The sequence below is a fragment of the Panthera uncia genome (assembly GCF_023721935.1).
Source record: "Panthera uncia isolate 11264 chromosome C1 unlocalized genomic scaffold, Puncia_PCG_1.0 HiC_scaffold_4, whole genome shotgun sequence".
In the NCBI taxonomy this organism is placed as follows: domain Eukaryota; kingdom Metazoa; phylum Chordata; class Mammalia; order Carnivora; family Felidae; genus Panthera; species Panthera uncia.
In genome coordinates, this window is record NW_026057585.1 from 78,186,575 (window position 1) to 78,258,499 (window position 71,925).

At 39.5% G+C, this 71,925-nt stretch overlaps 2 protein-coding genes across 4 annotated transcripts in view; one reads left to right on the forward strand and one right to left on the reverse strand.

The window, feature by feature from the left end:
* The first annotated feature begins 11,749 nt into the window (after positions 1 to 11,749).
* Positions 11,750 to 28,541, forward strand: SFPQ (splicing factor proline and glutamine rich). 3 transcript variants are annotated; one of them, XM_049618738.1, is made up of 13 exons: positions 11,750 to 12,673; positions 13,363 to 13,551; positions 13,889 to 14,190; positions 14,280 to 14,375; positions 15,648 to 15,844; positions 15,961 to 16,045; positions 16,760 to 16,877; positions 17,210 to 17,258; positions 17,339 to 17,460; positions 19,868 to 23,041; positions 26,230 to 26,277; positions 26,974 to 27,060; positions 27,734 to 28,541. In XM_049618738.1, the coding sequence occupies exons 1-10, from the start codon at positions 11,864 to 11,866 to the stop codon at positions 20,003 to 20,005; spliced, it is 2,106 nt and encodes a 701-aa protein (XP_049474695.1). In that variant the 5' UTR covers positions 11,750 to 11,863; the 3' UTR covers positions 20,006 to 23,041; positions 26,230 to 26,277; positions 26,974 to 27,060; positions 27,734 to 28,541. The 3 variants fall into 3 exon arrangements, with proteins under 3 accessions (XP_049474695.1, XP_049474694.1, XP_049474696.1); XM_049618737.1 differs by having other exon boundaries at positions 28,452 to 28,541; XM_049618739.1 differs by lacking the exon at positions 19,868 to 23,041 and having other exon boundaries at positions 28,452 to 28,541.
* A 33,552-nt stretch (positions 28,542 to 62,093) lies between these two features.
* Positions 62,094 to 71,925, reverse strand: part of ZMYM1 (zinc finger MYM-type containing 1) — a 25,619-nt gene continuing 15,787 nt past the window's right edge. Inside the window, 7 exon segments of the mRNA XM_049618756.1 lie at positions 62,094 to 64,444; positions 65,427 to 65,464; positions 65,896 to 66,033; positions 66,916 to 67,069; positions 69,393 to 69,474; positions 69,476 to 69,597; positions 69,685 to 69,853. Coding sequence (XP_049474713.1) covers positions 62,144 to 64,444; positions 65,427 to 65,464; positions 65,896 to 66,033; positions 66,916 to 67,069; positions 69,393 to 69,474; positions 69,476 to 69,597; positions 69,685 to 69,853 — 3,004 coding nt within the window. The 3' untranslated portion in view covers positions 62,094 to 62,143.

A 71,925-nucleotide genomic window follows, 5' to 3' on the forward strand; every position in this document is an offset into this window, starting at 1 on the left:
CAGTCGGTTAAGCGTCCGACTTCAGCCAGGTCACGATCTCGCGGTCCGTGAGTTCGAGCCCCGCGTCAGGCTCTGGGCTGATGGCTCGGAGCCTGGAGCCTGTTTCCGATTCTGTGTCTCCCTCTCTCTCTGCCCCTCCCCCGTTCATGCTCTGTCTCTCTCTGTCCCAAAAATAAATAAAAAATGTAAAAAAAAAAAAAAAAAAAAAAAAAAGCCCTAGTTGGGTTCCCAGAACTTGACTGTCATAATGACAATAATAACTAACGTTAACTGAGAACTTACTAGAAGCCACACCCTATGTTAGGTGCTTAGTATAACCAACCCATTTCACTTAATCCTCAAGCCAACACCAGGAGATATTATTAGCCTTATCATTTTACAAATGAGAAAGTTGAAGCTCAGAGAGGTTCAGAAACTTGCCCAAGGACAGTCTGAGATGGAGTTGGATGGGAACCTGAATCTGTTTCATTCCAATAGCCAACCTATGCTGTTTCTGAGACTGAAACTCAGAGATGTCAACATGTAATGGATGAGACATTTATAGCCAACCTTCAACATGATCTGTGAATCTATAACCAAGGAGGCTTGTGAAACCCATGAAAGGGACCAGCATAGTATGATTCAGATAGGTAAGGTGATACTGAAATATACCAGGATCTCTTTTAGGGAAACAATTTAAATTTTGCCCTTCTGTAATGCATGATTTACAAAAAGAGATTTTTAAGTTAAATAATGTATTTTAGATTGACATATAACTAAAAATAGAATTATACAGTTATTCTTTTTTTAATGTTTTATTTTTTTTTAATGGTTATTTATTTTTGAGACACAGAGAGACAGAGCATGAACAGTGGAGGGTCAGAGAGAGAGGGAGACACAGAATTGGAAGCAGGCTTCAGGCTCCGAGCTGTCAGCACAGAGCCCGACGCGGGGCTCGAACTCACAGACCGTGAGATCATGACCTGAGCCGAAGTCGGACGCTTAACCGACTGAGCCACCCAGGCGCCCCTTAATGTTTTATTTTTGAGAGAGAGAGAGTATGAGCAGGGGAGGGGCAGAGAGAGAGGGGGACAGATGATCAGAAGCAGGCTCTGTGCTTGATACAGTGAGCTTGATACAGGGCTCAAACTCACAAACCGCGAGATCATGACCTGAGCTGAAGTTGGACGCTCAACCGAATAAGCCACCCAGGTGCCCCTACAGTTATTCTTATAAATCTTTAATAACACTCATAAAGTATACATGATTTTTTACACTTCCTTACTTAAATAGTAATGCATATTACTTCACTTTAAATGAATGATATAAGAAAAATGTTATACCAATACATTTATAATATTTTTTTAAAGATTTTGTTTTTAAGTAATCACTACACCCAACATGGGACTCAAACCTACAATCCCAAGATCAAGAGCTGCATGCTCCACCAACATGCCAGCCAGGCATGCCTAAAACAGCTTTTTTTTTTTTTTTTAATTTTACAGAGAGTAAGAGAGAGAGCACATGTGGGGGAGAGAGGCAGAGGGAGAGAGAGAGAGAGAAAGAGAGAGAGAGAATCCTAAGCAGACCCCACACTCACCATGGAGCCTGACTTGGAGCTGGATCCCACAACACTGGGATCATGACCCTGGCTGAAATCGAGTCAGACATTCAACTGACTGAGCCACTCAGGCACCCTTAAAACAGCTATTTTTAATATACTTTTTCAAGTAAGCTCTAAGCCCAATGTGGGGCTCGAACTCACCACCCTGAGATCAAGAGTTGCATGCCCCACCAACTGAGCCAGCCAGGTGGCCCTCTAATTTTTTTATTTTATTTTATTTATTTAAGTAATCTCTACACCCAATGTGGGTCTTAAACTCACACCTCAGAGGTCAAGAGTTACATGCTCTTCTGACTGAGCCAGCCAAGCACCCCAAAACAGATATTTTTATCATGTGTATTTAATGTATGTTGAAATTTAAACATAAATATAAACATATATCAAAAAGAGACATTCATAATGTGGTGCTTGGGATTCCTACAGTTTACTTAATTCCTTATGAACATTTTGCCTCATGTTTCTTAAAAATCAATTCTTTGTAATGTGTTTCTAATTGGTGGATTTAAAACATTTTGTTTCTATGAGATAGAGACCTTTTTAGGTATCATTTGTAAGCACTTTTCAAATAACATTTATGAGCATAGGTTGTCTTTATTCCCCCATGAATGAATTACAAGCACAATTGGATATAGTTATCACTATGGGCAGGATACCTTGGTGTTTAAATGTATGAAGATAAGGCACCTGGGCGGCTCAGTCAGGTAAGCATCTGACTCTTGATCTGGGCTTAGAGTATAATCTCAGTTCATGAGTTCAAGCCCCGCATTGGGCTCTGTGCTGATGGCCCAGTGCCTGCTTGGGCTTCTGTCTCTCCTGGTCTCTACCCCTCCCCTGCTTGTGCATGCTCTGTCTCTAAAAATAATAAGTAAACTTAAAAATAAAGGTATGGAGATAGACTGCATATAATTCCTGGTTCCACCACCTAATAACTGTGACTCTAGTTACGTAACTTAATCTCTCCGTATTCCAATTTCCCAATTAAAAAAAAAAAAAAAGCGGTGACATTAGAAAAAAGAACATAAGGTTGTGAAAATGAAATGAATTAATGGATGTAAAGCCCATAAGCATATAAAGTCTATTTTAGAAAATCTGGAAATTATAGAAAAATAGATATAAAATCAGAAATCACCCAACCTCAGTAACTTGAGCAGCAGCTAATCTCAGTAGCGATTTTATACAAATTAGAAATGTTGACCCTGCCTCAAGATACTTGACTGCTATCAAATCAGAAAGTTGTCTTAATAGGGGGCACCATTTATGCATTACACGGAGACATCAGGCATGAACCAAGATTGTCCTGAGCAAAATAAGACATTTTGTCGCCTTGTCTGTAGATGACAATGTAGGATGTTTTCGATTTGAGCCTATTACTGATAATGTTGAGACAAATAAATTTGTATATAAAGTTTTTCCTGTATTTAGAATTTAGGCTAGGTTCCAGCACCTAGCAAGCAGGCATACAGAGGGTATTTGTTGAATAAAAATGAATGAATGAAGGGTGGGGGGATGGGGGAGGCAGCTGGAAGGAGACAGAGACTGAGGGGGAGGGAGGAGACAGAGAGAATGAATTTGCTGAAAGGAATGCTAAATGAGTTTCCAAAAGTGCTGTATCAGTAGCGGCTGTTTCAATTTGTGTTAACCTAGATGAAAAACGGTATCCCAATTTAATTTGCATTTCTGTAATTATCAGTGAAGTTAAATATTTTCCATATGTTTGTTCATTTATTTTGGCTGTTTATTGGAATCTTGGTTTATAAAATAGTTTGGTTAGCTAGTTTGGTAATTTTATTCATTTTTTTATGCACAAGTTGTTCCAATACCATTTGTTGAATATTTCTTTCGTTTTTCATCAATTTCTGATGTCATCTTATGGTACATATTCATATATATGGGCTCTGTCTCTATGTTATCTTCCTCCATTTAGTGATTCTTTAAATTCTTTTTTCATTTTTAAAATCAGTCCACGTGGTCAATTTAGCCACAAAGAGTGACAAATGTCTTCGAGGCTATATATAGTACCTGTGTGGAGGAAGCCTGGAAGGACATTTAGCTCACTATGGGAGTGAGAGGTGATCAAGATCAGGTAGAACATAATAATCATTTCAGGCTAAGACTCTTCTCCAAATAAATAAATAAATAGAAAAATAATTAAATAAATAAATGTACTACCAACACAGCCTGTCACCCCTAAACAAAGGAAAGAAAGAAGAGTGAGGCACTGCGATTAATCCAGTATTTCTATTATTGAGAGAGGCGATCTAGTTGCTTATGAGATCTGCTGGAGATTTTACCAAGTATTGAAATCAACCCTTCGGAAATTTCTTTGCTTGGAGGCTCAATAACAATAGAGTAATGGAGTGTGTGCAGCTAGCTGCTTTCCAAGGAGATGGAGGAAGTGGCACGGCCACTGAGACACCTAGTGGTGAGGATCTTTACTGCACCGTTAGAGTTTGCCAGTTGGACCCATCTAGAAGCCACTTATTCCAGGGGAGTGTGCATTTGAGGAGCTTAGGTGCCCTCTTTTCTCCTCCCCAACAACATAATTTGAGGCCTCTGTTGCATGCATGAAGCTATAGAGACAAGTCCCAAAAGATCCAGAAACTGAATAGCCTCTGCAAGGTTGAAACCATCAAGCTAATTAACCCAAATTAAGCTGACCAACATGGCTTCTCAGGCCCTGGGATACAGTTTAAGATGTAAATTTAGTCAATTCAATTAATATTCATTAGGGAGCAGCAATGCGTTTCAGCAAGCATATTATCTCCATCTCCTACCCTTCTAGGCTCACAAAAAGTTGAACCAGAGGATAATTATACTTGTTATTTATTGTAGTTATAATTTTGAATTGTAAGTTCACCCACATCCAGAGTATTACAAGGTGACGATTGTTCCACATGCCATCCAGGATAATTTACATTTGAACTATGGAATTGTGCCTAATATCTGAAATTAGTCATTTATGACTGGGGGCATTCTTCAATGATTCTGAAAAGGAAAGATTAATGGATTGATTCATTCACTCATCTCTTAATTCATTCAAATACATATTGAGTGTCCCAGCACTAGGCTCTGGGGCTATGATGATTAAAAGAGAATCTAGGTCATTGCCCTCATGATCTTACAACCTAGAGGGTACAATTCAGAAAGTCTCCACAATCAGTGAAATGATGTTAGGAGAATAAAGTACAGGGTGACAATCAAGTGATGCAACTTGGTCTCTGGGGTCACAGAAAGCCTTCAGAGAAGGGCAGGTATTAGTTTAAGTCCTGAAAGACAGGTGGGAGCTACTCAAAAAGTGGGAAGAGAGTGGCCAGAGGGAGACTATTTCAGGTGAGAACATGATAAATTAAAGAACTCAAAAGTGGTCAGTGTGACTACAGCAAAGAACAGAAGAGGGAGAGATAAGGGAAAAAGAATGAGATGGCTGGGGGACAGAGGGCCACCTCAGGAATTTTGGATTTGTGTGTTTCTCCTAAGGGCAATGTGAAGACAATAAGGAGTTTTAAAGAGGAGCATAAGGGGTGCCTGGGTGGCTCAGTAGGTTAAGCGTCTGACTTCGGCTCAGGTCACGATCTCACAGTTTGTGAGTTCAAGCCCCGCGTTGGGCTCTGTGCTACAGCTCAGAGCCTGGAGCCTGTTTCAGATTCTGTGTCTCCCTCTCTCTGACCCTCCCCCGTTCATCCTCTGTCTTTCTCTGTCTCAAAAATAAATAAACGTTAAAAAAAAAATAAAATAAAGAGGAGCATAAGAAGTATCAGATTTGCTTTTTTTAAAGATAAATTTTGGCTGCTGCCTGGAAAATAGGAAGAAGGAGGGCAATTGTGGCACCATTTAAGAAGCTTTTGCAAAGGTCTAGGTGAGAAATCAGGTTAGTGTATTCGCTGAAGTTACAGTGGTGGTGGTGGTGGTGTTTTAATCTGTAAAATGAAGGAAACAATACCATCAATCTCATAGTTGTAATGAAAATTTAATATTAAGGATTTATAACAGTGTCTGGCATATAAAATGATCAATTAAGTTTGGCTATTGTTATGATATTGGCTATTATTTGAGGCAGCTCTTTCCTACTATATTAAAGTATTTTCCTTAAAAAGAAAAGAATAAAAGATTTTCCTCTGGGAAAATAAAACTTTTGACATTAGAGTGGGAGTGAGTGAATGAGGGTCAGAATTTATTCTAGAAGTGTATTCATTACCCGAATCTTTTACGGTTAACACATGTGTAGTGTACTATTCGTGTAATTTTCAAAAACTGATAACTAAGGCTATAATCGAACCTAAGCATCAACATCTGGAATGAAAGGAGGATGTCTAGCAGAAGGTGAAGAGTTTGAAATGTTTAATTAGAGAGAGCTGGATTCAAATCCCAGCTCATGTATTAGCTGTGTAATGCTGGGAAAGTTACTAAACTTCTGTAAGCCCCAGTCTCCTCATCTGTAAAATGGAAATAATCCTAGTATCAAGATTATAGCATTGTTGTTAAGATTAATGGAGATAATAGAATGCCCAGTGTAAAGCTAATGGTCACTAAGTGGCAGCTATTCCCATTATATGGAATGGAGGAAATGACCACTTTTCCATTTCCTAATGTGTTTGGTATAATCTGAAAATTTTTTCATCCAATATAATAAAGATTTTTTTAGAATAATCATCCTCCTGTTTCAAAATTTTAAAAAAATGTAAAACTCAGAGTGTGGAATTTTATTAACTGCCTTTCAGCATCCATGCACTTTTCATTTATTGATGAGATACATTAGCTTAATAATTAATACTTCATTAAAAATTTTTTTTAATGTTTATTTTTGAGAGAGAGAAGAGAGACACAGAGCATGAGCACGGGAGGGGCAGAGAGAGAGAGGGAGACACAGAATGTGAAGCAGGCTCCAGGCTCTGACCTGTCAGCACAGGGCCCGGCACAGGGCTCAAACTCATGAGCCATGAGATCATGACTTGACCCAAAGTCAGACGCTTAACTGACTGAGCCACCCAGGCACCCCAGTACTTTTCTTCTAATACCTTAATGTTAAGACATCCCACTATTCCTAAGAAAAACTACTTAGTTGCAGTGGATCATTCTTTTAATCTACTATTAAACTCAGGAATAGACTTTCTTCAAAAATATATTACAGGGGTCCTGGCTGTCTCAGTCAGTAGAGCATGTAACTCTTGACCTCAGGGTCATGAGCTCAAGCCCCATTTTGGGTGTGTACAGCTTGCTTTAAAATGAATGAATGAGTAAATAAATACAGTTCAAATAAAAATGTATTACAAATTTCCTTGCCTTTTTAAATAATACACTAACCAGACTTTTTTGTACTGAACTCCATTTGTCTTCAATACTCAAGCGCCTTTAGGGGTTTTTGATTTTCTCATAACAATAGCTGGTGTTTACTGAGCACTTGGAAACTACAAAGCACTTTGCATAATCCTCACAAATTCCCTAAGGAGTATGTACACCTTAGGGAGTGTGTTAGAAAAGTAAAGGACCTTGGTATGCAGCCCTTGAGATGGAACCAAAGCCCATTCTTCAGAGTTATGCTTTCATTCATTCATTCAACACATATTTATGAAGCATTTCTGTGTTAGTGTCTGTGTTAGCTACCAGTGGTACAGTCTTAAAGAACTCAGACTCAGAATCCCAGTCTAACAGGAGATTGACAGTAAACAAGTGAAGAAATACACAAGTACAATGTGTGAAGAGATCTATTCTATACATTACACCGATGTACAGGATGGCATAACAGAGGCTTATCTCAGATGTGGTGATTGGCAGTGAAGGCTTTTTGAGGTGACGTTCAAGCTGAGATAGAAGAATGAAGAAAGCTGTAACTGCAGGAAGTTGTGGGGGAACAGTGCTTCAGGCTGAGTAAGCAGCAAGTCCAAATATCCTGGGGCAAAAAGCATAAAGACGAAGTAACTTGATAAATCCTAAGAACAACAAGTGAAAGGAGTCAGAGAACTAGAGAGATAAGACTGGGTTGGGGCAGTCACTGGCTGGCTCAGTGAGTACAGAATGCAACTCTTGATCTTAGGGTTGTGAGTTCTTGATCCCTACCAATGTTGGGGGTAGAATTTAATTTTAAAAAATATTAAAAAAAAAAAAACTGGGAAAGCAAACAGGGGTCAGACCAAGTCAGGCCTTGTAATCTTGGTAAGGTGTTTAGATTTTATTCTAAGAGCAATGGAAACCACTGGAGGGCCTTTAAGGGAGGAAAATGACATCTGAATTATGTTTTTTAAAAGATCACCCTAGCTGCCACATGGAAAATGGATTAGAGGGGGCGCCTAGGTGGCTTAGTCAGTTAAGCGTTCAGCTCTTGATTTCAGCTCAGGTCATGATTTTATGTGTAAGATAGAGCCCCAAGTCAGGCTCTGTGCTGACAGCACAAAGCCTACTTGGGATTCTCTCCCTCTTTCTCTCTGCCCCTTCCCCACTTTCTCTCTCTCTCAAAATAAAATAAACATTATAAAAAAGAAGAAGAAGAAAATGGATCAGAGAGCACCCAGAAAGAGAGGAAGAAGACAAGTTGAAAAGTGGTTGAGTTAATTTTAGGTATGAGATGGAGATGAAAAAAATTAGGTTGTAGTGGTAGAGATGGAGAGAGGTAAATGGATTCAAGATATACTTTGTAGGTAGAACAGATTTGGGGGTTTTATGAAGAGGATGAATACTTGTTGTTTTTTAACAACTAGGCGATGCTAATTACTATGCTGGGGAAGATTGTGGTGAGGAACAGGTTAGGTTGATAAAATCAAGAGCTCCAGCTTACATATACTAAATCGGACATGCCAGCAACACCTCCAAGTTGACTATCTGACTTGGGAACTCAGAGGACAGATCTACTCTGCTATGGAAATATAAATTTGGATGGTATTTGGTCTTGAAAAGGTTATCTACATAAGTAGAGAACAGTTGTTAAAGAGTACCCAGAAATGAACGCCAAAATATCTCAGCATTTAGAAGTCCTATGAGTGAGGAGTCAGCAACAGAGAGGGATCACTGAAGCAGGAGAAAAATCATGAGTGTGGTGTCACAGAGGCCAGTGAGAGGTGTTTCACGAAAGACAGAGGGCCATCTATGTGGAAGGTTGCTAATAGGTAAGAAGAGATGAGTACAGATTTTTTTAATTTTTATTTAAAAAATTTTTAATGTTTATTTTTGAAAGAGAGAGACAGAGTGTGGGCAGGGGAGGGGGACAGAGAGGGAGACAAAGAATCCAAAGCAGACTCCAGGCTCTGAGCTGTCAGCACAGAGCTCGTCATGGGGCTTGAACTCACAAACTGTGAGATCATGACCTGAACCAAAGTTGGATGCTTAACCAACTGAGCCACCCAGGTGCCCCTAGATTTTTTTTAAAGTTTATTTATTTATTATTTATGTATTTATTTATTTATAGAGGAGGGAGGGAGGGGCAGAGAGAGAGAGAGAGAGAGAGAGAGAGAGAGAATCCTAAACAGGCTCTGTGCTGTCAATGCAGAGTCTGACGTGGGGCTCGAACCCACAAACCATAAGATCATGACCTGAGCCAAAGTCAGGAGTCAGACACTCAACCGACAGAGCCGCCCAGGTGCCCCAGTATAGATTTTTAAAAATGTTTATTTGTTTTGAGAGAGTGAGTGAGCAGGGGAAAGACAGAGAGGGAAAGAGAGAGAGAATCCCAAGTAGGCTCTGTGCTGCCAGCGCAGAACCCAACTCAGGGCTTGAACCCACGAACCACGAGATCATGACCTGAGCCAAAATCAAGAGTCAGATGTCCAATCGACTGAGCCACCCAGGTGCCCCGAGATTAGTATAGAGAAGTGTTTATTGGATTTTGCAACATGTGGATCACTGGCATCCTTGGCAAGGAATCCTTAAAGGAGAAGAGTGGGCCGATTGGGGTGGATTTAAGAGGAAACTGAGGTGAGGAACTGGAGACCTCTAGTGTAGATTTGTTTTAGTTTTGTTGTAAAGAGGAATGAAGTAATGAGATGATAGACTAAAAGGAAGGTTTTGTTTATTTTGAAAATGGCAATGTTCCAGGGGCGCTTGGGTGGCTCAGTTGGTTAAATGTCTGAGTTGATTTTGGCTCAGGTCATGATCTCCTATTGGTGACATTGAGCCTGGCATCGGGCTCTGTGCTGGGAGTGGAGCCTGCTGAAGATTGTCTCTCTCTCCCTCTGCCCCTCCCTCACTCATGCTCTAGCTCTCTCTCTCAAAAAATAAAAAAATTAATTTAAAAAATTTTAAAGGTGGTAATATTCCAATAGAAGTAATGATACAGCAAGGAAAAATCCTTGAGAAGGCATGAGGGGGTGGGATCCATATACTAGAAGGGGGAGTCTGCCCTTTGATAGGGGCAAAGACACATCTTTCATGGTATCAGGAAGGAAGACAGAAAAGATGGGTATAAATGCAAGTAGGCCTTGGGTGGCTCAGTTGGTTAAGTGTCTGACTTCAGATCAGGTCATTATCTCATGGTTTGTGAGTTTGAGCCCCGAGTTGGGCTTGCTGGTGTCAGCTTGGAACCTGGAGCCTGCTTCGGATTGTGTCTCCCACTCTCTCTGCCCCTCCCCTGCTCATGCTCTGTCTCTCGCTCTCTTAAAAATAAATAAACATTAAAAAAAAAAAAGAAATGCAAGTAGGCTTGAGGCTTTCCAGCTGGATGAGAATGTTGCTCTCTGATGATTTTTATTTTCCCCAAAAATAGGAGAATTCATTATGGTGGAGTGAGAGAAGAATGTGTAGGAGTTTGAAGAGAGAAAGCACGAAATACTCTATCTCTGAAAGAAGGGAAGTGAGAAAGTAAATTTACTAGTGAAATTCAGTAAGATGCCAGAAAAAGTCTAATGCCCTTTTGAGGTTTGTGGTCAAGAACTTAAATTGAAAGCCTCAGCTCTCATTAAGAAGGTGAGGATTGGGATTAGTGTAATGGAGAAAGAGGAAAACAAGACAATCATGACATCTAAACCTGGTGACACAAGTTATGACCGTAAGAACGTGAGAGATAGTGAAAAAGCAGTACATTTAATGATTTGGAGGTTTTGAGGAAGTCAAAGAATCAAGAGGTACTGATTGGACAGTTACAGTTACTGATCAGACAATTGAGATTCTTGAAAAGGAGATTTTAGAGATGGTGTAGTTACTGGCAATAACAAACACAGGGCGACTATGATGGGGGTTGGGTAGCTACTATAGGATAGAAGATTGTTGGAGGTAAAGAATTGACAGAGTATTGGGTATTCATCCACCTAGATGTTGAATGATGAGCAGAAATAGAGATGGAGAGGAGGACAATGAGCCATGGCCTAGTATTAATTGAGGGAGGAATGATCGATCCATCAAAAGGTCCATAGATGACAGTAACTAGGAAGGGTGTTAAGGGATACGGTTAGAAGATGCTGTACGAAGGAAGAAGGATGGTGCCCATTGGTTGATTCCATACAGATATTTTAACGTTGTAATTTGGAAGTATCTTAATCTGTCCACAAAGTATTGAGTGCTAGGAATTAAGGAAAATGTTATATTCCTCCTATGACTTGTGCTTGTAAATTACTAGTTTACACACACGCTCACACACAGTCAAAACTTCCTTTTTTAACAAAGAGTTCACTAACTTAAGCCTATTCCCAAATTTATACTGCTAGAACAAACCTGTACTCCGCTGAGGTTCCAAAATGAAATCAGTAAGCTTGGGTGTGTGAAATCGGTAAGATTTTAGTTCTCAAGTTTAATTGGCCCAGAACAAGGTAGAGTAGATAGTAGATACACGTAATTTATGCTTTTGAACCAGAGAACGGAGAACAGCTGTTCTTTCAGGGCAAGGATACCCGGAGGCAGCTCTTGGGAGTAATCAACAAAGAAAAGGGTCCTCTAACATCTCTCCCCAGGAGCTGATAGGGCCGTGGCTTATCAGGGAAAACTGCTCTGGCGAACCCATTCAAATTTCTCACAGCAAATCACAGTGGCCTGCAGCCAACTCCTTTTCTGCTCATTGGCCAACTGGAAACTTCAGCCCCTCCATGCCGCCCTCCTCTCATCCGGAAGCCAATCGGAAAGATTAGCGTTCCGTAACTTTGTGTCATCAAGTACCGTACTTGCAATTGGCTATTGGAGCTACAGATCGAGAAGTAGGCGGGGCCAAGCCAGCTGGCCTATATAAGAGGAGGACAAAGGCGGCGCGCCGCCTGTGTCATCCGCCATCTTGTGCGAAGCAAGGTGGCCTCCACGTTCCCAGAGCGTCTTCTCCGCTTCTGCCTCGACCGCCCCTTGATTACAGACATGTCTCGGGATCGGTTCCGGAGCCGTGGCGGTGGCGGTGGCGGCTTCCACCGGCGCGGAGGAGGCGGCGGCCGCGGCGGCCTCCACGACTTCCGCTCCCCGCCGCCCGGCATGGGCCTCAATCAGAACCGCGGACCCATGGGGCCCGGCCCGGGCCAGGGTGGCCCCAAGCCCCCAATCCCACCACCGCCTCCGCACCAGCAACAGCAGCAGCCACCACCGCAGCAGCCGCCACCACAGCAGCCGCCGCCACTTCAGCCACCGCCGCATCAGCCGCCGCATCAGCAGCCGCCGCCGCCGCCACAGGACTCGTCCAAGCCCGTCGTTCCTCAGGGACCCGGCCCGGCTCCCGGAGTGGGCAGCGCTCCGCCGGCCTCCGGCTCGGCACCGCCCGCCACTCCCCCGACCTCTGGGGCCCCCACGGGCCCAGGCCCCACCCCGACCCCGCCGCCCGCTGTCACCTCGGCGCCCCCCGGGGCGCCCCCGCCCGCGCCGCCGAGCAGCGGTGTCCCCACCACCCCACCTCAGGCCGGGGGCCCCCCGCCTCCACCCACAGGGGGCCCGGGGCCCGGTCCTAAGCAGGGCCCAGGACCCGGAGGCCCGAAAGGCGGCAAAATGCCAGGCGGGCCGAAGCCCGGCGGCGGCCCGGGCCTAAGTACTCCTGGCGGCCACCCCAAGCCGCCACATCGAGGCGGCGGGGAGCCCCGAGGAGGCCGGCAGCACCACCCACCCTACCACCAGCAGCACCACCAGGGGCCCCCACCCGGCGGGCCTGGTGGCCGCAGCGAGGAGAAGATCTCCGACTCGGAGGTGAGTGTCTCCCGGAGGTACGCGTCGGTTTCCCTAAGATGGCGGCGGCCCCCTCCTCCTTCCTTTCCCGGCCTCCATTTTGTCGGAGACCGGAAAGAGCGCGTGCGCGCGGGCGGCCGAGGGCGGGGCCGCTGCCGGAGTAGGGGGCGGACGGCGTGGGGCCTCTAAGAGGCCCGAGGGAGGCTGGCCTGGGGAGGCAGGCGATGACAAGCTGCCCTGGGCCATGTTAAAGCTAGCGGGTCCTGGGAACCAGACTAGAGCGTGCTGTGTAGGGTTGGAGAGATCTGGGAACTTCCGGCCTTACCGGAGCAGGCACAAGTCCTGTGGGTGACAGCAGGGTTTTGGTCATTTTTTTCATGTAATACTTGATTTGACTTAACGTCTGCTACGATATAGATTTGTTAGCGACACTAAGCATATACAGCTGACGAGGTTGCTCATGTAGAGTCGAGTCTAGAGAGGGCTGTAGGTCTATTCTCGAGTGTTCTGGATGGTTTGGGCTGTTTGTTCGGATAGTTAACTGCATTGGAAATCCGCAAATAAGTGAAATTTTGTTTTGATTTTAAACGGCATTGAAGAATAACTCCGTTGGTGGTGTTACCCAGGCTGGGAAAAGCGAACATTGTTACTGAATTTTCCTAGTTGATGAGGTGACTGGTGTCTGAAAAATTTCCTTTCTTTTTCATTAGGGGTTTAAAGCCAACTTGTCTCTCTTGAGGAGGCCTGGAGAGAAAACTTACACTCAGCGTTGTCGGTTATTTGTTGGGAATCTACCTGCTGATATCACAGAGGATGAATTCAAAAGACTATTTGCTAAATATGGAGAACCAGGAGAAGTTTTTATCAACAAAGGCAAAGGATTTGGATTTATTAAACTTGTGAGTTTTTTTTAATTTAATGTGGATTTAGAAGAGTGTTTTCATTTTTTGCTACTGCAGACGCTAGTGTTCAAACCAACAGCAATAAGTTGGTTTTTAAATTTTTCACCTTTTTTACAAACAAGATGCCACTTACATGGCGAATAATTGTCGGTACCTAAGAAAAGAGGAGAGTGGGTGGATAAGACATTTAACTACCTACTCTGAGTGGTGTCTGGGAGGGCTGCTTGAACTGAGCCTGAGGAAGAATAGGAGTGGGAGTTAAGCTTTTAACAGTTTCAGAGTGGACATTAGCCAATAGGAGGTTATTAACATGAGCATGTCTGATAACTTTCAGGAATCTAGAGCACTGGCTGAAATTGCCAAAGCTGAACTTGATGATACACCGATGAGAGGTAGACAGCTTCGGGTTCGCTTTGCCACACATGCTGCCGCCCTTTCTGTTCGAAACCTTTCACCTTATGTTTCCAATGAACTGTTGGAAGAAGCTTTTAGCCAGTTTGGTCCTATTGAAAGGGCTGTTGTAATTGTGGATGATCGCGGGAGATCTACAGGGAAAGGCATTGTTGAGTTTGCTTCCAAACCAGCAGCAAGGAAAGCATTTGAAAGATGCAGTGAAGGTGTTTTCTTACTAACAACGTAAGTTCTTGTGCTTATCCTAATTTTTATTTATTAACTTGGATGAGGAAGTTGAAACGAAGTTAAGACGGAACCATTTTTGTTATTAGAACTCCTCGTCCAGTCATTGTGGAACCACTTGAACAATTAGATGATGAAGATGGCCTTCCTGAAAAACTTGCACAGAAGAATCCAATGTATCAAAAGTAAGATTGATTTAAATTTTGAGCATTTTTCTTATTTAAGTCCAAACAATTTGCAGTAACTTTTCACTTTTGCCTAGAAAATGCAAAATTCTTCAAATGCATATATGCTTGATAGAACTCTAAGGCTCAGGAAGTTTAGAGGTTTTGAAGCAGAGATCTTCAAATGCCTAGTATTCATTGTTGAGATAGGCATAGTTTACATGGAATTTTGTTTTGTCTTTAGAACAGTTGTGTGAATAGGTATTTTCCTTTTTAAGAATGGAAAAAAAACTCCTTGATTAGGCATTTGGTTAGAGGAAACAGAATTAGGAAATGAGGAAGGTAGGATTGCTTTTCAGTGCCCATTATTTTCTGTTACCATACAATTCTGGGACATGTATTACTTTTTTACATAAAGGTTTAAAAATTTTTAAATTTTTACTCATTTTTGAGAGGGTGGGGAGGGGCAGAGAGAGAGGGAGACACGGGATCTGAAGCAGGCTCCAGGCTCTGAGCTGTCAGCACAAACTGCAAGATAACAACCTGAAGTGAAGTTGGACGCTTAACTGACTGAGCCACTCAGGCGACCCAAAGATTTTATTTTATTTTTTTTTTAATTTTTTTTCAACGTTTTTTATTTATTGTTGGGACAGAGAGAGACAGAGCATGAACGGGGGAGGGGCAGAGAGAGAGGGAGACACAGAATCGGAAACAGGCTCCAGGCTCCGAGCCATCAGCCCAGAGCCTGATGCCGGGCTCGAACTCACGGACCGCGAGATCGTGACCTGGCTGAAGTCGGACGCTTAACCGACTGCGCCACCCAGGCGCCCCCCAAAGATTTTATTTTTAAGTAATCTCTACACCCAATACGGGGCTCAAATTCATAAGGCTCAAATGCACAACCGCAAAATCAAGAGTCATGTGCTTCTGACTGAGCCAGCCAGGCATCTTGGGACATGTATTATTTTTGATGTAAAGCTATTTTTTAAAATTTATTTATTTTGAGAAAGAATGCAAGTGGGGAGGAGCAGAAAGAGAGAACCCAAGCAGTCTCCATGTTGTCATGATGTGCAGAGCCCAACTCAGGGCTTGATCTCATGACACTGAGATGACCTGAGCCAAAACCAGAAGTTGGACGATTAACCGGCTGAGCCACCCTGGCGCCCCTGCCATCCCCTGCCTTTGGGTATTTCTTAGAGTCGATAGGCCAGGGGCAAAATCAGTGTTTTTAGGGTAATTGAGTAGTCTTTCTTATGTGCATCCACAAATCGGTTCATGTTGAAATATTGTCAGGGAGAGAGAAACCCCTCCTCGTTTTGCCCAGCATGGCACATTTGAGTATGAATATTCTCAGCGATGGAAGTCCCTGGATGAAATGGAGAAACAGCAAAGGGAGCAAGTTGAAAAAAACATGAAAGATGCAAAGGACAAATTGGAAAGTGAAATGGAAGATGCTTATCACGAACATCAGGCAAATCTTTTGCGTCAAGGTAAAAAAAAAAAAAAAAGATCCTGTTGTGTAAATTTCACTGATAGGCTGAATTGCTTTTTGAACTTTTTAGAACCCCACTAATGTGAATTCACAACAAAATTTTCTAATGTTTAGATCTGATGAGACGCCAGGAAGAATTAAGACGCATGGAAGAACTTCATAATCAAGAAATGCAGAAACGTAAAGAAATGCAGCTAAGGTAAAATTTTGTTAAACTAAATTAAGCCTTTTCTTCTGCATAAACATTTAGAGGAAAAGATACACCTAAGTCTTGCAGGTGAGTGTGGCATACAGAGGTTAAATACGGACATATGTCAGTGTTGGTTTGACACTAAATCGGAGTAGAGTGTAAGGTTTTCATTTAGGACACCAATTTTCTTTGCCAGAATGCTTCTAGGTCTGTTCTAGACTCTCTTTAGGCTTTCCTGTGTGTTTGCTCTAATCTAGACTTTGTAATTCTTTTTTAATGTTTATTTTTGAGAGAGAGGGTGAGCGAGCTAGGGAGGCGGCAGAGGGAGGGAGACAGAATCCAGAGTGGGCTTTCTACTCAGAAGAGTGCCTGGCTCAAACCCATGAACTGCCATGAACTTGGAGAAGCCGAAGTCAGGTGACTAATCGGCTAAACCACCCAGGTGTTCCTCTAACCTAGACTTTGTAAAGCTCTGAGGCAGACCACTAGCTTTTTCCAAGTTGACTTATTTATTTTAAAGTTCATTAATTTTGAGATAGCATAGCATGGGAGAGCACAGGTAGGGAGGGGCAGAGAGAATCTCAAGCAGGCTCTAACTCACAAACTGAGATCATGACCTGAGCTGAAGTCACATGCCCAACTGACAGAGCCACCCAGGCACCCCTTCAAATTAACTTTTAAAAGATGTGGGTGACCGTTCATGTGCTTGATGAATATTTCCAGGCAAGAAGAAGAACGACGTAGAAGGGAAGAAGAGATGATGATTCGTCAACGTGAAATGGAAGAACAAATGAGACGCCAAAGAGAGGAAAGTTATAGCCGGATGGGCTACATGGATCCAGTAAGTAAAATTCTATTGCAGTCTAGTTGGAGTTGTCTACAAAACTTGTAGGTACCAAAAATATGAAGTCTTACTAAGTTAAATATAACATTTCACTTTATAGTTTTTGTTTTTACAAGTGTATTATGATACGCTTTGAGTTTTATCTTCTTGGCTGGGCCTAAAGATTTCATTGGTTAGGAAGAAGCTTTATCGGTTTTTGGATAATTGAATTTCAACAAGTGGTTTCAGGATACTGATTTTAAAAATAGTCTTCATCTTTGAGTTTTGGAGATTTTTTTTTGTCTAAGAATTCTTGGTATGGACATATGAAAGGGATTTTTTTCTTTCAGAGAGAAAGAGACATGAGAATGGGTGGAGGAGGAGCAATGAACATGGGAGGTAAGCATGAAAATAATATTAGCAGTACCATTCAAGAGCTGTATTCTGGTTGAGTTGTAACCAGCATTTTTGTTTCCTAGATCCCTATGGTTCAGGAGGCCAGAAATTTCCACCTCTAGGTGGTGGTGGTGGCATAGGTTATGAAGCTAATCCTGGAGTTCCACCAGCAACCATGAGTGGTTCCATGATGGGAAGCGACATGGTAATGTATCCTGTGTGACGTAGTACAAAGGAAATTCTCATTTTTCACAACTTACGTGTGTGTGTTTTGTTTTCTGTTTTTTTTTTTCTTTTGTTTTGTTTTTTTAAGTAGGTAACTGAACCTCTTTTTAGTTCCCGTATCATGTAAATCATAATATTGAGGAAAACTTTGGCAACATAGAAGAACTCAGTATGCGGTAACCTAAACAGAAACGGTTGCCAACAAGAAGTCAATGCTGTCAGTAGTATGTTGGAGTTCTCTTCGGCAATAAGTAGACATAGGTGCTTTCCATTATATTGCTTGTGTACTTTTGCACTCTAGCACATGGCAAATCCAAATTCTAAATGTTAGATGATGTACCTGATTATTCTACATCCACGTGAGAGTAATCAAATGGCAAACTGTCATTCATTAAGCTGATATTTGCCATAAGTATGAATCAGACTTGCAGTTTATAGTTTTAGGCATGTTTTAGTGATGTGTAGGACTTTGACCTATATTTGGTGTGGTTTCTACCCATGAGAAGGGAGTTGTTTACTGTTTTGACTCGTCGTTTCCCACTTGTTGGGCCTGTCAATAGGTGCACCTTCTAAAACACTGACATCTCTATATTGCTACAGGATAGCAACAATCCATGACCATTTTAAGCATACTAGTTGTGTGCATTTGATCTGAACCTTCTTGATGCTTTCATATTTTAACTGTACAGGTAGTCTGTCAGGATGCTTTAGAAACAACCAAGTGAATTGGTCTGAGTGGCTGTGTTAGGGCTTTACAAATCCATAGGAAATTTGAATATTGGATTTAGAGGTGGGTTTAGAGAAGTATGCATTTTCATAACTGAGTTGAATATGATTGGTTCACCTACAGGCTTTTGGCAAAGGAGAGGGAAGCTGCAACACATAGCTCTTTAGGTTTATTTTACAAATAGGAATGTAAGGATTTATTATGGGGTCTAATCCATTTAAAGCCTACTTGAGGTTTTTTGAGAATTAGAATCATAAATAGCTGGTTGGGTAAATGTAGTGTTGTTTTCTTCAAAATGAATTTAAAAAATAACGTGGGTAACATTTTGGTTTATACGCTTCCTAAAAGGCAGATTGTAGGTCTGTATCAAATTTGTAAAATATAATTTGGCATGATGTTCCCACAATTGAGATTTTTTCTGTCTCCTGTAACAGGTAGGGTTCTAAGATGTAATAACATAACCGTGAAACCCCCAAATTTTCTCATGGCTTTTGAGAAACACCGTACAATGCGTTAAAACCCTGACATTTTTAGGTTTTTGAGAAATAGTTTAAAGAATTGAGATTTAGTTTAAGTAGTCCTATAGTATATAGTAGAAAACATGTTTGAACTATGTATAGGAAGTTAAACACTGCTTTTTTCCCCTCCCTTTTGGAGTGATGTTTTCTGTAACTGATTTATTTTGAATAGAATTTGTAAGGCTTTTGTGCTTTGCATATCAATAGGATTTTTCTGTTTGGGAACATAGGTTTCTAAGATTAAAGTACTTAAAACTAGATGGAATTACGAAGTCCTGCTTTACTGCAGTCACTTAAGCTTGGTGTTAAGCTGTTGGGGAGATCCCCAAAACATGGAATCATAGCTAAGTGTCCGTAGACTGTCAAAGACCCGAAGGAAAAGCTGGGCTGGTGTGGGGGTGGGCTGTATATTTAGTCAATTTGCAACTATACTACTGTGAACATAATTGTCTCTGCTTATTTAGTGATGGTTCTGAAGGTGGTATACCTGTGAGAATATGGCAACACTTTTAATGAAGTTACTGTGCCGGTTAAGTGACTAAATCTGTTAGTCTTTTATGCTTTTTCTTTTTGTAGTCTGGTAGCATTTTATTAAAACTTTGAACGTTTTAAGATTCTGCAACTTAGCAGATGTGTCTTAAGATCTTGAAAAGCACAAGGTTTCTTATGCAGCTCATGCCACTAACTGGTGAGTAGGTCTTTGTCACTTCATTGAGTGAATTGAATCTGTCTGGTTGGGCTTGTTAGGCTTACTTGGAAATTAAATTTCCTGTTCAGACCTTGAAAGTGAGAAGTTTGCAAGCTTTTGCAGTGGGTTAATCTGATGTGAAATTTCTTAAAACTCATTTTGGAATGGGTTTTCACATCTGCACTAATTCTTAAATTTTTTAGCACTACAGGGAAGACCTATTCTTTGAAACAGGTGTATGAGAATGGCTCAAGTGGGAACATACCACAAGGCATGTATTATCGTAAACTAATTTTCAAATTACCCTTTTTTCCTTTCTATGTTCCCGGTACCTGTGGATCGACTCATTGGTGATTGTATCGACGAACGTTGACTACGGAACCTTCTAAAATATTTACTTAACACACATGGACATCAACTACATATAATGAACTGTTAATTACTGTTCCAATAGCGTACTGAGCGCTTTGGGCAGGGAGGTGCGGGACCTGTGGGTGGACAGGGTCCTAGAGGAATGGGGCCTGGAACTCCAGCAGGATATGGTAGAGGGAGAGAAGAGTATGAAGGCCCAAACAAAAAGCCCCGATTTTAGATGTGATATCTAGGTTTTCATTCCAGTTTGTTTTTGTCTTTTCTTGTTTAGATACCAATCTTTTAAATTCTTGCATTTTAGTAAGAAAGCTACCTTTTTATGGATGTTAGCAGTTTATTGACCTAATATTTGTAAATGGTCTGTTTGGGCAGGTAAAATTATGTAATGCAGTGTTTCAAACAGGGGAATTCTTTTTCCTTTTTATTTCCTTTTTTTTTTTTTTTTAACTGTATAATGTCCCTCAAGTTATGGCAGTGTACCTTGTGCCACTGAATTTCCAAAGTGTACCAATTTTTTTTTTACTGTGCTTCAAATAAATAGAAAAAATAGTTATAATATTGATCTTCAACTTTGCCATTCATGCTTCTATGCACATTAGGCTAGGTATTCCACTTCGAAAGCATGAGCGTGTCTAGGCCTTTGAATGGCATATGCCATTTCTGGGAAATGTATCTGTAGGCTAAGCATTGCTTTCTACAAATAAGTACCCCCCCCCCTTGTTTTAAAAAGAAGAAATGCATATTGAAGTAGTTTCATGATTTGTTTGGCATTATAGGAAGCAAGCTGGTGCTAAGTATTTTTAAATGGTTATGTAAGCAAGCTGAACTGTAACTCTTCCTTCAGGAATGTGTATTAAGATTATGGAATGGGTGAAAGACTTGGTAGGGGGAGAAAGTGGGTATGACTAAATGGATCTTTATGGCCCTATGATCTATCCTTTCCTTGAAAGTTTCTGAAGAAAAAAGTGGAAAGATCATTTTGTTGCATTCCTCCATTCTTGTTTTTAAAAGAACAAGTCCCAAGCCCTACAAATGGCTTGTATTGAACTTTCATATTTGAATTAAAGATTGTTAAACATGAAGCCTTTTCATGTATTACTTCAAGCGATTTATGAAGATGGGGTTTAGTGTGAAAAATTCAACTTGCAAGTAAGAAGCGTAGTAACCATGAAGTAGGTTTAGCTACGTATACATTTGTACTCTGTAACTTTTACATCTCCTTGTGCTACTTCTGGTGGACAAAATCTGTAGGGCTATGAAAACTTGTTCTCTTTTCTAAGAACTAGTGGTGACTGTTAATGACCAGTAGCGTTGTAGATCACGATTCTTACTGTAAACTATTTGTTAACCTGCTTTTCTATAGTTTACTTTTGATGTAGCACTAAATCTGGAGAGAGTTGCTCATGCTACACAGTACAAATACCCCTTTCTCCCACCATAAAGTTTTGGAGTGTTTCGATGGTGTTGTCAGCTGATTGTCAACTTCATTGAATCTCCTTCCATTAGGATAAGACATTCTGACTTAACATTAAAGTAGATTGTTATTGTTGTCTGATAGTACGATGGGAACCTGTTTTCCCAGCGTATGTATGTTAGCAGAGGAACAGCTTCCTAAAAGTAGGTAAAGTAATTGAATGGTTTGGCTTTGTTCTTAGTTCCATTCAAATTTGTACATTACAGAACTCTTACTATGGAATGTGTCTTCCTCCTTTTCACCTCTGTTCTTGGTGCTAATTGGCAAAAGTAAAATTCTAAATCAAATCTTCGTTAAATGCTGAAGTTTAGTATTGTGCCTGAGTACAAAGGGAAACCTCTTGTTGAAACCCTGAGCACTTTCTGCATAGGAAACTGGATAATACTGAAAGTAAAACACTAGTGGAGTATAAAGGCATGTCACTCAATTCTGGTTGTGTGACTTGACAGGTACATGGTGTGCTAATTAAGGAAGAGAATCTCCTTAGAATATGTTTATTATTTCTTCCCCAAGACACTTGGAAGTCGGTAGTAGTTTCACCATAATTCTATCCATGAGGAAGTTTTGTCCCAAGTCATTAATTGGTGATATGTATGAGGTTTTCTGTATGGAAACAAGGGTCTGGATTTGAAAGGAATCCATTACAATTTGATTGAATTGTGTGGTAGGGACTCCACTAATGATAAATTAAGGGGTGTTCATGGGACACCCACAGAGGGTGAACGTGAATGTGTGTGGGCGGGGGCTGGTGGGGAAGTGGGAAAATCTGCCTATAAAATTAATGTTTCAGTTTATTTTTCAGATTACATGCCTTTCTTTATAAGGGATGCTGGCACAGACCCCTAAAATAAGCTTTTGTTAGTACTGTACCTTTGAAGAGTGGTGAAGGATGCTAATGGATAATCTCCTGAAAGTTGTGGTTTTGCTAGCCTTACTGTGGGCTGTAGAATTGCTAAACGTTGTTTAGCAAATAATGTTGCTTAGTTTCCACTAAGTTTTGCCTTTTCCTCACTGAAACAGCAGTGTACCAAGGGTTGTAAGCTACTCAAAGAGACTTTCAATAAGTCTTGGAATGCATATGGTAGTTTTTAGCTTAATGTGAATTTAAATCCTCTTAAAAAGGAGTTTCCTAAAAGCTGATATGAAATGGGTGGGAAAGGGAATGTAGTACTTTTGAAGTATTTCAGCCATTTTTCTTATTTAAAGAAACCAGCTGCCCCCATTTCCTCTTCTCCACTTTCTCTCGTAATTTTAAGAGGAACACTGATCATTTTAAGCTTATTACTCCTAATCTTTAAACTGCATTCTCTACGAGATCCCAGTGTATTCAATAGGTACCTTATAAGATTAACTGAATGGCTCACATTATTTAGTGAAACCATAATCCTCTGCTTAGAACACTAATTAAAACTCCTAAGAAGTCCTATAAACCCCACCACTCTTTATATAGATGTATTATACCACTAATACAAACAGATAATAATTTGGGAAATTGTAACGTTACGCCTGTGCAATTTTTATAAGTGGCATATTATGGCAGACAAAAATTTAGAGACTTGGCTTTTCTCGGGCAAGCCACTACGTTGTGGCGGGATGTTTTCTGGTGTTCTTGGACTGCAATTGTGCACTATTAAAGTAGTGGCCTGCTACATAACTGCATTTAGCCAGCATTTCTGCAGTGCGTAACTGTGAGGAACGTAGTACCGCAAATGGCAATGGACATTAGGACCCGGATGTAGTATTCCTGCTTGCTCCAAGATTCTCATTGCCGACTGCATACAGGTAGGTAACAAGCAATATAATCTAACTTGGTGACTTGCTATGTACTTTTATTCCGTGGGCATTCTGACATCACACTTCTGACCATGAAATTACAGTGCAGCACCTAACACTTGGATGGTAAAGCTAGCTGCTTTCAAAACTGCGTGGGTTTGGGTTTCAAGCTGTAATTTGTCAGGCAGAAATCAGTGCTGTTGCAGTTCTCAGATAAAAAGTGCAAACTTGATTCTTTGGTACATCTGATGCAGTTGTGTGGTTTCCTTTAGTTGCATTGTAACTGAAGAGAACGTGGAACACGTCAGTGGTGTGGGGGAGAGGGAATCAAACCATACTTGGAAAGTAGAGTGCTTTTAGCATCTTGACATGGACTGTATAGCATGTGATACTGAGTCTCTGTTGTAGCAAACTGACCTGCCCATAGGTCAGCAATATCCATTTCAGAATGCAATCTTGGTAATCATTCTGCAGGTTGGAGTGAATTAAGACTAAAAAGTACAGTGGTTTTTTTTTTTGTTTGTTTGTTTTTTGTTTTTTTTGTAATGTGACTTAAATTTTTTTTTTAATGGGCTTCATGGGAATACCTTTGTTACTAACGTGGGCTTAGATGGGAATCTAATGTGAATAGTTCCAAGTTATGTGACTTGTCTAAATATGTCTATGCTCTAAACCTGGGGGAAAGTGGTGTGGCATGTTGACTTGCCTGCAGTTGAATACACGTTGGGAATCATTTCCCAATCCTAAGACTTCTTCGTCGTATTCTGTAGGATGACTGCAAATGTTCAGAGTAGATTTTTGAATTTGGTTCCCTTAGCTTTAGGGATGTGATGTTATAATCCAAAATGCTTACCAAAAATAAAAAAATAAAAAGTCTTCAAAAGCAGCTTTGGTTGCTTAGGACTTCAGCTTTGTAAGCTTTGCATCGACTGTTGTTCCAGACCTCAATTCAACTTAACTTTGGTCTCCGAGCTGGTTTTTAGCTAGCATGCATGGAAACAGCTTTCACGTATAATGCTTTCTGCTCTGTAACTGGAAGTTTGGTTTACTTTGCACAAATGCCGGTGAAAACTCTTCGTGACTATGAGAATTTTCTTCCATTGTATCAAGAAAAATGGCTTGCTCTTTGGCAAGCAATTCACAAGGTGGGGACAAATTTGTACTTTAATACGTAGTCTATTCAAACAAATACCTTGACTCTCCTGTTAGGTGAAAAAGCAAATGGTGACTAGTTTAGCTCTTTGTTAATAATACAATGCAGTTCAAACATAATGCTCAATATTAGTGACAATAGTGTCGCTAAATTGACATACAACCCCGATGGGATTTTCCTGTGGCATAATCCATTAAATCGGTGGCCAACGCTTGCTACCGTGATTTAGTGATTCAAGTGTTTAGAAATAAAAGCTCAGGTTCATTTCTTAACAGTCAATAACAATTTTGAGAGAACGTACTTGTTATAATATATGGACTTGAGGAACATCATTGGGGTGGGGGGTTAATTTTGCTTCATTTCTGCTTATTTCAAGATGAGTAGGCTTTTGCACTTTGAAATGAGAAACCTGTGACTTAAGTCAATTCTAAACTAGTTTCGATTTGTATGTAGCTATAATTTGTGAATCTTAGTGTAGAGGATCTTAAAATCACTCACTCAAAAAGCTGGGAATAAATGGGCTTCAGTAACACCACTATACCGAGGTGCTTGCATTGTATTTCATAGTGTTTCCTTGTTGCAAACCAGAATTCTTTTTAATGAGAATGGTCTAAAGTTCAGAGGTGTGATGCCAGAATGCATTTTCGTACTGTTAGGCCCTTGGAACAGATACCGGTGCTTTCTGAAAGATGAAAGAAATGGAATGGGTGCTCTTCACACAAGGTTGCAAAACCTACCAAGAATGTATAATAGTCTCATTTTTCCCCAAGAAAGAGATGCGTGTGACTAGTTTTGGACTTTTAACCTTAATGGGGGTTGCATGTCTCCTATTGTTAATCATTGTCAGCTGCAGTGACATGATCAACAGTCCTGCATTTTTATTGCCTTTCCCTTAATGATTTTGGACAGGTTTGAGAGAGCCAGGATGCTTGTTCTGGGCCTTTATTTGGTTTTGGCTTTAGCTGATAATGTTTCAGTGTCTGTCAGCTAGTGCAGTTCTCAAATGGCTGCCTATTAGGGAAAGAATTCTGAGGATTTGACTGCTCCTAATCATCTGTCATTGCTGCTAGATAATGATTGGCAATTTTTAAGACTCAACTGTGGAACTCTCACAGTTGTACACCATCAACCATAAAAATGTTGCTTTTGAACACCAGTGCTGAAAAGATTTTATTTGGAGGGTGAGAAGGGGGCTGGATGCAGAGTACTAGGATAATCTGGAGGATGGGGTTGAGAATGCAAAACGATATAGTATCCCTTATGGATGGTACATGTGCAACAGGGAACTCTTATTTTTTATACCCTTGGCAGTAACTGATAATCAGGGAGGAAGAAAAACCTGGAACTTGAATTAAGGCTGATCTTTCTGGTTTTTGTGCACTGCGGCCCTACCAGGCATATATATAGTGAAGGTGAATGTCTTCTCCCTCAGAAAAATGCAGGTTCCTTGCTGTCCCGAATAAGGCATAGCTTTTCTGCCCCAACTTAAAACTCAGTGAGGACTTGGAGGGAAAGAACGAGGCAAATACATAGGATTGCAGGATAACAGCTGCAGTGTTGTGTACTGTGGAGTGGGGAGGGCACTCTTCTTGGAGGACTCCTGCTGAAGGTGGTCAGTCCACCTGAGAATGGAAGACATACTTGAATGGGGGGCAGGGTATGTGCTTTTATATGAAAAGAGAGCTGATGTTAAAACTCATTTGGTAAGGTAAACGTTGTCACATACCTTCACATAAGGGATAGTATATTTTGGGTTGCAGTCAAACTGGATTGTGCTCAGACTGGTGAAAATAGCAGTTAGGCTTTTGTATTTCAATTAAGATACAATTTTTATTTGAATTCAGCTGTCTACTTTATTACTTTACATAAGAATAATTTTAGATTTTTTCCCCCCATCAAGTTTCTTCCTGTTGTTTTTTTATTCCGTAACTTGCCCCCAATCTTTTGTCTCTGGAATTTACTCTTTAAATTTTGAAGTTAACTAGCATTTTCAAAACCTTTATACCCTTGTCTTTTATATTAACTTTCTTTTATTATTCTTTAGGTAAGAATGATTGATGTTGGCTGATATTGGAGTACTCATTCACTTCAAGTAAGTTTCTTTAGGAGTCCTAACCTGTAGAAGAGTTTGAGTTTGATTTGTAAAAAGGTTAAATAATTTGATTTAGCTATGTGGGGCAAAACATGTTTGATTTTTAAGATGTTTACCTCTCCTAAGATAATGTCCGAGTGTTTTGTTTCTGAAAACAGTTGATTGCATGTGAATGCGAGTGGGAAAGAGAAAGTGGGGAGTATTTTATTATAAAAGTGTCAAACAGTAGGAGAATTGAAAAAAATGGTTGGATCTGTACCTGAAACTAATAGAACTTTGTGTGTCAGTTATACTTTGTTATTAACTTTGTATATTAACATTGTATGTTACTTTTACAACTATAGAAAAAGATACATGGTTATGTAGAGAAAATGGACAAAGAAGGCTTGAATTGGTGGAGAATTGCCATCTTTTTAGTACTCTAAATTCCACTTTTGACCCATTCAGAATGGGTCATTGGTAGAGGAGGAAAAATTCTGAAGTGTTATGTGAAGAAAATTTAGAATGTCACCTTGGTGTGGGCCAGGTCCTTCCTAAGTAAAAACAGCAAAAGAAAATACAAACCACTGATTGGAACCCAGACCTGTACCCCAGAATGTGCCTCTTGTTGATGTGAGAATACAGTGTACATACTAACAATTAATTTAAAAAAATGTAATATGTAATATGCTATATAAATTCTATTTTTAATGATAGGTGGATAAGCTATTAATCTCAAGACGATATCCCACAACATGAGCCAAGAAGGAAAGCCACAACTTGTTAGATTCAGGAAGTGTCTGGGTAAGTGGAATCATTCTTACTTTGTAAACTGCCTTCCGGACAACTCTTGGGTGTTACAAACATGATTATTTATGTGTGAATATTTCATTTTAACTTACTCTGTGTTAAAACTTCCTTGTAGGGAATATGTTTTTATAGTACATATTTATAATCATTTTAACAGCCTTCTTGAGGTTGTAGGTCTTGTTTGTTGGTTTGGCTCAAGCCTCAGGAAAACAGGGACTTCAGTTTTCTGTAAGAGTATGTATGTATATCTACCTTTGTCCATTGAACTATGCAGAGGAGAGTTTGGAAAATTTAAAGTTCCTTGGTTGTTTTTGTATTTTTATTTTAATGTTTGTTTATTTTGAGAGGGTGTGTGCGTGAGCCAGGGAGGGGTAGGGGCAGGAGAGAGAGAATCCCAGGCAGGCTTTGAATTGTCAGCACAGAGCCTGACACGGGCTTGATCTCATGAACCAGGAGATCATGACCTGAGCCAAAATCAAGAGTTGGGTGCTTAACTGAGCCACCCAGGTGCCCCAGAGTTCCCGGTTTTTTAACCACATAGTCATTTGATGGGATCTCCTATAGTTGATCTCATCTGGTTGATGTATTAGAAGGGTTGGCAATTTTGGGGTTTGTGTTTGTTTGGTTTTGTGAGATTTTTTTTTTTTTTTTTTTTTTTTTTTGAGAGCAAGTGTAAGCGGGGGAAAGGCAAAGAGAGACAATATCTTAAGCATGTTCCATGCCCAGTGAGGACTCCCATCTCATGACCATGAAGTCATGACCTGAACTGAAATCAAGAGTCAGATAGATGCTTAAGCGACTGAGCCACCCAGACACCCCCCGGGTTGGCAATTTTAAAGAAAACTCAGCTCAACTCTGCTATTCTACCTGGGAAAGCCATCGTAGATAGTAGGTAAACAAATGGACATGACTGTGTGCCAGTATTTTACAGAAAGGTAGTAGGTGGACAATAGCTTACTGTCTTCTCATCTAATACAAATTGCATAAATAGATAACTAGATAATCACTCAGGTTTAAAGGGCTGTCATAATCGTAGTTTGAAAAGAGAATAATGTAGAAATAGCAATAATTAATTGACTATATCTTAAACCTAGGGAAGGTGCCAATTAATGGAGTATCTTAGATCTTCCTTCCAAGAGTGGTTGCTACTTAAGTTCTAGTGAATGGAAGTAAACTTGAATCAACTAGCTGGTGACAAAGTCTGGTGTTAAAATAATCTGCCTCTTAAAGAATCCTTAATTATATAGGTCATTAAATATTGTTAATACCGCACTCCTTGATTAGTATTGTTTGGTGTTAGGAAGTTTACTTGGTGCGAAATGGTAAATGTTTGAGAACTCTGATTCTTAACATATTTTGGAGTAATTGTTTCTTTTAATTGGCAGGATCAGGTGAACTGTGTCCAGAAAACCAGTGAGGAAGAGGGCAAAGAGGAATGAGCAACCTAATTGTTGTTAATAAAGACATTTTAAAATCAGATTGTGCTTTTATGTGTTTTGGTTTTTGTTTTTAAGTTAGGACCTTTTGTTTCCTAGAATTCTCCTTATATGTCATCACCTTGTTTCTAGGTGATATAAAAAGATGCTCCATATTGTGGGCATAGAACTGGTTATAATTCAGGACTCTTTCTTGGACCTTTTTGGCAGAGCTACTTCAACATTAATTACTGATCAACCTTAACGGCCCTTCCTCACTGTCCTAACTAACCTGATTTTAGCCATCGATAGTTTAAAATTGCCTTCATTCTTTATAGGTTTTATTCCTAAAATTAGCGTATGATGAATACAGCAATTAACTACATGCCCCTCCTTCATTGGGTTTCAGGCATTAATAGCATTTTGTGTCCCACTTTGTATTTTACAAAAGAATCCTCAGATGCTGGTTATTACAGGGTACTCCTGTTAGTTCACAAAGAAGCACAGACAGAATTACAGCTTGCCAAATGACGAGGTTTCCTCTAAGTTGAATTTCATAATGCAGTAGCATATGGACAGGGTCTTTGAATATAGATGTAGGGAAAAGCTTGCTGGAATTGGCTGTAAAATCTGCTTAGTGAAGAACTTTGGAAGTAAGATCTGCCTTTCTCCTTTCACTCTAGTCATTCTTGAAACTTGACAAGATGTTAGTCAAAGGACTCTTTGGCACTAGCTTAAGCATTTGGGATAAGGTGTGTGAGGCCTATGTTTAAAAGGTAATTCTGTTGCTAGGTCTCTGGGCCTCATTTGTATAGTGCAGAATTTCAGAAAGTGCTAGTTTGTTAGCTTGCTGTAAGTAAGCAGAAGAGAAGAAACTTGGAATTCAGAAGTTTGCTCAGTGTTACTTGAAAAAGAAAGCCACAAAGGATTGTTGAAAGTGTAACAGTCCCCCCTCCCATGGGATTTGCTTTGAAAACGCGTGTGGTCAGTACCAGGGATGAGGTCAAGACCTTGTTTTTCTCATACTCCTAGTCCTTGTTTCACTGTGGTTGGCATATGTTTTAGAGGCCAGCCATCCCAAATCCAGAATCTTCTCAGTCCTTTTTTTGGTTCAAGTTTTTATTGCTCCTTTTTGATTGCTACGTTAGGAACCTAATGGATCTCTAGGCAAAAATTAGTACAATGGTTTAGGGGCATAACGGGATCTTAACTACTGAAGTTCAAAGTATTGAGCTATTTGCCCAGCCGTGTTATCTGCCAGGTTACCCAGTTTGCAGTTTGCTTATCAATAAAATGAACATAACTTACTTTGGGCAGTTGGGATAGAAATTGATGGATGTGGTGTTTAGCACAGTCCTGGCTCCAAAGTTGCACATGTTACCTTAAAATGTATTTATTAGTCACCAGGGTTCACAGGCAGCAAGTTAAGAATTCTTCTCCCTGTTTATACAGTGTAATTAGGTATAACCGGCAATTTTAAACTTGATAGCAAAGAATAGAGGAATGTATTCATTTTTGGTAAGCTTTTAGACCATAGAGTCTAAGAGGAAAAAATAGGAATATATCCTTCAGGCTGAAGGGCTTGGGAAGTCCTGGGAGAGGCCTTTTAACTTGGGCAAGTTACTTCATTAAACAGAGATTCTTACTTAATGTTACCAGTTGTATGTGGGTAAATTGGTATTTTTACTATTTGGCCCAATGTTGGGTAGATGTTAAGTGCGGAGACAAGGTGGGAGAAAATAAGCCTGAGAAAGCTTAGAGCTCAAAATGTGACAAAGTCCACATGATTCTGTAGCAAATGATGTGTGAGGCTGTAGTGTCTTGGCCTAAAATGAGTTTCAAACATACTGAAGTCAGAGGAACCCGATATTCCCCAAACTGATTTTATAGATTCAGTGCGGTCCCAGATGACTGATTTTTTAAATTTACTTTTGAAAGAACATGAGCAGGGGAGGGGCAAAGAGAGGGGGAGACAGATTCCAAAGCAGGCTCCACATTGTCAGCGGAGAACCTGATGTGGGACTCGAACTCAAGGTGTTCATTCGTGAGATCATGCCCTGAACTAAAGCCTAGAGTCAGATGCTTAACAGACTGAGCCACCCAGGCGGCTCCCCCAGATGAGTTTTTAAAGTTTATTTTGAGAGAGGGAACACAAGAGGGGGCAGATAGAGAACCCCAAGTAGGCTCCACATTGTCAGTGTAGAGCCCTACTTGGGGCTAGAACCTATGAACCTGTGAGACCATGACCTGAGCTGAAGCCACCCAGATGCCCCTCCCAGATAACTTTGAAATCGATAAGCTGATTGGGGCGCCTTAAGCGTCCGACTTCAGCTCAGGTCACGATCTCGCGGTCCGTGAGTTCGAGCCCTGCATCGGGCTCTGGGCTGATGGCTCAGAGCCTGGAGCCTGCTTCTGATTCTGTGTCTCCCTCTCTCTCTGCCCCTCCCCCGTTCGTGCTCTGTCTCTCTCTGTCTCAAAAATAAAAAATAAACGTTAAAAAAAAAAAGAAATCGATAAGCTGATTGATTCTAAGATTCATATGGAGGTTTACCTCCTACCATGTGCAAAAATTAAAGCAAACTACCCTTAAACTCAGGTATTCTGGTTGCTAATGCTGTATAATAAATTTATCCAAAGGAATTTGGTACTTCGATCAGTTTTGTGAGTCAGGAATTTTAAAAGCGCTTGACTTGGCCATTTTTGTTTGGGATCTCCTGAAAGTGCAGTCAGTTGATGGGCTGTAGTCCTCTAAAATTTCAGCTTCACATTTAAGATGGCTTATTGGTTGACATGGTAGAAGGTGGTTTTTGGCCAAGAGCTTACCTTGGGCTGTTGCCTGGAGTGCCTATTTATGGCTTCAGCATGACCATCTCAGAGTAGTCAGACTTACATGGCAACTGGCTTCCCTCAGAGTAAGAATCCCAAGAAGCCCCCATGAAAGCTGTATGACCTTTGTGACATGGCTTTGTCACTTCCTCCATGCTCTGTCTAAACAGTCACAGCTCAAGCAGATTTAAGGGGAGGGGATCTGTCCCCCCCCACCTCTCACCTCTAATTGGGAGGAGTGTCAGAATTTGCAGGTATGTTTTTTGTTTTTGTGTTTTGACTTTAATTTTTAAGTGCAGATATGTTTTTTTGTTTCCTTATTTTGAGAGACAGCGGAGGAGGGGCAAAGAGAAAAACCCAAGAAGGATCCTCGCTGTCAACGCAGAGCCCGACATAGGGCTCAAACCCATGAACAATGAGATCATGACCTGAGCCAAAACCAAGGGTCAGATGCTCAACCGACTGAGCCACCCAGACAGATAATGTTTTAAGACCACTACTGTCTTGAAATTCATAGGCTAATTAGTTATCTGTTTATTTTTTCATTTATCAGCAATACATTTGATCTTAGCCAAAAGACCAAAAAGTGATCACAAACCAGCAGTGGATTTTGTTGTCTCTTGTGCATATACATATTTAAACAAGTGGAGATACAAAGATATCCTGTCCTCAAGATGCTCTTCTGGTGGGGAGGTCTACATATTTGAGAAGGAAGAGAAACCTACACTTTTACGTAGGTCACAGAAGTTTATTCTAATAATATTCTTCACAACCATTCACTAGTCCTAGACATATGCTGAAGCATGAAAGTAAGAGAATGATCTGTGTAGTGGTAGGCAGTTGGATATTATTTATTTTTAAGTAAGCTCTGTGCCCAACATGGGGCTCAAACTCATGACTCCAAGATCAGGAGTCGCATGCTCCACCAAAAGGCAGCTAGATGCCCCTGACTATTGTTTTAGATGGAGATTTTAACAAACAGTGCGCTTAGCAATCATACACAGAAGGGATAAAAAGGAAGCAGGGTTAGAGGAAAGTTGAAATGTGATGTTACAACAGAGGTCTCAGCCGATCCATGAAGTCTTTTAGAGTTGTCCCAAATTGAGTTAAGGGGGTCGAGCCCTTTTGTCCCGCCAGATATGGTCTGTCTCTAGTGGAGTTGGGGAAAGATGAGCATACACCTGGACGAGGCATCTCCTTCAACTGAGGACAACTCCCAGAGAGGGACTGCAGTTTTGAGCCTGTAGGACGGCTGGGGAAGCAAGTGCCTTAATTCTAAAAGGGCTATCTCGGGGCGCCTGGGTGGCGCAGTCGGTTAAGCGTCCGACTTCAGCCAGGTCACGATCTCGCGGTCCGTGAGTTCGAGCCCCGTGTCAGGCTCTGGGCTGATGGCTCGGAGCCTGGAGCCTGTTTCCGATCCTGTGTCTCCCTCTTTCTCTGCCCCTCCCCCGTTCATGCTCTGTCTCTCTCTGTCCCAAAAAAAAAAATAAAAAAAAAAAACCGTGAAAAAAAAAAAAGGGCTATCTGGTGGCATACCAGAGTCCAAAACATGTTTACCTAAAGCTCAGGGAAGACTACTGGACTGGCAGTATATATATGAGAATCATTAGCATCTAGGTAACAGATGAAGTCATGGGAGTAAATAAAATTGTCCAGGAAGTACATATACGATGAGGAGTGAGGCTCCTGGGTGGCTCAAGTCAGTTGAGCATCAGACTTTTGATTTTGGCTCAGGTCATGATCTCACAGTTTGTGGGTTTGAACCCTGAATTGGGGTCTGTGCAGGTAAGTGTGGAACCTGTTTGGGATTCATTCTCTCCCTCTCTCTCTCTCTCTCTCTCTCTCTCTCTCTCTCTCTTTTTCTCTCTGCCCCTCCTGCCCTCCCTGCTTATGCTCTTGCTCATAAATAAATAAACTTAAAAAAAAAAAAAGAGCCTGAGGGTGCACTTCTGAGAATACTAGGATTTGGGAGTAAGAAGAGTTCATGAGAGATGAGAGAGGATACAATGAAGTGATTTTAGGGGCTCCAGGACAGGAGAGAAGATAAATTATAAAGCAAAGATTTAGAGGCAGAGAAAAGTATTAGAGTCTAGAGTGCAAGTAGATGGCTCACCCTTGGTAGGAGAATTTTTTATTCCTCTGAAACCGGAGGGAGGATTAGGGCATCTGATGTTAACCCTGCTAATGATCCTACTGTTTGCTGTGCTGTGAGTCAAAAGAACCTGTCTTGGGGTGCCTGGCTGGCTCAGTTGGTAGAGCATGCAACTCTTGATTGTGGGGTGGTGAGTTCAAGCCCCATGTTGGGTGCAGAGCTTACCTGAAAAAATGAAAGAACTTTTCTTACTCGGATCCACTGAGTTTCATTTTTAGCACATACGGAAATGCTGGCAAGCTCATGAGCTTGCTTGCTTAGTCATCTTCCTTGGAGTCTTGTTACTCCTTGCCATCCTCTATGAGGTTGGAGTTGTCTTTTGATCATATATAAAGTTCATTTCTTATAGACAACATATTGAATCTTGCCTTTAAAAACTTTTTTTTTAATGTTCATTTTTGAAAGAGAACACAAGGAGGGGTGGGGCGAAGAGAGAGGGGGACACAGAACCTGAAGTAGGCTCCAGGCTCTGAATGTCAGCACAGAGCCTGAGGCAGGGCTTGAACTCACGAACCGTGAGATCATGACCTGAGCTGAAGCCTGACGCTCAACCGACTGAGCCACCCAGGCACCCCTGAATCTTGCCTTTTCATCCAATTTGACGATCTCTGTTTTTTATTTGGAGTCTGCTTTTGACCACATATTTAGTATTATTACCAATATGGATTTAAGTCTCCTACCTTATTCTGTGTTTTCTATTTGTTCTATCTGTTCTATGTTTCCTTTCCCCTCTTTTCCTGCTGTCTTTTGGATGAATTGAATATTTTTAGTATTCCATTTTATTCTTTCTGTTGACTCATTAGTTATTCCTCTGTCTTAGTGGTTGCCTCTTTAACTTATTTTTACCTTCAAATATATGCCACTTCGCATAGAAGTAAGAACCGTAAGGGGTACCTGGGTGACTTAGTCAGTTAAACATCTTGACTTTGGCCTAGGCATGATCTCGCTATTCCCAAATTCGAGTCCCATGTCATGCTTTGTGCTGACAGCTCAGAGCCTGGAGCCTGTTTCGGATTCTGTGCCTCCCTCTCTCTCTGCCCCTCCTCCACTTGCTCTCTCTCTCTCTCTCTCTCTCAAAAATAAACATTAAAAAAAATTTTTTTAATAAAAAAATAGAACCTTAAAACATCTTTTCCCCATCCTTTGTGTTATTGTCATACTTTATTTTTGCTTGTGTTATAACCCCTAGAAATAAGTTATTTTTGCTTAAACACTCAAATATATTTTAAACAAGTTTGAAAATTAGGGAAAATGTCATATATATGCATATATGGCCTTTTCTCAAGAACTAATTCCAGTGTCTTTACTGCTAATGCCACAGTTGTTTAAAAGGTTCCTCTGTTTTGGATAGACAGAACATGAATGTTTCCCTGGCCTGTGTAAGCTCTAGGTTCATTTACAACTCCTTGATTGTTCTTTGTTTTTGTTTTTGTTTTTTTAAGTTTATTTTTGAGACAGAGATGGTGTGAGTGAGAGAGGAGCAGAGAAAGAGGGAGAGAGAGAAACCCAAGCAGGCTCCATGCTGTCAGCACAGAGCCCGGAGTGGGACTTGAACTCACAAAACCATGAGATCATGACCTGAGCCAAAATCAAGAGTCCAACACTTACCTGACTGAGCCACCCAGGTGCCCCCGCAGACAAAGAACAATTACTAAAAAAAAGAACAATCGGGTCACCTGGGTGGCCCATTTGGTTAAGCATCCAACTCTTGGTTTCGGGTTGGGTCATGATCTCACGGTTGGGGAGTTCGAGTTCCATGTCAGGCTCTGCACTGATAGTGGAGCCTGCTTGGGATTCCCTCTCTCCTCCTCTCTGTACCCCTCCTCTGCTCACACTCTATGTGTGTCTCTCAAAATAAAGTCACTAATTAAATATTAAATAATTGTACTTTGATCTTGTGGAGTCTCATTCTATATGTGCACAGTTTGGTGCAAGGATTCAAATGCCAAAGATTTCTAAAGAAGCTTTATACACTGGGTGCCCAGCTGGCTCAGTAGGTAGAGCATGCAATCTTGATCTCCAGGTTGTAAGTTGGAGCGCCATATTGGGTGTACAGATTACTTAAAAATTAAGTTTTAAATGGAGCACCTGGTGACTCAGTCAGTTAAGCATCCGACTCTCAATCTTGGCTCAGGTCATGATCTCATGGCTCATGGGTTTGAGCCCTGCGATGGGCTCTGTGCTGACAGTGCAGAGCCTGCTTGGGATTCTGTCTCTCCCTTTGTCTGCTCCTCTCCCTCTTTGTCTGTCTCTCTCAAAATAAATAAGTAAACTTAAAAAAAATTAAAACTTAAAAAAAAAAGAGGCTTTATATCGATTTCTTTCTCTGCATAGCTCCCTCCATTCTAGTGGTCTGCTCTGCAGATTCCAGCTGCTTCAGCCTCATCAAATGTCCATCTCTTCTCCTCAGTGCAGCAGACTATCGAGCTCTGCTTGCAGCCCTTTTCCTATCCAGCTAATTGGATAATGCCTCCAGGCAGGTAGCTATGACAAGCCCTCACCTCATTTGTTACTTTTTTTTCAGGATCACAGTACTGCATAGCCTGTTTTCCAGTGTGTTATGAACTGGCTTGTATCCCTCCCAAATTCGTGTATTGAAGCCTTATCTAGTACATATCAGAATAGGACTGTATTTGGAGATAGGGCCTTTAAACAGGTATTTAGGGGCACCTGGGTGGCTCAGTCGGTTAAGTGTCTGGCTCTTGGTTTCAGCACAGGTCATGATCTCATGGTTCATGGATTCGAGCCCCGCATCAGGCTCCATGCTGACAGTGTGGAGCCTGCTTGGGATTCTGTCTCCCTCTCTCTGTGCCCCTATCCTGCTCACTCTCTATCTCTCCCTCTCAAAATAAATAAACATTAAAAAAATTATTTTAATACAGAAAATAAACAGGTAATTAAATTAGGTCAAAAGTTTGGGCTCTAAACCAATATGACTGGTGTCCTTATAAGAAGGGGAAGAGATGCAAAGGCTATGCAAGAACACAGTAAAACAATGTCAATGGGCAAGCCAAGAAGGAAGGCCTCAGAAAAAGTCAAACCTGATACCCTGATCTTGGACTTTTGGCCTCCAGACTTATAAGAAAATTAATTTATATTATTTAAGCCATCCAGTCTGATTTTTATTAAGGCAGCCCTAGCAATCGAATGCACAATGTGGGGTGCCTGGGTGGCTCAGTTGGTTAAGCTTCTGATTCTTGATTGAGGCTCAGGTCATGACCTCATGGTTTGTGAGTTTGAGCCCTGAGTTGGGCTCTGTGCTGATGGCATGGAGCCTGCTTGGGATTCTCTATCTCCCTCTCTGCCCTTCCCCTCTCAAAAATAAATAAACACACATTAAAAAAAAAATAATGCATAATGTACAGTGAACAGTTATTCAATATACTTTGCATAGTTTTCTGGTTGTTTTTTTGTTTTCGTTTTGTTTTTTAGGCTTTTTTAAATTTTCTGGTTGTTTACGGAAGGACAAATCTGGTACCAGTCCTGTGTCTGAGCTAGAAGCTGAATCCAACAGATTTGTTTTACCAGAGGACAGAACAAGTTGGAAAAAGTTATAAATATTCATGCAAGTCTCTATTTTACACTGGAAAACATGATGAATATTAAAAAAAACAGCTTTATTAAAGTATTAAAGTTATAACATCTACAATAAGCTTTCTCTCTCTGCCCCTCCACTGCTGGCACACCCATGTGCGCGCTCTCTGTCTCTCAAAAATAATAGGGGTGCCTGGCTGGCTTAGTCGGTTAAGCGTCCTACTTCAGCTCAGGTCATGATGTCACATGAGATTTGAGCCCCACATGGGTCTCTCTGCTGTCAGCACAGAGCCCACTTTGTATTTATTCTCTGTCACCCTCTCTCTCTGCCCCTTCCCCACTTGTTCTCTCTCTCTCTCAGTCTCTCTTTCAAAATAAATGAACTTTAAAATAAATAAATAATTTTAAAATATACATAAAAAAAAAGAAATTCCATTTATTCAAATTGGTAATTCTGGTTTCCTTCTCTCTCTCTCTCTCTCTCTTTCTCTCTTTTTTTTTTTTTCTTATTTGGGGCACCTGGATGGCTCAGTTGGTTAAGTGTCCAACTTTGGCTCAGGTCACGATCTCCCAGTTTGTGGGTTCAAACCCCGTGTTGGGCTCTGTGGTGACAGCTCAAAGCCTGGAGCCTATTTCAAATACTGTCTTCCTCTCTCTGCCCCTCCCCCGCTCATCCTCCATCTCTCTCTCTCTCAAGAATAAATATTAAAATTTTTTTAAGTAAATAAAGTTTATTTATTTATTTTGAGAGAGCAAGAGAGCATGAGTTGGAGGGGGTGGGGCAGAAAGAATCCCAAGCAGGCTCTACACTGGTCAGCACAGAGCCTGACTCCGGACTTGGTCTCATGAATTGTGAGATCATGACCTGAGCCGAAACCAAGAGCTGGTCACTTAACTGACAGACACCCAGGTACACCTCCTATATCTTCTTATTTAAATAGTTTTATAGATTGTTATATTTTGAAATTAGATTTTTAAAAAATTAAATTGCAAGTTTTTCTTTTATAGTTATCATGAAAGAATTCTTGGTTAATAATATTTATTTTTTCTTTTGTACATACCATTTTGTGAAATGTCACTATTTTCCATTTTTTGTTATACAATGCATAATCATCAAAGTTTTATTTCTTGGATTTAGTCATTCTTTATAAAATAGCCAGAAGTTCCCAAGACTTTTAAATTGTCTTCTTTTCCATCCAGTTTATCATTTTGCAACACATTCTTCCTATTCTGTGAACCTAGCAGGTTTTTAAATCTATAGCACAGTTTTATATAAATTTAACACTGTGTATTAATCTTATATACTTGATCTGATTCTTTTTTCTTTTATTCTTTTTTTGTATTTCATTGCTGGGCTCTTGCATCTTTCTGATTGCTGTCCTATGTTGCTTCCTACCGTCTGTGGCCTCCTGACTATTCAGGCTGTTCACCATTCTTTACATCCTCTCAGTACTCATTTTATTTCCTTCTCCTTTGAGCCTAAATTTCCTCTGGATCCACATAGGGTGCCTTAACTTCCACAGGCTGCTTGCACTTCTTCCTTTTCTACTGTTTTCTTTTTCTTCCCTGGACAAACGTGTTCATCCATTTAAAAAATAGCCATCATGGGGGCTCCTGGGTGGCTTAGTCGTTTAAGTGTCTGACTCTTGATTTCAGCTCAGGTCACGATCTCACGGTTTGTGGGATCAAGCCCCACGTCAGGCTCTGTGCTGACAGCGTGGAGCCTGCTTGGGATTCTCTCTGTCTCTCTCTTTCTGCCCCTCCCCTGCTCACGTGTGTGTGCTCTCTCTCTCTCTCTCTCTCTCTCAAAATAAATACACTTAAAAAAAAATTAGTCACCATGGTCATTTCCTAACCCCCTTTTCTCTTGTGGGTTTTCATCCTCTTTCTTCTCCTTCCCTCCTCCCCTTCTTTTTTGTTTTTTTTTCCTTAGTGTGTCTTGTTTTGTACAGCCATTACTTGAGCCTGGGGTTTTTTTTGAACTTTTTTAATTTTTTTAATGTTTAGTTATTTTTGAGAGAGAGAGAGAAAGAGACAGAGATGGAGTGTGAGCAAGGGAGGGAGGGCTTTGAGAGGAAGACACAGATTCCGAAGTAGGCTCCAGGCTCTGACCTGTCAGCACAGTGCCTGATGTGGGCCTTGAACTCACAAATCGTGAGAACATGACCTGAGGTGAAGTTGGACACTTAACTGACTGAGCCACCTAGGTGCCCCCTTCTTTTTTTTTATAAGGTGTTCTAAGATGTGGGGGCGCCTGGGTGGCTCAGTTGGTTGTGCATCCGACTTCGGCTCAGGTCGAAGCCCCGCATCAGGCTCTGTGTTGATAGCTGGGAGCCTGGAGCCTGCTTCAGATTCTCTGTCTCCCTCTCTCTCTTCTCCTCCCCCGCTTGTGCTCTGTCTCTCTCTGTCTCTCAAATATGAATAAATGTAAAAAAAAAAAAAATTTGAAAAAAAAAGGTGTTCTAAGATGTGGCTTATAGAACCACAAAATATCATCTAGTCCATCTAGTTCCTTTTGGTTATGAGGAAACAGACCCAGAAAAGATAGCAGGTGCCAACCTTGCTGTGTTCAGTTTTTTCACAGAATGTTTCTTCAGCTCATGTTCAGACAAGCTGGTTAGAACTGAAAGGATACAATTGATTTAAAAGTTTTCTTCTAATGGGGCGCCTGTGTGGCTCAGTCACAGGCTCAGTCAGTTAAGTCTCTGTAAGTGTCTGACTCTCTTGATCTTGGCTCAGGTCATGATCTCACAGTTTGTGGGTTTGAGCCATGCATCGGTCTCTGTGCTGATGGTGTGGAGTCTGCTTGAGATTCTCTCCATCTCTCAGCCCTTCCCCTGCTCATGCTTGGTCTCTCTCTCTCTCACTCTCTCTCAAAATAAGTAAACTTAGGGGCACCTGGGTGGCCCAGTCAGTTAAGCATCCAACTTCAGCTCAGGTTGTGATCTCATGGTTCATGGGTTTGCGCTTCATGTCGGGCTGTGTGCTGACAGCTGAGAGCCTGGAGCTTGCTTCAGATTCTGTGTCTCCCTCTCTCTCTGCCCCTCCCCTGCTCATGCTTTTTCTCTCTCTCTCTCTCCCTCTCCCCCCGCCCCCCATAAGTAAACAAACAAACTTAAAAAAAAAAAAAGTTGCCCTCTAACACAGTGATTCCCAAAGTTGACTGTGCCTTACAATCACCTGAGGAGCTTTTTTTTTTTTTTTTTTTTAATTTTTAACCTTTATTTATTTTTTTGAAACAGAGAGAGACAGAGCATGAATGGGGAAGGGTCAGAGAGAGGGAGGCACAGAATTGGAAACAGGCTCTAGGCTCTGAGCCGTCGGCACAGAGCCCGACGCGGGGCTCAAACCCACAGACCGAGAGATCATGACCTGAGCCGAAGTTGGACGCTCAACCGACTGAGCCACCCAGGCGCCCCCGGAGGAGCTTTTAAAACAATAGCTTCATTAGCTTTTCCCCAGACTTACTGAATCAGAGTCTCCAGGGGTAGGACAGATGGGACTTTATCTGAATAGCTTATGTCTTGCCAGATTTGGGAACTGATGTTCTAAGGCACTAAAAGAAGAGGTGAGAAAATGTTTACTTGCCTTTGGAGTAAAATTCTCTTTGCTAAAAAATTAAACTAATTTGGCAAGCAAGACAGTGGCAACTTAGGTTGTGACACAAAGTAGGTGACATTTGTTGAGTCTTTGTAGTGTACTTAGCAAACAACTTTTCACACATCAATCCATTTAATCCTCAACGCAACATTGAGTTAGATTCCCATATTATCCGCATTTTACATTTAAGGAAACAGAAATCTGAAAAGATGAAGTAAATCACCTTGGTTCACAGAGTAGTCAAGTGGAGAAGCAGATGACCCAGAGCTGGCTAGAGTTAACTGTTGGGAATTTTTCTAGAACTTTTGTACCCTGTATCTGGAAACCGTTAGAATTTGATTCATCCTTCTGAATATATACTAGTAGGCATTAAGCTGTATTCCTTTCTCATTTATAGTGGTATTTAAATTCTGTAACACATAATGAAGTTTATGTTCTTTAAATATATAGATTACAGGGGCACCTGGGTGGCTCAGTTGGTTAAGCATCTGACTTTGGCTCAGGTCATGATCTCGCGGTTCATGTATTCAAGCTCCACGTTAGGCTCTGCACTGATAACTCAGAGCTTGGAGCCTGCTTCGGATCCTGTGTCTCTCTCTCTGTTCCTCCTCCACTCATGCTCTCTCTCTCTCAAAATAAATAAATAAACATTAAAAAAAAAAAAAAAGACACTCTTAACTGACTGTGCTGCCCACATGCCCTGCCAGTTGATTTTGGGGGTGGGTGGGGTGGGAATGTGTGTGTGTGTAAAACATGTTTATACACATGTTTTACATGTGTATATATATACGTTCCCACCCCCATATATAGACACACACACACACACACCCATGTAAAATCTGGTCTAAAAGTATGATTTGTTTTTCAGAAAATGAACTCAAATAGTGTCTTTAAAAAATTTTTTTCTTTAAATGTTTTTATTTTTGAGAGAGAGATAGAGCATGAGCAGGGGAGGGGCAGAGAGAGAGGGAGACACAAAACCCAAAGCAGGCTCCGGGCTCTGAGCTGTCAGCACAGACCGCGGCTGTGGCTCAAACCCACAGACCCTGAGATCATGACCTGACCCAAGGTCGGACACTCAACCGCCTGAGCCACCCAGGCGCCCCATCAAATAGTGTCTTTTGTGAAAATGAAATCTGGTACACAATCATACTTCTCTCAATTTGAAGATACTCAAAATCCAAGGAACTAATCAGTTAATTCTGAAACAGAATTTATTCGGTCATGTATTAAAACTCTTGCATTTAATTATTTCATAAGAAAAGTCCCTAAGTCTTGCCCTCTGAGCTCTTTAATAATAATTTAAGGTAGTTTTAGCAAGCTTGTTAGTTGTTTTGTAAGCCTACAGCAAATCAGAAAAAAAGGCTGCTTTGGGGCAACTGACCGGCTCAGAGAAAGCATGCCACTCTTGACCTCAGGGTCATGAGCTCAAGCCCCATGTTGGGTGTAGAGATTTTTTTTTTTTAATTTTTTTTAACATTTATTCATTTTTGAGAGTGGGAGAGACAGAGCATGAGTGGGGGGAGGGGCAGAGAGTGGGAGACACAGACAGAAGTGGCTCCAGGCTCTGAGCTGTCAGCAGAGCCTGACACGGGGCTCAAACTGACGGACCGCGAGATTATGACCTGAGCTGAAGTTGGGCGCTTAAGCGACTAAGCCACTCGGTGCCCCCGGGTGTAGAGATTATTAAAACACACACAAACACACACACAAAACAAAGCAACAACAACAACAAAACAAACCTTAAAAAACAAGGAAAGAAAAAGGGCTGCTTTGATTTAGCATGCTGATAGTGAAGAGTGCCTGCCATGTGTTTGCTTAATGCCAAGAGGCTGCTTTCTATGAAGAGGATTTCTTCTTTCCTACTAAAGTAACTTCTTTTGGCTCTTAGAGCTTTGCCTCAAGTGTCACCATTTTTTGGTACCTTCTCCAAATGCTTATTTATCACCCAACCGACTGAAACACCCAGGTGCTCCTCTAGCACACTTTTAAAGAACTCGTTCCTGATATAAAAATTTTAAAAGACAGGGCATCTGGGTGGCTCAGTCGGTTGGGTGTCTGACTTTGGCGCAGGTCATGATCTGACACTTTGTGAGCTGGAGCCCCGCATCAGGTTCTCTACTGTCCGCACAAAGCATGCTTTGGATCCTCTGTCCACCTTTCTCTCTGCCCTTCCCCAACTTGTGCACACGTGCTCTCTCTCTCTCAAATAAATAAGCATTTAAACAAATCTTTAAAAAACAAAGTAAAGAAGACTTCCTTTTATACTCAAGATGGAGCATCAGAAACCAGATCTACCCCTACTGCCTAAAACAAAACAAATAAAAACCCAGGCAACATACATGATGTAATGGTTTTCAAAGCACTGGACGTCAGAGAGCGGACGGTGGTTGTTGAGAGATGAGAAATAAATGAGGAGAGACTCCTAGTTGTCCCAGCACACTGCCTTGGGAGAGCTTCTGGGCTATGGTGCAGGAAGAGGAACCAGGTAGAGGTCAGTGAACTGAGTTAAAGGAGATGCCGCTGAGTATCCCGGGTGGCTGCAGTTCATAGGAAAGACAGCCTTACCCAGAGAGACAACCCCAGATACTGGATAAAAGAACCTGAAGCAGATAGTCCTTTAGCGTGAAGTATTACGCTTACTTGGCTAGGAGTTAGGCTGTGTTTACTGTTTCCTATAGCTGTGGTGTTAGAGGCTAGGCTTTGTGTCCCTGTTTTTCTCCCTTGTTGCCTTGGGCATCCCTAGAGACTCCTTAAATACGGCCTGAGGCTTGAAGTCCTTTTAGCTGTCATCCTCTGCTATTATACAGGAACCCTACTGACGTGGTTATGAGGTATGGAGGAAGAGGAAGCATTCTGTAGTCCTATGATTCGGTCTCAGTCAGTGAGCCCGAGTTGGGTATTTTCCTTCCCCCAGGTCTGTTAGGCCTTGGTAAAACCCTAGTCAATTAGGCTCTGGCAAAATGGTTTCCTTTGACAGCAGGCCTTGTGAGTGAGAACAGAGAGACTTGGAAGTATTTCACAATGCTTACTTTCCCTTTCCTTCTGCTGGAAGCACAAGGAGGATTTTTCTAGTTTTCTTTGAGAACCAGTTGGGATCCTGGAGAACTAACACAAGTATGGAAGCTCCCCCTAAGAGTAGGAGAGTGGGTGCCTAGAGATCTGAACTCTCAAGGTTGTCCACACTGAGGGTCTGGCAACCTGTGCATTACAGTTTGAAGTGTTCTACTGGTGCTGGCTAGTTTCTGCTGCAGGCTTTTCCTCCTGGGCTTCCTCACCCGGTTGGCTGTGATTTTCTCTATCTGCCTATCTGTCTCTCCAGTTTGGGGACAGCAGTTTGCCCTGTGACTTCAACTTTCTGGTGAATCTAAGAAGAGCTATGGATTTTCAGTATATTTAGCTTTTCTTGTTGTGAGGACATGAGCATTGACTTCCAGACTCTTTGTGTGTTAGTCTGGAAACTCTGGACATTTGTAGAGGGTTTCCCTCAAATATTCAGCGGAGTACTAATCAGCTCATGTGTGTGAAGAATCTTCCTGAGGCCAAGATAAAACCATTAGAATAGATTAGAGAACAGTGCCTGGCACTCACATAGGGCTGAAAATAGTGCCTGGTCCCACCAGCCAGACTGGAAAATCTCCTAATTCTCACTGGGATGATACTCAGGAAGGTCTTGCCTCAGTCTAATTAGCCCTAGACTGAGTACTGCTTCACACTACCAAACAAATTATGAAAGCAAGAACAAAAAGGATCAAGCTATTTACAAGTAACTGAATCAGAACAAAGATCAAGAAGGTTTATAAAAATACAAAAATATCCAGTACTCTTCTTTATCCATTCATCCATCGATGGACATTTGGGCTCTTTCCATACTTTGGCTATTGATAGTGCTGCTATAATCATGGGGGTGCATGTGTCCCTTTGAAACAACACACCTGTATCCCTTGGATAAATACGTAGTAGTGCATTTGCTGGGTCGTAGGGTAGTTCTATTTTTAGTTTTTTGAGGAACCTCCATCCTGTTTTCCAGAGTGGCTGCACCAGCTTACATTCCCACCAACAATGCAAAAGAGATCCTCTTTCTCCGCATCCTTGCCAGCATCTGCTGTTGCCTGAGTTGTTAATGTTAGCCATTCTGACACGTGTGAGGCGGTATCTCATTGTGGTTTTGATTTGTATTTCCCTGATGATGAGTGATGTTGAGCATTCATGTGTCGGTTGGCCATCTGGATGTCTTCTTTGGAGAAGTGTCTATTCATGTCTTTTGCCCATTTCTTCATCGTCTTTAAAGTATCTTTATGTCATCCTCATTTTTGAAGGGTATTTTTCACTGGATATAGAATTGTACATTATCAGCTATTTTCTTCCTGCTCTTTGAAGCTATATCATCTAGCCCCTATTTCTCTCTAGAGGTCAGTAATCAGTCTAACTATTGCTCCTTTTATAGTAAACTCTTCCCACTCTCGACTGATTTTTTTTCTCTTCATGTTTGGCTTTCTGTAGTTTGTTTCTCTATGATATATTTAGGTGTAGGCTACTTTTTATTAATCCTGCTGGGAATGTTTGACTTCTTGAATCTGTGAATTAATGTCTTCCTTCATGGAAAAAAAATCTCACAAAAAATTCTCAGCAATTACCTCTTCAAATATTAATTCTGCTGCAATCTCTCCTAAGACTCCAATTAAACAAATGTTAGAATTTTTAAATCAAATCCTCTATGACTGGGATGACTAATTTATTGTCCATCTTGGAACACTTCCAATAATAATTAAGCTATTAATAATAACTAAAAGTACTAACCTCAGGACACCAGGCATAAACTGGACTGCCCAATCCACCATGCTACATGGTCACTTTATGTCTTTTATTTTCTCTCCTGCTTTTTTTTTTTTTTTTTTAGTTTACTTACTTATTTTGTGAGAGAGAGAGAGCTCACACAAGCAAGTGGGGAGAGGCAGAGAGAGAGAGCGAGAGAGAGCGAGAGAGTGGGAGAGAGAGAATCCCAAGCAAGCTCCACACTGTCAGTGCAGAGCCCGACGCAGGGCTTGAACTTGCAAGATCATGACCTGAGCTGAAGTCAGATGCTCAACCAACTGAACCACTTAGGTGCCCCAATTCTTATTTTCTTTTTGCTTAGCATTTGTACACTGGGGCATGAGTGACATCAAATGTTAGGTTCATCCTCTCCAGATTTTTGCCCTGAGTTCAATCTTGGTCTGGTATTTCTTTAGCAATTTGATTCTTTTAGGGAAGATTTAACAAAAATATTATATGTAGTCTTTTTAGTTGTTATCAGATGGAGTAATGATCCAAATTTCTAAGTTCACAATTAATAGAAGCTGAAGTCATAGACACATTTAAGTTATTTTAAATGTATTACTTTAAAAAATATTTTTTTGTTACTGAGTTATAAATCAATTGAATTGTGATCAAAGAATATTGTCTGTATGATACTAATTCTTTGAAATTTTATGAAAGTTGATTTATGACCTGATAATCAATTTTTGTAAATGTTCCATGTGTGCCTGAGAATACGTATTCCCCAAATTGGGGTGCAGTGTTCTATTTATATCTATTGACTCAAACCTCCTATTGGCATTCCTTAAATCTTCTAGAGGTTTGCTTTTTTGTCTGTTCTTCTTATCTGTAATTGAGATTTGTGTTTAATTCTCTAAGTATAGTGGTGGATTTGTTCATTTCTTCCAGTAAATATATGTATTTTTGCTTCAAATATTTGAAGGCTATGTTGTTTGGAATGTATATATTTAGAATTGTTTTTCTTTCTGATACACTGAATTTATTATTATTATGTAGTAACACCATCTCTTTTTTTTTTTTTTTTTTTGGTCATAAAGCCTATTTTTAGGGTATTAATGTAGCTATGGCAGCTTTTAGATTACGTTTGCTAGCTACATCTTTTTCAACCTTTTAAGTTCAACCTGTCTGGATCTTTGTTTTAGACAGGTCTCTTTTGAACAGAATATAGAGCTAAATTTGGGGGTGCCTGGGTGGCTCAGTTGGTTGAATGTCTGACTCGATCTTAGCTCAGGTCTTGATCTCAGGGTCATGTGTTGAAGCCCTGTGTTGGGTTCCACACTGTGTGAAGTCTACTTAATACATTTTTTAAAAGTTTCTCTGGATACAGAATTTTAGGTTGATAATAATTTTTTCTTGGTGCTTAAAATAGTATTCCATTTGTCCTCTGTTCATTGTTGCCATTGACAAATCTGCTATCAACTTGTCATTCCTTTGTACGGTTTTTTTGTTTTTGTTTTTTCTTTTGTCTTTTCATTCTGTATGACACTATAGCTCAGATGTAGGTTTCTTTTTATCATCCTTTTTGATATATATTTGTATCTCCTAATTTATAGTTTTAACAGATCCAATAAATTATTGGCCATTATCTCTTCTAGTGTTGGTTCTCTTTCATTCTCTTCATTTTCTGATTTTTCCCCTCTTGAGACTCTGGTTAGACTATTATTACTTTTCATTCTACCCTTCACTTCTCATTTTTTGTCACTTCTCAATGTGTCTGTGTCGTATTTTGTTGTCTTTGCTTTTGCTGTGAAATTAAAAAAAAAAAAAATTGCCAAGACCAATGTCAAGAAGCTTACCACCTATGTTTTCTTCAAGGACTTTATTGCTTTAGGTCTTACTTTCAAGTCTTAAATCCATTTTGAGTTGATTTTTGTATATGTAAAGTATGTGTATATTGTAGGATCTAAGTGTTTTGTAGTGGGAGGTCCCAATTTTTATCTATTAAAATAGGTCTTAGGAATCATCTGCCATCTTGTTGTTTCTGTAGCTATCTTAGATCTTCATTAGCCTGCTGAACTTTTTTTTTTTTTTTTTTTTTTTTTTACCAGAGACATAGATACCACAATCCTTTTCTGATATCCTTGTTTTTAACTGTTGTGGCTTACTGAACCAAAGCAGTTAAATTTGACACAAATTCAATGTTCTTTCCTTCAAGAATTAATCCTCCTCCTGGGCTCAAGTACTGAACAAGGAACACCTAGCCTAACATAAACTTGTGGATGTATTTTTTACCCGAGAAATCTCAGATATCCACAAAAGACTGGAAATCTCAGATTTCTACACAATTCTCCCAAATAACAAGCTTGATAGGGAAATAGGCATACACAAATCTGATTTTGTAATGGAAGTTCAGTGTAATATCCTTGGGTCATGTTAATGACTACAGATCATGGGAACAGAAGCCAGTTCCTTTCTATTTCCCCAGAATTTGTCAACCCTTAGTTTCTTCTTTTTCTTTTGAAGGAGACTGAGTTCTGCATTGATGTGATTGAAGTCCCTCCACAGGATTCCTTTGGGGCCCTTCACAATAACTGCATCCTTTCAGAGTAATGTGGACACTTTCTGGAATGTTGATAGTATGATAGTTCTTCAGTCTTGTAGTAGATGTGGCCAAGAATTTTAAAGTCTATCTTGTGAGGCATTTTTGTTGAATCCTTTTTAGTAGTTATATATCCCTTTCTCTAATCTGGGAAATTAAAAACATTTTTAAAAATTTGGACTTAATTTAAAAAATTTGGACTAATCTGGCTGGCTCAGTTGGTGGAGCATGCTACTCTTGATCGCGGGGTTGCAAATTTGAGTTCCACATTGGGTGTAGAGATTACTTAAAAATAAAATCTAATAAACAAACCAAAAAACAAAACAAAACAAAACCCTTTGTACTTAATTTCAAACTTACAAAAAGTTGTAAGAATAAGAATAGTACAAAGAACATCCGTGTATCATCATTGGCTCAGTGTCACCTACTTATTTTATTTATTTAAACAATTAAAAAAATTGTTGTTAACGTTTATTCATTTTTTGAGAAACAGAGAAACGGAGCACGAGTGGGGAGGGGCAGAGAGAGAAGGAGACACAGAATCCAAAGCAGGCTCTAGGCTCCGAGCCCTGTGTCAGGGGCTGGAACTTACAAACTGTGAGATCGTGACCTGAGCTGAAGCCAGACACTGAACTGACTGAGCCACTCAGGCACCCCTCAGTGTCACCTATTGGTAACATTTTACTCCATTTACTTTACCATGAGTGCTCTTTTTCTGTGCATACAGATGTGTATTACACATGTAATAATTTTTTTTTTTTTTTAAAGAACCTTTTGGTTGTAGTTGCTATTTTGGGAAATAATTTACTCCTCCCCACCCCTTTCTGGAACTCATTTTATACAGATGTTATTTCTACTTCTATTCTTCATATCTCAACTTTTTTTCATTCCTTCCATTTCTTTATGCTTCCTGTTGCTTCAGGACAATTGCTTACCCTGATCTCTTTATCAGGTTATTATTTTTCCTTGGCTGTAGGCTTTCTGTTGTTCAACCTGCCTCTTTCCCCCCAAATTTTCCCATTTTTTTTATTGTAGTAAAACACACATAAAATGTGCTATCTTAACCATTTTTTAAAAATTAATGTTTATTTATTTTTGAAAGAGAGAGAGAGAGAGAGAGATCAGGGGAGGGGCAGAGAGAGGGAGAGCGAGAATCCCAAGAAAGCTCTACACTGTCAGTGCAGAGCCCAACATGGGGCTTGATCCCACAAACTGTGAGATGACCTGAGCCAAAATTAAAGAGTTCAAAGCTTAACCAACTGAGCCTCCCAGGCACCCCTTAAACATTTTATTTTTTAGTTGGCTCCACATCCAACATGGGGCTCAAATTCATGACCTCAAGTTCAAGAGTTTCATGCTCTACCAACTGAGCCAGCCAAGCATCCTTTCATTGCAGTTTTGATGTTCCTTAATGATTGGTGGTATTGAGGATCTTTCCATGTGTTCATTGGATATTTGTTTATCTTCTTTGGAGAAATGTGTATTCAAAATCTTTAATTTTTTTTTTTCAACGTTTTTTTATTTATTTTTGGGACAGAGAGAGACAGAGCATGAACGGGGGAGGGGCAGAGAGAGAGGGAGACACAGAATCGGAAACAGGCTCCAGGCTCCGAGCCATCAGCCCAGAGCCTGACGCGGGGCTCGAACTCACGGACCGCGAGATCATGACCTGGCTGAAGTCGGACGCTTAACCGACTGCGCCACCCAGGCGCCCCAAAATCTTTGAACATTCTTGAGTCTCATTTTTGTTGTTGCTATTGTCAAATTTAGGGGTTCTCTATATTCTTATATTAATTGCTTATTAGATTAATTGCAAATATTTTCTCTCTCTGTGAGTTGCCATTTTATCCTGTTGATAATGTCTTTTGGTGTACAAGATTTATAATTTTTCATTAAATTTATCTATTTCTTTTTTTTTTTTTTTTTTTTTCTTACGCATTTGGTGTCATATCTAAGAAGTCATTGCCAAATCCAGTATCATAAAGCTGTGCCCTATACTTTATTCTAAGACTTTTATAGTTTTAGGTCTTACCTCTAGGTCATGATCCATTTTGTGTTAATTTTTGTTTATAATGTTAGATAAGAGTCCAACTTCATTCTTCTGTATGTGGATATTCAATTTTTCCAGTAGAATTTAAAGAAAATACTATCTCCCCCCCCTGCTTTTTTATGTTTATTTATTATTTTTGAGAGAGAAAGACAGACTGCAAGTGGGGAGGAACAGAGAGAGAGAGAGAGGGAGACACAGAATCCGAAGGAGGCTCCAGGCTCTGAGCTGTCAGCACAGAGCCTGACATGGGCCTCGAACTCATGAGTTTCAAGATCATGACCTGAGCCAAAGTCAGATGCTTAACTGACTGAGCCACCCAGGTGCCCAGAGTCTTTTCCCCTTTGAATGGCCTTGGGACTCTTGTTGCAAATCATTTGATTATATATCTGGTTTATTTTTGGAGTGTCTGCTCTCATTGTTTTATATGCCTATCTTTATGCCAGTATCACACTGTTTTGATTATTGTAGCTTTGTGTATTTTCTAGTTTTCCCTCTTGTTGATTTCTAACTTCATCTCATTGTGGTCAGAGAAGATACCTATCTTTTAAAATCAGCTGAGTCTTAATTGTGGCCTAACACATGGTCTGCCCTAGAAAATGTCCCACATGTGCTTGAGAAAAATGTGTATTTTGTTGTTAAGCGTTCTGTATATTTCTGTTAAATCTAGTTTTGATTTATTGTGTTGTTCACGTCCTCTGTTTCTTTACATAACTTCTATGTGGTTGTTCTATCCGTTACAGAGAATAGGAGGTTTCCAGCTGTTATTGTAGAATCATTTCTTCCTTTAATTCTGTAAATATTTGCTTCATATATTTTGATGTTCTGTCATTATGTGCATACATGTTTATAGTTGTTGTATCTTCTTGCTGTACTTGCCCTTTTTATTAATATATGATGTCCCTGTCTCTTGTAACCTTTTCCTTTAAAAATTTTTAAAAATTTTCAATTAAAATTTTTTTTTGATGTTTATTTATTTTTGAGAGAGAGAGAGTGAGAGAGCAGGGCAGGGCAGAGAGAGACAGAGACACAGAATCTGAAGCAGGCTCCAGGCTCTGAGCTGTCAGCACAGAGCCTGATGTGGGGCTCAAACTCGTGAACCGTGAGATGATGACGTGAGCTGAGGTCAGACACTCAACCTACTGAGCCACCCAGGCACCCCTAATTTTTATTTTTTAAAGTAAGCTCTATGCATAGTATGGGGCTTGGACTCAACCTCTAGATCAAGAGTCACATGCTCTACTGACTGAGCCAGCCAGGTGCCCCTCTTGTAACCTTTTTTAAGTATATTCTGTCTGATTTTGTATAGTCACCTCTGCTCTCTTTTTGTTACTGTTTGCATAAAATATATTTTTCTATTTTTCCGTTTTTTCTTCCTTCCTTCCTTAGTTTTCACACCCAGCATAGAGCCTATGTGGGACTTGAACCTGAGATCAAGACCAGAGCTGAGATCAAGAGTTGGATGCTTAACTGACTAAGCCACCCAGGCTCCCATTTTTCCACTTTCAACCTGTGTCTTTGAATCTGAGTATTTTGTAGACAGCATATTATTGTATCATTTTAAAAAAAATTCAATCTGCCAATCTCTTTTTGTCAGAATTTAAAAGTAATCTAGAGTAATCTAGAAAAAACATTTTCAGCTTGTTCACTTCCTTGGCCACCTTCCTAGAAAATTTGGCCCCCTAAACAGGGAGAAGGATCAAGAGTCAGCACCATTTCCTAGATATAATGTAAGAATGAATGAGATCATGTAAATAAAAAAGTTACTTTTTACTTTCCTCCTTTTTAATGTTCTTGGTAGATGGTCAACACTCAATAAAATGGTACTTAATACTGATCATTTAAATTAATTAATTTACTTATATTGAGAGAGTGTGAGCCAGGCAGGGGTAGAGAGAGAATCCAAGAGGCTGCCACTGTCAGCACAAAGCCTGACATGGGGCTCGAACTCACGAATTGTGAGATCATGACCTGAGCCAAGATTGAGTTGGATGCTTAACCGACTGGGCCACCCAGGTACCCCAAAACTGATAATTTTAAGTTGACATTGTATATATCGTAATTCTTCTGCCTCGCTTTTATTAATTGAACTCATTTTGCAAACATCAAAATCATATCAAATAAAACTCTCCATCTAATCCATACATATTCACTGCTCTCTTTAAATTCTCCTTACTAATCTCTAGGGATTCCTTTTTACTGCCTTGCAATCATATACTTTTTTCTTTATTAAAATCTACTTCATGTCATATCCTCTTTTTTCAAATGTGTAATGCCTTTTCTTTCATCTTGATTTTCAGCAGATAACCTTATTTCCTATTTCATTGAGAAAACAGAAGCACTCAGAAGAGAAGTTCCATGAGCTTCTACAGTCATATCTCGTGTCCTACCTACACCTGTAAATTCCTGTTCTGTTATGGATGAAATTTCCTTATTTCTAGCTAAGGCCAACTCCTCCATTTGTGAACTAGATCCTATCTCTTCTCAAAGACATGATTCCAGCAAATCTTTCTCTTTTCTACACATTACTTAACACTTTTAAAGATAGTATATATTTTACTTCTTTGCTTCGTTATGGTTTATCACCTCCCACTAGAATGCAAGCTCCATGTGAGGTGGGATTTTATTCTGTTAAATGATGTATTCCCAGTAGCTATCTGGCACATATTAGATGTGCTCAATAAATATTTGTGTGCTCTTATTTGGGAATATTGTCTAGTATTTAAAAGTTTATACATCCACAAGAAGAATGACAAAGAAAGAAAAGGCATACCAGTTAGAAATGAATAAATTGTCCTTATTTGCACATGACAAAGTCTATGTAGAAAATCTCAGAGATTTTACCAAAAAAACTTCCTAGAACAAAGTGAGTTCAGCAGATTTGAAGGGTATAGAATAAATACACAAAGCCCAATAGAATTTCTTTATACTAACAATGAAAATGTAGAAAACAAAATGAAAGACAGTACCTGTACAATTTCTCAAACATAAAAAAGATGATCCTCCCTTCCTTTCTTATTTCCTTATGCAAGATGTTAATGTAGGGGAAAACTGGGTGAAAGATATGTGTGAACTCTTACTTCCTGCAACTTAATATCAACCTACAATTATCTAAATATTGTCTAATTTAAAAATATTATATAAGGCTGATAGTTGGTAGATTTTTTAAAAGATTTTATTTATTTTTATTATTTGTTTACTTATTTTTGTCTTTTAATTTACATCTAAGGTAGTTAGCATATAGTGCAATAGTGATTTCAGGAGTAGAATCCAGTTATTCTTCCCCTACATATAACACCCAGTGCTCATCCAACAAATGTCTTCCTTAATGCCCTTTGCCCATTTAGCCATCCGCCCACCCACAACTCCTCCAGCAACCCTTAGTTTGTTCTCCATATTTAGGAGTCTCTTATGTTTTGTCCCCAAGATCTTATTTTTAAGGAATCTCTGCGTTCAACGTGGGGCTCTAACTCATAACCCCCAGATCAAGAGTTGTATGCACTACGGACTGAGCCAGCCACGTGCTCCATAGTTGGTAGATTTCTGATATTTTGGGGAATATTACTTCAAATATTTTACCTTTAAGCATGATGTTATATATTGGCTAGGCCTATACAAATATACTAATACTAATATTACCTACATTTTGTTAAAGGAATAACTTTTCTAATTTTAAAAAATTTTAACATTTGTTTAAAAAAAATTTTTTTAACATGTATTTATTATTGATAGACAGAGACAGAGCATGAGCAAGGAGTGGGGGGTGGCAGAGAGAGAGAGGAGGAGACACAGAATCCGAAACAGGCTCCAGGCTCTGAGCTGTCAGCACAGAGCCCGATGCAGGGCTCGAACCCATAAACCACGAGATGATGACCTAAGCCGAAGTCGGATGCTTAACCAACTGAGCCACCCAGGCGCCCCTTAACATTTATTTTTGAGAGAGCAAGACAGAGCACAAGTGGGAGAGGGGCAGGGGGGTGTAGACACAGAATTGGAAGCAGGCTCCAGGCTCTGAGCTGTCAGCACAGAGCCCAACATGGGGCTTGAACTCATGGACTGAAATATCATGACCTGGGCTGAAGTCGGGTGCTAAACTGACGGAGCCACCCAGGAGCCCCAACTCTAATTTTACCTATGTTTTAAAATCAGGTACAAATGTTAAAAGCCTTATCAATATATTTTTTTAGTGTTTATTTTTTGAGAGAGAGCATGTGCACATGCACGCATGTGTGAATGGGAGAGGGACATAGAGGGAGACAGAGGATCTAGAGCGGGCTCTGTGCTGACAGCAGACCGATGTGGGGCTCAAACTCACAAACCATGAGATCATGAGCTGAGCTGAAGTCGGATGTTTAACCGACTGAGCCACCCAGTTGCCCCACCTTATATAATCCTATAGTATTTATTGAGATATTACTTTCTTAATTTGATATACTATTTTGTTGCATTTCATTCATAAGTTTTCTAACACTGAAACACCTTTACATTCCTGACATAAACTCCAATGGGTAATACTACATCATTTACAAAACATTTCATTTATAGAAAACTTCACATACAAAAGTTGAGTAACTATACAGTGAGTCTCCTATGTACATATCACCTAGATTCAACAACTATGAAATCATGGCCAATCTTGTTTCATCTCAACCTCCTCCACCACTTTCCTCCTCCACCAAAGTATTTTGAAGTCCCAGATTTCATATAACTTCATCCAATAACATTGGAAATACTTACCTCTAAAAGACAGTGACTTTTTACAAAACATAACCACAATGTCACTATTAGGCTTTCACAATTAACAATTCTTTAATATTATCAAAATCCAGTGTTCACATTTGTTTACAGTGGGATCCAAACAAATTTCACATATTGTAATTTGTTGACAGGCCTCCTACTTCTCTGTTAATCTGTAGAATCTTCTGTCATATCTTACATTTTTCTTGTAAGTTTTTATTAAAGTGTTGTTTATCCTGTGCAGTCTTCCAGTATCTAGATTTTGCTGGTTGCATCTCAGTGATGTTTAATATGTTCCTTTGACCCAATCTTTCCAGAAATGAGCAGTTAGATGTAGGTTTTGGGGTTTTTTTGTTTTGTTTTGTTTTAATAAAAGGCAGAAGATTTATTTGACCTGAAGAGAAACCAGATTATTAGATCTAGGGACTTGATGAAATTAAAGATTGAATTCTTTTGGCAAGAATACTTCATGGGTGGTTCTGTATCAGTCAGGAGACTGAAACCACATGAGTTATTTGAAATATATATATATATATATATAATTTTAATGTTTATTTTTGTGTGTGAGAGAGAGAGAGAATGGGATGGGGTAGGGGCAGAGACAGAGAGGCAGACACAGAATCTGAAGCAGAGTCCAGGTTCTGAGCTATCAGCACAGAGCCCGATGCGGGGTTCGAACTCACTGACTGCAATATCATGACCTGATCTGAAGTCGATGCTTAACAGACTGAGCCACCCAGGTGCCCCTGACTTATTTGAACTATAGAACTAAGAAGGAACAAAGAGAGCACTGAGGTGTTATAGAAGCAGCAATTCCAGGTGACTTCTACCATCTGTAGCACTGGGGGGAAAAAGAAGAGATTGGAATTAGTAATCCTTAAAAGCCTGGAAGAAGAGTTCTGTGGAATTGCAATCCAGACCTCTGAGAAGGACACAAGGCTCAGCTGGTGCTGATGTCCATTGGGAAGTACACAAAGTCTGGCTGTCCTTTAGCGACAGTAGCAGCCATGCATGATCATTGCCTAGATCCATTAATGCAAGAGGGGTAATTCTAATTTCATTATTCTTTCTTATTCTGATAAATTATTGTAAAACCACCCCTTATGTTAATGCCTCTCCAATTAATCTAGTTATCTGAACCTCATTCTCTAGTAGATTCCTCAGGTCCAGGGATCATGGAAACAATGTCCCATGAGTTTGTATATTGATGACAGTTTGTGGATTTTATGCTTGTAAGTTAATTTTGCTGGATATAAAATCCTAAGTTTATGTTACTTCATTGTTTTCTGACATAGAATATCATTATGAAAAACTATGAAAATAATCAGATTTATCTTCCAAGTGACTTGGCTTTGCGTGCCTGGTTGGCTCAGTTGGTTAAATGTCCAACTTCAGCTCATGTTATGATCTCATAGTTCTTGGGTTCAAGCCCCGTGTCGGGCTGTGTGCTGACAGCTCAGAACCTAGAGCCTGCTTCAGATTCTATGTCTCCCTCTCTCTCTGCCCCCCACCCACCTCCCCGCTTGTGCTCTGTCTCTCTCTCTCTCAAAAATAAACATTAAAAAAAATATATTAAAAAAAAAAGTGACTTTGTTTTTTTTGGCCTAGATCCTCAAAAGGATTTATTTTATTAAAACTTTTTTATTGTTTATTTTTGAGAGAGAGTATGAGCTGGGGAGGGGCAGAGAGAGATGGAGATACAATCTGAAGCACGCTCCAGGCTCTGAACTGTCAACATGGAGCCTGACGCAGGGCTCAAAACCATGATCTGTGAGATCATAACCTGAGCCAAAGTCAGATGCTTAACAGACTGAGCCATCCAGGAGCTCCAAAATGATTTTCTTCTTTAAATGAAAACATTACATTTTTTTTTTTTTTTTTTTTTTTTTTTTTTTTAGGCCATGACTATTCTGGGTCGTGTTCCTAGGCACACAGTGTTATCTTTTCAATACATAAAGTCATTTTGATTTCAGGCAAGCCCCCTTGAATTACAATGTATTGGGTCCAGTAAGGACACAAGCCATATTAGCTACTTGAGTAGAGGGAATATGAAACCAAAGTAATGAAGTATAGAGTTAACTAGATTACTGAAAATAGAAAGAAAACCCAAGATGTCATAGAAGTAACAGCTTAAATTCTCAGAGATGAGAGAACGAATAAAGGAGCTAGGAATTAAAATTTACAGGGACCTCATGGAGCTGAGAGACCTCTGAGGAGGGATGCTGGGGTCTTACAGGAGGGGCATGATGAAAGTGGTTCTGCAAGTGTTGTAAAAACTGCAGCTGGATTCAGTTTCTGCCAGGGAAGGAAGTTCTGCTTCTAGAATGAAGTAGCATTGCTGGAATGATGCTCACAACCACAAGCAGACATAAAGCCCAGGAAACAGATGGGAAGGAACAAATACTTTCTCTGACAGACTCGCAGCCTTTCTCTAGTGCCCCCTATTGGCCGAGGCTAACCAAGACCCAGCTAGAAGAGCAGAATTGCCGTGGTTTGGACTTAAAGCTTTACCATCATAAAAGACAGAATGCTGGGTGTGGAGCAGAGACAAAATCTTAATAACTGGCATATAGTTTTTAGTGTTTGTTCTTTTCTATTGCTTTAGATTACTGGATAGTTCTGAAGATTTCTTCTTTGGGGCACCTGGATGGCTCAGTTGGTTAGGTGTCCCGACTCTTGATTTCAGCTCATGTCATGATCTTAAGGTTTGTGGGTTCAAGCCCCACGCTGGGTTCTGTGCTGACAGCTCAGAGTCGGCTTCAGATTCTGTGTCTTCCTCTTTCTGCCTCTCCTCTGCTTGGGCTCTGTCTCTCAAAAATAAACATTAAATATTTTCTTCTTTGAAGATTCCTTTTATATGGACATCAAGTCTTCTATATTTGATAACAGTTTCTCTTGAATCTTTTCAAAGTCTTTTGTCTTCTAATGTTTATTTTTTAAATGTTTATTTTTATTTTTTATGTTTATTCATTTTTTGAGAGAGACAGAGACACAGTGTGAGCAGGGGAGGGGCAGAGAGGGAGACACAGAATCCGAAGCAGGCTCCAGGCTCTGAGCTGTCAGCACAGAACCCGACGCGGGGCTCGAACCCACGAACCACGAGATCATGACCTGAGCCGAAGTCAGATGCTTAACTGACTGAGCCACCCAGACGCCCCTGTTTATTTTTGAGAGCGGGAGAGTGTGTGAGTCAGTGGCAGAGAAAGAGGGGGACTTAGGCTCTAAAAGCAGACTCTGTGCTAACAGCACAGAGCCCAATGTGGGGCTTGAACTCATGAACCGTGAGATCATGACCTGAGCCGAAGTCAGACTGATGCTCACCACCCAGGCACCCCTCAAAGTCTCATCTTGATTGTAAACATTTTCTTCCTTTCCATCCTATTAATTACTTAACTTGAGAGACAGAGCAAGGGAGAATTCCAAGCAGGCTCCACACTGTCAAAATGGAGACCAATGTGGGACTTGAACTCACAATTCGTGAGATCATGCCCTGAGCCAAAACCAAGAGTCAGATGCTTAACTGAGCCACCCAGGTGCTCCTCCAAACTTTTTCTTAGGGATTAATTATGTCGTATTCACTTTGGACTTCCTTCTAGTTTAGTTTTCACTTTTGAAGTGCCTTTTCTGCCTTTTAATTTTTTTCTTTTTTTTTTTTTAATTTTTTAACATTTATTTTTGAGACAGAGAGAGAGCATGAACGGGGGAGGGGCAGAGAGAGAGGGAGACACAGAATCGGAAGCAGGCTCCAGGCTCTGAGCCTTCAGCCCAGAGCCGGTCGTGGGGCTCGAACTCACGGACCGCAAGATCGTGACCTGAGTCGAAGTCGGATGCTTAACCGACTGAGCCACCCAGGCGCCTCAATTTCTTTTTTAATTAATGTTTAATTTTGAAGGAGAGAAAGGGTGTGAGTGGAGGAGGGTCAGAGAGAGAGGGAGACACAGAATTCAAAGCAGGCTCCAGGCTCCGAGCTGTCAGCAGAGCACGACACAGGGCTCAAACTCACAAACCGTGAGATCATGACCTGAGCCGATGTCGGACGCTCAACTGAGCCACCCAGGCGCCCCACTGCATTTTAATTTCTAATGCTTTCCTGAATTACTATCTTTTCAAATCTTTTATTCACTTATCTGAGCTTTTCTAATGGTTATAGCTTTCATAATTTTCTTAAATTTTTATACCTTGGTTTAAAACAATTGTGGGGGCACCTGGGTGGCTTAGCTAAGCATCTCACTTTGGCTCAGATTATGATCTCGAGGCTGGTGAGATTGAGCCCCACAATGGGTTCTGCATTGACAGCACAGAGCTTGCTTGGGATTCTTTGTGTGCTGACAGTTTGGAGCCTGGAGCCTGCTTTGGATTCTGTCTCCCTCTTTTTCTGCCCCTCCCCTGCTCACACTGTCTCTGTCTCTCAAAAATGAACATTATGATGAATATATTAAAAAAACGAATAAATGTTAAAAAAATTTTTTAAAAGTATACTATTTCTGTGATCTTCTATTTAATGCATTTCTGGTAATCCTTTATTTAGTAATATTTCTGATAACAGTTTAAGTAAGAAGTAGTAGAACATGGGCTGTGGAGTCACACTGCCTGGGCACTAATCTTGGACTCACCATTTACCAATGTGTGATCCATAACCTCTTGTCGTTGTTTTCTCTGTAAAATAACAGGTTGTTGAGAGATCTAAATGAAATAACATGTGTAAAGCACTGAGAAAACACTAAATGACATAGCAGGTACTCAAAAAAGATAGCTGTTTAGTTACTGTATTTTCCTTTTTCAGGTCTAGGTTTTTTGTTACTGACTTTACAGACTATACACACACACACACACACACACACACACAGTAAAACCCAAAACATTTGAATATTAAAAAAGAAGCCTAACCTCTTAAAATTAATTCCTGGTTTCAGGATGATATACAAACTGCAACTATAAACAGCTAGAAAATAATGAAAATGAGAAAAACACATGGTAGACAAAGGTGACTTCAGAGGAAATTTCATAGCACTAAGCACTTTCTTTTCTGTATTATCATCTATCTACATAAAGAACTGGTGAACAACCTCTTCTAGTATCTTTCTTGGATTTCCACATTAGAATGCTAAGTTTTCATTGGAGTTAGGGCCTTATTTTATTCTCTCATTGGATCTCCAGCAGCTAGAACAATGCCAAGTATATAGTACTTGCTCAAAGAATATTTGTTGAATGTGCACATACCACATATATAAATGTTCATTGGCGTATTATAAAAGTGCAAAATCAGAGTATAAAATGTCCCTTTAAATAGAGAAAGGATGGGGTGCCTGGGTAGCTCAGTTGGTTAAGTGTCTGACTTCAGCTCAGGTCATGATCTCACAGTCTGTGAGTTTGAGCCCCGCATCAGGCTCTGTGCTGACAGCTCAGAGCCTGGAGCCTGCTTCAGATTCTGTGTCTCCTCTCTCTGCCCCTTCCCCGCTCATGCTCTGTCTCAAAAATAAAAACATTAAAAAAAATTAAAAAAAAAAAGAGAAAGGATGAACATGTATTTCATATAATAGAGTATTATTCAGCAGTTAAAGTAAATGAACTAGAAATTCATGTATAAATTTCAAAAACAACATTGAGTGAAAAAAGCAAATTGCTGAAAGATATGTACAATGCAACTTACATAGAGTTTTATATTAAGTTTATAAGTATGAAACAAGGCTATCTTTCAAGTATAAAATTAGACATGCATGTAAAGAAGCACAACAAATAATTGTTGCCTCTGGGGAAAACAGAAGAGGAATGCTCTCAGTAAAAGATTTGCAAGGGAGCTTCAACTTCATCTGTAATATTTTATTTCTGAAATAAAAATCTGGAGCTTGGAGGTGCCTGGGTGGGTCAGCTGGTTCAGCATCCAACTCTTGATTTCATCATGATCTTATGGTTCGTGAGATAGAGGCCTGTATCAGGCTCCATGCTGTGAGAAGCCTGCTTGGGATTCTATCTCTTCCTCTCTCTCTGACCCTCCTCACTCTCTGTCTCAAAATAAATAAACTTAAAAAAAAAAAAAAATCTGGAGCATGGTAAAATGTTAGGATTTAACAGGATTAAACGTTACCCGTTATACTCTTTGTATTTTTATGTTAAAATCAAACATAACAACAAAAAAACCCCATAGTATTATTAAAAGGCAGGGCTGATAAATAAATCTAAGAATATGTGTGAAAAACAAGTAAATAAATCACTTTGGCCTAATCAAAAAAGTATATAGAAGATCAATGAGGAAAGTAAGTATAGTTTATAGAAAAATTTAAAATACTTTCTATACCTCTGAGTAAATACATTTTTAAAAAAGCCTAAATATAATGGATGCTCTTTCTAGAAAAATTACAAATAAGAATTGATGAGAAACAGCAAGGGGAAAGTGGTAGAAGAGAAATATTCCTAAAACAAATAAAATTCTAGGACCAGATACATCTACCACTAAATTCTTACAAATCTTTGAGGGACACATTTTCCTTTAGCCCCTGAAGTTTTATAAAGTATAATGAGAAAAAGAATCCTTTCTGATTATTTAAGAAATAGCAATATTTTCATAAAGTACATTAAGAATTTATATTCTATCAGTTAGCTATTTGTGTCAACCAAAACCACAGCCATATTTAAACAGGACAGTTCACAGGAAAAGGAAATATAAATGGGTCAAGTAGATACCCAACCTTCTTCTTAAGTGAAAATGCAAAATTCCACTGGGATTAATAACAGACTGGCAAGAACCAAAATGTTTGGGAACAATGTTTATACAGATTGAAGGAAATAGGCAATCTCACACATGGTTGGTGATGTGGCATCATGCATGGCATAATTCTTATAGAAATCAATTTGCCAGTTATCTATCAAGAATAAAAATGTATAAATTTTCTGACCTAGTAATTCCAATTTAAAATTTTATCTTCGAGTTAACTCACTCATGTGCAATATGACCTATGTGTAACGTTATTAAATGCAGCATTACGTATAATGGCAAAATATTGTGAAGAATTAAAATGTTTGTCATATTATGGTACATCCATACAACGAAAATTTATGCAGTTATGAAAAAAATCAAGAAACCCTTCAAGTACTGATATGGGACAATCTCAAAAATATGTTAAGTGGAAAAGACAAGTTGAAGAACAGTGTGCACTGCAGAGTATGATCTATGAAAAATATCTCCAGAAAGATATCTGAGAAACAGACAACACTACAGGGAGAAATGGGTACTAAAAAAAGGGAAGGAGACTTTTCACTGTACATCATTCTGGTTTTTGAATTCTGAATCAAGTGAATGTTACATGTTCTGATGAAAAAAAATTTTTCTTAGGAGATAAAATTTTGAAATAAAAACAAACATTCCAGCAGAAATACAAAATTCTTTTAGGTAAAACTCAAATTAGCAAGTGTTACATCTCTTTCATTGGATGGATAAACTTTTCCACAATCCCACTGAGTCTTTCAGGTTCCATCAGTTTATTTACCAATTCCTGCTCAATAGCCATTAGGGCTAGGCCACTAAGCTTCTCTTGTCCCATGGTATGACATAAATATGTTTTAAGACGAGGCAGTGTAGAAAATGAGTTTTCGGCACTTGAAGTAACTGGCCAAGACAAAGCAATATATAACAGCTTTGATATGCAAGGAATATTATTGTGAAGACCATGCTGGATAAACAAATAGCCAAGATTGATGAAGTTGATACAATCATAATCTATGACAAAGTTAAGCTTTGCATATTGCCGATAAAATCTAAGTTCTGGGATGATGTCTGCATCAAGTTTATAAAATTCTTGGACATGTTTGGCTGTTGCTTCATTTAACGGTTCATTCCATTTAAATAATAGTTCTGAAATTTGCTTCATTTTGCAATAATCAAACTCTGAAAAACATAATTTTAAATTATTTAATATAGTGTCCAATCCTTGGTAATAAATATTAATTTTATATTGTTCTTCTGTTGAGGTAGGAAAAAAAGTACTATCTGAATTGCCAAGATCTATTGTTTTCTGAATTTTTCTTCTTTTCTGAAAAGAAGGTCTTTCAACTTCAAAACTTTTACTGGTTATTTTTTGACATATTTCCTCTGTTCCATCCCAGATAGTTTTGAAATAGACGTCATTTCTTTCAGATGATAAACATTCCAAAATTGCTTCTATTTTTGAAGACAATGAAAAAATATCTATGGTTTCACTCTGAAGCTCTTTGGAAAGAATTCCTGTAACACTTAACACTCGATAAAGAAATTTCAAACAAAAGATAAATTCAAATTTGGAAACCAATGTTAACAAATCACTCAATTCATCAGCCAAACTTGTATTTGAAGAATGGCTTGCTACAAATTCCAGTGTTTCAATAATCTCTGGAAGACCCTCGATCACTGATAGTAACATACGATCATGGGCTGTCCAACATGATTGTGATGTATGTTTCTTGCATGTTTTGTTTTGACTTAGTTTACAAATATTTTGAAAATGTGCAGACATTTCCCCAGACATATGAATAGTGTTGAACAAAGAGCTGAGAGTATTTAGAGTAATTCGGAGTTCTTTTACTTCTTTACAAAACCTAATTACTGCTAAATCCAAAAAATGGGCATAACAATGTATGTACAAAGCTCTTGGCTCTTCTTTCTTGAATTCTGCTGCAACTTTATTAAATTTTCCCCTCAAATTCATGGTACTATCATAGGCCTGGCCGCATATTTTACTCAAATCAACTCCAATTTGCTGCAGGTAAGTTTTGATAGTTCTATGTAAGTCAGTCCCAGTCATCTCTTCAACATCTATGAAACCCAAGAATCTTTCTTTTATTAAGACAGCCTTTGACATTTTTTGTGGGTATCTTACACAAATGGAAAGCTGTTCTTTAGTGGCACTATCAGTTGTCTCATCACATATTATTGAAAAAGCTGGGGAGACATTGATTTCATTCACAATATCTTGCAGTATTTCAGTCTTTATTATTTCAATAATATCATTTTGAATTTGTGTACTATTATAGAAATCAACTTGTGAATTCAGAAGTCGGAATACTTCCTCTCCTTTATCTTTTGCTCTGATTTCTAACAATTCTAAAAAATTGCCTTTATTCACAGTTGAAATCGACTGATCATTTCCCCTTAATGATAAACTCTGCTTCCCAAGAAATAAAATATTTTCAATTATAAGCTTTAGGTACTTTTTATTTCCTTCCATCTGTTTTGAATGGATAGATAAATTATCATTGACAGCTTCATCACAAAACTGGGATTCCCTCCAAAACTGCAATGACTTCAAATGCATTTCACTTTTTTCATGCTTTCTGAATTTTTCCAGAGTCTTTTTCCAATTAGAAATTCCTTGGGCTGCTAATGATTCTCCTCCACAACTAAAATTTTTTTGGCAGAACAACTGGCATGAGTAACAGAATGTCACATCCTTTTTAATACTGCTTTTCAAATGCTGGAAATTTGAACACCAAGATTTCTTAACACTTCGTGATTTATCTTTAACTTTTAGTACTTTGGATGTAAATTTTGGATGACATAGTCCATCACTTATTTTCACAGATTTCATACTGTATGTAGCATCTTGGTTTGACACTTGATCTTTCTGTACTTCTACACTGGAGCCAACTGCATTCTGACTGGATATTGATGAAGATGGTGAAAGGCTTGGCTGTTCAACACTATTATTAGCAACACCAGTACTTGATTCACTGGGTAAACTCTTAGAAATGTTTGGGAGAAAAAAACAAAAACATTTGTTTGAACAGTTATCAAATGATTAAAATATCAAACATATCTATTCTAATAACACAAGAAAATGAATAGGTACGTTGCAACATGAGCTCCACTAGGGGGAAACATTAACAATTATTTATAACGTAAAGTTGCGATCTAGATTCAACATTAAATGTTCAAAGAATCTTGGGGTGCCTGGATGGCTCAGTTGGTTAAGTGTCTGACTCTTGATTTTGGCTGAGGTCATGATCCCATGGTTCGTGAGATGGAGCCCCCTGTTGAGCCCCTCTTCAGCGTAGAGCCTGCTTGGGATTCCCTCTCCCTCACAGTCTGCCCCTCCCCTGCTTGCTTACGCATGCTCTCTCTCTCCCTCAAAATAAAAAAAAAAAATGTTCAAATAATCTTTTGGTATGTAATTGTAATAAAAATAATTTTTATTGCTCATAGGACTATAGTATTGAAAAAGGTGGGGCGCCTGGGTGGCGCAGTCGGTTAAGCGTCCGACTTCAGCCAGGTCACGATCTCGCGGTCCGTGAGTTCGAGCCCCGCGTCAGGCTCTGGGCTGATGGCTCGGAGCCTGGAGCCTGTTTCCGATTCTGTGTCTCCCTCTCTCTCTGCCCCTCCCCCGTTCATGCTCTGTCTCTCTCTGTCCCAAAAATAAAAAAAAAAAGTTGGAGAAAAAAAAAAAAAAAAAAAAAGAAAGAAAAAGGTAATAAAGAACCCAAAGGAAAAACTATGACTAATAATACTTATGTTTAAATATTCTTAATAATTTCAAGTCAGACCTGAGACTTGGGAAATTGAATATGAATACCAAAAGATGTTTATTGCTCAACTTTTTTGAGTTCTAGGATGAAAACAGGAATGAATGTGGTCATATATGTATATATATGAATTGTGTGTATATACACACAAATATACTTAACAAAGAAAATACAGCATCAAAAAATATTAGGAACAAAACTTACATCTACAATGACATTTGCTGTTACTGAAGAAACTGTATCTGCTAAAATAAAATAGAGTATCATCAATTCAAGATCTTATACTATAATCTACAAAATAGCATCATAAACCACAATTGCTTATTTCGTATCAGACAACAAAAACAAACTTAGAATAGGGGCGCCTGGATGGCTCAGTTGGTTAAGCGTCTAACTTTGGCTCAGGTAATGATCTCACGGCTCGTGGGTTTGAACCCTGCATTGGGCTCTGTGCTGACAGCTCAGAGCCTGGAGCCTGCTTTGGATTCTGTGTCTCCATCTTTCTCTGTCCCTCCCCTGCTCGTGCTCTCACTCTGTCTCTCTCTCTCTCTCTCTCTCAAAAATAAACAAACATTAAAAAAACTTAAAACAACAACAACAAACTTAAAATAGATAGATTCATCAAGGATGGGAAAACAGTGTATATGTCAAATATCTTTATTATCAATTTTACCTTGTGAGACATCAGAGTTCATGATGGGTAGGGAGACATGAGTATCTGCCAGTGACACTATATTGCTTATAATTGGAGTTGTATCTTTCTTTGGAGAAAAGAGCCCCGTTGAAGCATCATGTACCATGGAAACATTTACTGATAAAAATAAGAAGATTTCTCAAAAACCAGGCAGAATCAATCAGAAAGCATTATTTAATAACAAGTTATTTCAACAAACAATGGAAATATCTAATAGCTTTAGGTATTGCTGGATATGAAGTAAGGCTAAGGAATAGGTAGGCTCTTTAGGATAACACATTAATAACCTTAAACTGATAAATTACATTTTCTATTATTTTGTATATTTTATCTTTGCATACAATTTCTTAGTTCTTTATACACCATTTGCTTGAAATTTCAAGCAAATCTTTACATGAAATCACCCACAAAGAAGAGAAAAGAGATTCCTATAGAATCTCCTAATGGGTATCATTTCTAACACTTCCAAGATTCTTAACCCTCAACATGAATGGAGCTAGACTGGTTTCTAAGCTAACAGTGCAGAGATTTCCATCATAAGCCAGTTTACATAATGTACAAGCCCCAGGAGAATCATTCACTTTATTATCTATGTAACTAGCACCAATGGTTCTATAGGAGGCTCTCTGATGGAATACAAAGTTGGCTCTGGGTTATTTGTGCTTTTCTACTAGTGAACTTCAAACTATTTCCAACTAGCTCTACTTCCTGTAAAAAATGTAACTAACTACTAGCCTTGTTTTTACAAAGCAGGGTTGAGTACAAAATTCTATATTCTAATACAACGATTTTCATAAATAAATATTAAGTCTCTGGTGGTGAAGTAGACTTTCTTTTACATAAAACTACTGGAAACTTTTTTTTGCAACAAGTTTTGCATTGTTTTGATTTTTAAGTCAAAAACTTAACCTTGAGATAAATCAAGGTTATAAATTAAAGGAAAGCGGTAATATTCTTCAATAGTTTCTAATCCTCTGATAACTGCTAAATAAACATTACCTGTAGAAGATTCCATCTTAGCTTTATTGTAAGCAGAGAAACAATTAATAGAACAGAAAAGGTCTGTCTTCCCCAAGTCATTGGTGGTCTCAATCATTTCATCTGAGGGCTTCAATGATTTGCAAAGAACAGATGTAAGTGTTTTGGCTGGTTTCTGTTTAGAGATTAAAGTAATATTCATATTCCCGGTATATGATATATATTGTTAACAAGCAAAACATATCCACCATTACTGCTATTAGCTGAAATATAATAAGTAATGATGATGAAGCCCTGTTTTACACTTTCCTAAAAGCCAGGAAAAAAAGGCACTACGGATTACAATGACTAAAATGAGGGAAATAGATCAATCCAAAATATAACTATTTGTGTTATGTCTCAGATATATATTAGTTGCAGCAGTAATATATACGCAAGCAATGAAGGAGGTCACAGAAAATGTTTTTCAATCCAGGCAATCAAAGCCAACTGGATAAATAAATAAAAGCCTTAAAATTATATCTCTTTCCTCAATTCCACTTTGGATATAAACTCAGGGAAGCCTTTTATTCGTGCTAAGGAGGAGCCAGAAAAGGGTGCTTAATTAAGTTATAACATGCTATGAGAATTACTGTTTTTCTAGGCTAACTTCATGGTAAAAATTGCAAGCATATTATAAGAAGGCAGCACATAAGCAGTAAGATGTATAGAATATAGTGCATTCAGTAAGTGTACAAAGGTAAAGGATATAAACTGAGGTTCACCATCTATTGTTTCTACTGAAAGAGGAATCCTCATTCCTGGACTAGGCAATGGTGAAAAAGAACTGCTTTGGGGGACATAAAGTGCAAAGACAATTGAAAATATATAGGTTTTCTTCTGTGAAAGAACAGGATATTGGCAAAGGAATAATGAAACAAAAAACAGAGTCTAACTTTGAAAATTCTTTTACCCTTTATTAGTATGACTTTTTATACTGAGACACCCCTAACAATTCATCAATATTTAACATCAAGTAATAATAGTACTATGTATCATCTGTAGTTAGTTAATTATTCATATGGGAAAAGTAATAATTAATTTACTCTATTAAGATGTGGGGGGAAAACAATGTGGTCAAAGTATATTTATATCAAACAATCCACTTAAAAAAAAGTCACCCCATTTTTAGATTCATAGATTTGAACAATTTTCTAAATCTTTTTTTTTTTAATTTACATCCAAGTTAGTTAGCATATAGTGCAATAATGATTTCATGAGTAGACTCCAGTGATTCACCCCGTATGTGTAACACCTAGCACTCATCCCAACAAGTGTCTTCTTTAATGCCCCCTTACCCATTAAGCCCATCCCCCCACCCAGAACCCCCCCAGCAACCCTTAGTTTGTTCTCTGTATTTAAGAGTCTCTTATGTTTTGTCCCCGTCTTTATATTATTTTTGCTTGTCTAATTCTGGATTACACTTAACTAACAATATGGATTTTCTCCATTATCACTATTACAATAATATCTGATATGCAGGGTGTAGTGTTAAATGGTGCTTTTTAAACTCCTTTACCCAAACCAGCCCTACCCCATCACATAGGCTGAATAACTAGGTACTCAAAACAGGCTCTTAAAAACAGGACAAAGCCTATTTATTGAGTGTGACTGATAAAGAATGAAAAGATGGAATGGCATTTCTTGCCTTCAGAAGGCTCCCATGCCTTCCATTCTCCCATTTCTGGTCCAAAGGCAAGATACTCTCATGGTGTGGACATTCTGTCATAGATAAAAGGTGGCTCATAAATGACCTGTTTGAATTGTTCAGACTTGCTGAAAATCCCATCTTCAATTGCTTATTTTTAAGGAAGAATTTACAGAGATAGGGAGTTGGGTCTCAAAGCATCATCTGAACAAGCAAGACAACAGTCCCACCTCATGAAAGGGGCTCAAACCACTAATTGTGTTAATCTCATTTAGTCCACCAAAGTAGAACCAGCTTCTCTGCTCTCAGAACCAACCACCAAAGGCTCTCCCACCAGAAATAGAAGATTATTTCTCACAGATTCAGATAAGCCTGTGACATTCTTGATTCACTTTAACCTTGCTTAGGGTTTAAGAAAACAGAATTAAAAACACCTTTGTGGTTTAGTCTTACTGACCAGTAGGCTATTGTTATTTCTGCTATCTCTAATCTCAGTTTATAAACAAGCTTCTATCTGCGTGGCTTTTTTTCAAGGCAGATGATCATCCTGAGATATTTTAGGAAAATCTCCATACAGCATTTATCATGAATTGCTATGTAAGGGCAACTGTCAGAAGTCTTTCATTTCATCTCCTTCAATGTGTTGCCAACTGAAACTATTCCCAATGGTACTAAAATCTAATCCCCACATTTTCCTGAAGTGGAACCACTCACAAGCAAACTAATGGAAGGAACTCAATCTTGGATTTTTCATTTAGTCCCATGCAAATTCCAGTGCAGTGGTCCTTATGCAACAGGTCTTTATTTTTACCTGCTTATATGCTGTCATACTCTTTGAACTAATAAAGTAATGGGACTGGCCTTTCATTGGAAGTATATGCAACAGACTAGACAGTGTGATCGTAAGCCCTGCAGTTCTCACAACAGATCACAGGAGGCTGTTCAAGTGAGAGTGAAGAACAGGCATTACTACAAAGACAGTGTTTCACATTCTGATATTTTACTTCATACTGAATCTAGGATTTAAAAGAATTCACTAAAAATGCTAATATTTAAGCAAAATAATCAGAATCCTTAAAGTTTAAAAAAAAATTACAACTTACAACAGTAGTCTTCTGACACATGCTGCACTTGGTTAAAATGTTATTAGTACATATGGCAACAAATGCTTTTCTTTTTTCTTCATATGATGAAAGACAAGACTGGCTGCAAAAATTTTTGCTAGAGTCATCCAGCTGGACGCTGATCACATCCTTTAGATTTAAAATGTCTCTGAAAATAAAAACAAGGGCACTATTAAACACTTTTATAAGTTAAAGCACACTCTCAGGTAACCCTCTCCCGTTTCACCTACTTGAGGAGTGTGCAGCAGCAGTAATAGCTTTGAAATAAGAAAACCTTTGGTATTTAGTTCTAGGACTTACATTCAGTAGTGATGGATAAGTCATTTATACTCTCAAATGTTAATTCCCTCATCTATAAAGTAGGGACTATAAATTTTTTTGTAGTTTTTGAGAGAGAGAGAGCATGAGCTGCAGAGGGGCAGAGAGAGGGAGAGACAGAATCTGAAGCAGGCTCCAGGCTCTGAGCTGTCAGCGCAGAGCCGGAAGCGGGGCTTGAACTCACGAACCATGAGATCATGACCTGAGCCCAAGTTAGATGCTTAACTGAGCCACCCAGGTGCCCCCAAAGTAGGGACTACAAAGCACATCTGAGAGTGTAGTTTTGAGGACTACCTAGTCTGTATTAGTTAGTGCTAGTCATAACAAAATGATGATGAGAAATCACATATTCATTCCTCACCAAATTTGGAATCTACAAAATATATCAAAGTACAGTCTACAAAATTCCAGAGATCCTCCAGAGACTTTCAAGGGGTTCACAAATCAAAACTATTTTCATATTAAAATGTTATTTGTCTTTCTCGTGTTAACATTTCAAGTGATGGTGTAAAATCAACAATGGGCCACTGCAATTCCACTCCTAGATATGCACCCCAAAGAAGTGAAGGAGTACTCAAAAAAGGATAGACACATGCATGTTTCTAACAGCACTATTTCAAATAGGTAAAAGATGGTGCCAAGATGGCTCCATCAGTAGAGCATGCGATCTCTGGACTGTGGGTTCAAGCCCCACGTTGGGCCTGGAGTTTATGTAAAAAAAAAAAAAAAAAAAAAAAAAAGCTAAAGGATGGAAACAGCCCAAATGTTCACCAATGAATGAATGGATGAACAAATTGTGATATATCCATACAGTTGAATATTATTCAGCTGTAAAAAAAGAACGAAGTACTGATATACATGCTATAACATGGATAAACCTTGAAAACCTTATGCTAAAAGCCAGACACAAAGGGTCATATGTTGTATGATTCCATTAATATGAAATATCCAGAAAAGATAAATCCCCAGCAAGAAGACAGACTGGTAGAGACAGAACATTTTACTTTGGAGAACAGAAATATTTTGGAATTAGACACCCTGAGTATACTAAACATTACTGCAATGGCTTTTTGTTATGTGAATTTCACCTTAATAAGCTGGGAGGGGAAAAAAAGGCTGGATAAAACGTTTGCCAGAGCCTTAGGCAAATTAAGGCACTTGCACCAAAACGTCCTAGTATTTGTTATTCACTGCCATACATTCACTGTAAAAATCAATTTATTAAACTTCACCCTTGACAACCTCTTTTCAGTATTCTGTGATGAAATGGGACACAGGCATAAAGTACTTCCCCTGCACACTAAAGTATGATGGCCGCCTCAAAGAATATCTCATGTGGGAATGTTAAAGTTACAACCTAAGGTAGCTACTTTTTTTGTGGAACATATTTTCACTTGAAAGAACAAACTATTATCCAGAAGTGAGTATCTGATAAATATTTTCTCAAAAATGAATAAAGTAAGACTGTAACTTCAAGATAAACTGGCAGTATTCATTGCCAATGATAAAATTTGAGCTTTCATTGAAAATTAGAATTTTCAGAGGTGCCTGGATGGCTCAGTTAAGCGTCCGACTTCAGCTCAGGTCATGATCTCATGGTTTGTGAGTTTGAGCCCTGTGTCGGGCTCTGTGCTGACAACTCAGAGCCTGGAGCCTGCTTCAGATTCTGTGTCTCCCTCTCTCCCTGCCTTTCCCCCTTTCACGCTCTGTCTCTCAAGATAAATTAAAAAAAAAAAAAAAAAATTGAAAAAAAGAAAAATTAGAATTTTTGGGGTGCCTGGGTGGTACGGTTAAGCCATTGACTAAGCAAGTCAGTTAAGTATCGGACTCTTGGTTTCAGCTCAGGTCATGATCTCAACAGTTTCGTGAGTTTGAGCCCCATATCAGACTGTATGGTGACAG

Coding starts and splice junctions, on each gene's coding strand:
- SFPQ (XM_049618738.1), top strand. CDS start 11,864: ATGTCTCGGGATCGGTTCCGGAGCCGTGGCGGTGGCGGTGGCGGCTTC. Junction 12,674..13,362: donor AGAAGATCTCCGACTCGGAG/GTGAGTGTCTCC, acceptor CTTTTTCATTAG/GGGTTTAAAGCCAACTTGTC. Junction 14,191..14,279: donor GGTGTTTTCTTACTAACAAC/GTAAGTTCTTGT, acceptor TTTTGTTATTAG/AACTCCTCGTCCAGTCATTG.